The 58,587-nt window shown below is 51.7% G+C and overlaps 1 protein-coding gene across 5 annotated transcripts; it reads left to right on the forward strand.

The window, feature by feature from the left end:
* The first annotated feature begins 347 nt into the window (after positions 1 to 347).
* RHBDL3 (rhomboid like 3) lies at positions 348 to 53,330 on the forward strand. 5 transcript variants are annotated; one of them, XM_044939540.2, is made up of 10 exons: positions 564 to 1,096; positions 2,683 to 2,706; positions 21,206 to 21,364; positions 25,730 to 25,954; positions 29,726 to 29,874; positions 31,708 to 31,820; positions 33,272 to 33,334; positions 38,498 to 38,598; positions 49,402 to 49,462; positions 49,827 to 51,307. In XM_044939540.2, exons 1-10 carry the CDS (start codon positions 992 to 994, stop codon positions 49,838 to 49,840), a joined length of 1,014 nt encoding a protein of 337 aa, XP_044795475.1. In that variant the 5' UTR covers positions 564 to 991; the 3' UTR covers positions 49,841 to 51,307. The 5 variants fall into 5 exon arrangements, with proteins under 5 accessions (XP_025136838.1, XP_025136839.1, XP_044795475.1 ...); XM_044939538.2 differs by lacking the exon at positions 49,827 to 51,307 and adding an exon at positions 52,872 to 53,330 and having other exon boundaries at positions 571 to 1,096; XM_025281053.3 differs by lacking the exons at positions 33,272 to 33,334; positions 49,827 to 51,307 and adding an exon at positions 52,872 to 53,330 and having other exon boundaries at positions 348 to 1,096.
* Positions 53,331 to 58,587: the final 5,257 nt, after the last annotated feature.

A 58,587-nucleotide genomic window follows, 5' to 3' on the forward strand; every position in this document is an offset into this window, starting at 1 on the left:
TTCTTTACCTCCCATCTTGCCTGGTCCTACCTTTGTCAGCCTGGTTCCGTGAAGCCAGGACACTGTCCCATGCTCTGGGTGTGCGGAGGGCAAGATTTCAGGGTTTGGGGTCCGGGACTCCCCTGATTTCTCCCTACCTGAGCCTACCTGGACCTCCCAGGATCTGGGACCGAAGTGAGGGAAGGGTGGCGGTGGGGGCGGGGATCCTGTCTTCCTAGCATCCTGCCCCCATTTCACTCCCAGTTAACCCCGACATTGCCAACTTAGTGAGAACCTCGCCCCTGCCACCTTCACGCGTCTGCTGCCTCCAAGTCATGTTAGCCCGGTGGGTCTCGGCAAGTAGACACTGCCCCCCGCCATCCCTCACCCCACCCGGTCCCGCACGGAGAGACAAACCCGGGCTGGGCTGGAGGCAGGTGGTGATGGGGCCCGGGCCCGCGCAGCCCCACCCCCGCCAGGGCCATGCAGCCACTTCCCCGCCAAGCCCGCCGCAGCCCTCCTCCTGCCCGGGCCGCGGCGCTCTGACCGACTTGGCCCGGGCGGTGGCGCCCGGGGGTGGCCGGTGGGGGGCGGCGGTCCCGGGAGCAGCCCCGCCCCCGCCTGCGCACCGCCCCCGAGGAGTCCGCGGGGAGGAGGAGACTCGGGCGCAGAGCGGGGGCCGCGGGAAGCGAGGAGGGAGCGCGCGGGGAGCCGCGGGGCCGGGGCCGGGGCCGGGGCCGGCCCAAGGGCGCCCTCGCCTCGGAGCCGGGCGTTGGGGCCGGGGTGGAGGCGGAGGCCGGCGGGGCCGCGGGCGCAGAGAAGTTTGCGGCGGAGGGCCTGGCGTCCCGGGGTCGCGAGGCGGCGGCGCGGGGGCCGGGACCATGGGGGCGGAGGCGGAGGCGGCGCGGCGCGCACAGGCAGCCCAGAGCGGCGCGGCCGCCGCGGCTCAAAGTTAGCCAGGCGCCCCGGGACGAGCCCCGCATCCGCTCCGGGCCCCGGACGCCGCCCCGGCATGGGCGAGCACCCCAGCCCGGGCCCCGCGGTGGCCGCCTGCGCCGAGGCGGAGCGCATCGAGGAGCTGGAACCCGAGGCCGAGGAGCGGCCGCCGGCGGAGGACGTGAGTGCCCCCTCCCCAGCCCCGGCAAACTTTCTGGGGGGCGGGGGCCGCGGTGGGGACCGCTGCCCCCGACTCGCCCCCCGCGGGATAACTGGGAGGTTTCAAGGTGACGCGGGAGCGCCCCGGATTGGCCGGGTCCCCGCGGACTGGAGGGGGCGGAGGGAACCGGTCTCCCCGAAACGCGCGCGCGCCATCCCCTGCTCGGGCTCCCGGGGCTTCCCGGCGGAGCGCAGCGCCCGCCGCTGCGCCGGGGACCCGCTGGCCGCCGAGCCCCCTCCCCGCGGCTGGTGCAGTGCCCGGGACACGGCATTTTCCCGCAGAGGCGTCCGCGTCACAGCAGTGGCTCCCCTCCCCTCCCACTCGCGACCTGCGGGCTCTCGGAGCCGGGGAAGGAGCGGGCGCCGCAGAGTCCCCGGAAGCCGGCGGCGCAGACCGCCCTGGCGACCCCTTCTCCGCTCGCTGATGAGCCCTGGCCCGGCACCTGCCCTGTCCAAGACCCTGATCGAAATTCTAGCTGGCCCCTGGCCCCGAGCCCGGCTGGAGGACGCACAGGAGGAGTGCCAGGAGAGCTTTCGCTCCCAGAGGGGGGCTTAGGAGTCCCAGACCGAGTCGGTGCTAGCGAAGATCCCCTGGGCGAGGATAGGGAGGGGCTGCCCCACAGGGCTTCCCTGCCATCTGCTGCCGGAGTCTTCCCCCCTCCCTCCGGTCCTGGGAGCCATGGGCAAAGCCGGCACCGGGGAGTCCTGGGAAGTGGAGTTTCTTAAGCTTCTCCCTCCCCAGGTTAACGTGCTCCGCAGAGGTGAAAAACTGGGCAGACGCTCCGCCCTGCCCCTGACCTCTCAGTGTGGGGACCGGGAAGTGAAGCCCGGCCCCCCCCCCCCCCCCCCCCCCGCCCCGCCGGTCTACCCAGCCTCCGCGGGGAAGTCTGCATAGGGTTGTATCCCCTCTGGCTCTTGTGCTTAAACCCCCTCTGTTGCTTCTGGTCCCATCGCTTTGGCTGACTCTTAGGGGCTCCTCACTTAGGCTCAGCCTGCAAAGAGACGGGGGTGGGTTTCAGAGCATGCGGGAATCCCCTCCTCCCAAAGTAGAGGCCAAACCTTAGTGTTTATGCCCGGATGTGTTTTCCGGATAGGGGGTCTTTGACCCCCAGCAGGTGGAGACTGCTGCAGCGGGTCTGATGGAATTGCTGGAGATGCATCCGGGCATGCATTCCCAGGCCTGGGAGTAGACACCGAGATAGGCGCTAAGCAACAGAAGTTATTAGAGGCCCTTGGACAGAATGGCACGCTTTTTTTTTTTTTTTTAAAGGAATGTTGAGAATCACCCTTGCTCTGCTCATGTCCCCTCCTGCGTGTCCCAGAATGAGGGATGCTCTCCCTCCCCAATCTGAGTTCTCCCACCTTTGCTAGGTGTAGACTCATTTGGGAAACTCTTCCCAGGGATCCCTGGCCTCGGGTCCCTGAGCCTGGGCCCGCAGCTGGGAGGCTAGGTCAGAAACAGCAGGGGGCTGCAGAGGCCTTGGTGATAAGTGTGTTTCTTTCTTTCTCTCCTCTTCCTCCTCTCCTGCATGGCTCCTTCTCTACCAGCACTGGAAAGTCCTGTTTGATCAGGTAGGTGAGCAGTTAAATGCCCCCTCCCTTCCTGCCAGCCCACCCCGCAGTCTCCCTGCCTGCGTGGGCTTCCCCAGCTCGCACTCCTGAGACGGTGACGTGGGGGTGGGGGTGTGGCCTAAGGCAGCTCTGGGTCTGAATGGTACTGCTCTCCAGGTTTCAGGAGGAGGTTGGGGGGGCTCCCTTAAGAGATCCTTCCCTGACTCCTCCTCCCAACACCACTTCACAGGAACCAGCTTGATACCAGGGAGAAATCTGACAATACGTATTGAAAGCCCTGGATGTATGTTCTCTGTGTGCCAGGGGATTGCCCGTTTGGGCTGAGGAGGTGGGGGAAGGGCTTAGGTGAACATCCCCCTCCAGCCCCCGCCCTTTTTTTTTTTTTTCTCCCTCCACCATCACAGATCCACGGCCATCTCTGAGGTCAGATCTCTGCCATCCTTGGTGGGTGACTCAAATATGAGCCCTATTTGAAAGCTGACCACTCTTGCTTTTGCCTCAGGGATGGGGGAGCTTTAGGGGGAAAACAGGATGTGATTGCAACACCTCAAGTGGAAGTGTGGGCGGTGGAGTTGGAAGTGCCCGCATTGGCTTTGGAACAGGGAGACCAGCACTTGGCCTTCAGCAGGGAAATGGTTCTCTTCTTTGCGGGGAACTGCTTTTGCGTGCTGAGGTCTGTTTCCTTCTCCCTCCCTGTTTCACAAGCTGCCCGGGTGTTGGGGAACAGTGAGCATGGTGCCCTGGGCTGAAGACGATTATGCCAGGAAGTGTGTGCGACTTTAAGACACCAGTCTGGTTGGGTCAGAGGGAAGGTGTTGGGTTCCAGAGGCAGAGAAAGCTGAAAAAGTAGCCTGCACCAGACCTCATCCTGTTGAATGCAGGGGAAACCTTTCAAAGTATTTTTGGCAAGTTTGTTACAAGATCCAGGGGTTACTTTGGGAAGATGCTGTGTGAGAGTTGGGTAGAGATGAGAAGCTGGCTAGGAGCCTGCAGCAGTGCATGGAGACAAGCACCTTGACTTGGAAAAGTGGGAATGGAAAGGAAGAAGAACATGGTGATGGGAGAATTAATTAGACTGGAATAGATGAGGTGAACCACATCTGTTACTTTGAGATTCTAAATGTAGATTTGGGACTTCCCTGGCGGTCCAGTGGCTAGGACTCTGCACTCCCGGTGGAGGGAGACCGGGGTTTGATCCCTGGTTGGGAAACGAGGTCCCACATGCCACAGCTAAGAGGTCCGTGCTGCAACTCAAGATGCTGCAGCTGCAAAGAAGATCGGAGACAGATCCGAATAGATGAGGCAGACTGCATGTACAACATCGAGCTTCCGAACCTGAGAGGAGAAGGAAACGTAAGGGTTCATAAAACTGACAACTTTGATTTCAGACCAGTTCAGTTTGAATCAGCGAAATGCAGATGCCCAGTGGGACTGAAAACAGAATTCAGGGGACTTCCTTGGCGGGCCAGTGGTTAAGACTTCACCTTCCAGTGTTTGGGGGGCGGGGGGGTTCTATTCCTGATGAGGGAGCGAAGATCCCACATGCCTCCGGGCCCCCCAAAAATCAAAACATGAAACAGAAGCAACATTGTAACCAATTCAATAAAGACTTTAAAAATGGTCTGCATCAAAAAAATCTTAAAAGAAAAAACATGGAATTCAGCTTGAAAGACAGGGTGGGCCTGGAGTGGAGATTTGCGGGTGTCATCATCTTAACACAAGGCCTGACTGCGATGTGGGGAGCTTCCCACCGCTCCGGTCCCGCTGGGGTAGACCGACTCCCCCTCGGGCTCCTAAGAGCACAGCAGCTGCTGGCCTGACGCCCTGAGGCAGGAGGGAGCCGCCTGCTGCCACCGATGCCACACGACCAGCAAGCTGCCAACCCTTCACACCTCCTGCCAGATTTAGAATCGAAACCTAGAACAAAGTGTATCGTTCGTTTTTCCCCTCTGTCTGTGTCTTTCTCATTTGATTAATTTCCTTCCCCAGTCCCTGTCTGTGTGTTTACACTGTGAAACGAAGGATTTGGACGAATGGAGGGAAATTTTTAGGAGGAAGGATTTGGAACTTGAGGGAGCAGAGAAAATGCATGGCACCGGAGAGCAGTGGCTGGTCCACGAAATCCAGTTTTTCCCACTGGAGGGAGATCCCGAGTATCACAGAGCGCATCCCCCTGCTTCTGGGAAGGCCTACCCAGAAACCATTCTGGACAGACACACTTCTAGGAAAGAAACTCTCCAAGCTTACGCTGGACAGTTATTTTTTTTTTTTTCTCTTGCTATAAGTTCTGCCTTATGTTCGCTCCTCAGCCCTCATATGGCTTTAGAAGCCCATTTCTGTTGTCTTCCTTCCTACCGGTGCTTTGTGTTTGAGGAGAGCTGCTCGTGAGCAGGGGGCCCAACCTCTGGCAGATACCCATCCCTCTGCATCTGTTCCCCCTCCTTTGTGCAGCTCCCCTTGGACCATCCCCAATAGGGCTGAATGCAGAGCAGGTGTGAGGCTTCATAAATGGTCGTACAACTTCAGAATGGCCCCAGGAGAGCTGGGGGGTCTTATCCTCTCTGACTCTTCCTCTGGGCCTACTTGAAGGCAGGATTTGGTGATGGTGAACTTGTTGCACTCAGGAAGGAATATTTGGCTGGGGGTTACAGGCAGCTTCCCCACAATTTCTTACAGGAATAGCCCTGATGGGTCAACCTGTGCTGAATGGGGTGGGATTCTCCTGACACTTGCCAGAATCCCTGCCGGCTAATGTGGCCCTGAAATTCACCTTTCTGAGGTCATGGGATGGGGAGGATGACCCCAGTCAGTCCGCCTTCCTTTCCTGGGTCAAGGGGATACCAGCGATCACCTGGTTTCAAACTTGGATCTGCTGGGACCTTTTTCCAGTGTTGGAGCAGTCTCTCTGTGTTGTCTGGTTCTTCAGCGTGTAGAGTGGCTTTGACCCAACATGATGCTGATTGGAGCCAAGGGCTAGAAACCATGACCTTGGCCTTTTGATCCTATGTGGACACCCCCCCACCAGAGTGCCTTCTGGGGAGTTGGAGGTGAAGAAAACAGGTGACTCCAGCCCCATGGAAATTTACCCAGCTGGTCCCCACTGGCATCCTGGGTGTTTGGTCTGTTCAAGCAGGAGTGCAACATGCCACCCAACCTCATCCCTTCCCCTGTATTTCCCTGTGGATCCCAGAAGTTATAACGGGTAGGAAGCCTGAAGATCATCACTTCAACCCCCAGGTATTCCAGGTGTTTGTTTCCTGTTTGAACTTCTCACTGAGGAAATGATCTTTTCATAGCCTTGGAATCGGAGTGGTTTTCCTAAATACTGGATCTTAAAGTTTAAATATTAACCTGTTGTTATGGTGTAAAATAATGGTAAAAAAGTCTTCTTTTTCTGCAGTTCAGTCTATTGGGCTTTTCCTTCATGATTCCTTATGTTGCTTCAGAGCTGAGACACTTTCCATCCCTCTTCAGATCTCATAAATTGCTTTTGTTGTTCAGTTGCTCAGTTGTGTCTGACTCTTTGCAACTCCATGGACTGCAGCACACCAGGCTTCCCTGTCCTTCACTATCTCCTGGAGCTTGCTCAAACTCACATCCATTGAGTTGGTGATGCCATCCAACCATCTCATCCTCTGTTACCTCCTTCTCTTCCTGCCCTCAATCTTTCCTAGCATCAGGGTCTTTTCCAGTGAGTTGGCTCTTTACATCAGGTGGCCAAAGTATTGGAGCTTTACCTTCAGCATCAGTCCTTCCAATGAATATTTAGAGTTGATTTCCTTTAGGATGACTGGTTTGATCTCCTTGCTCTCCAAGGGACTCTCAGAGTTTTCTCCAGCACCACAGTTTTTTTTTTTTTTTTTTTTAATTGGAGGCTAATTACAGTATTGTAGTGGTTTTTGCCATACATTGACATGAATCAGCCACGGGTGTACATGTGTTCCTCATCCTGAACCTCCTCCCACCTCCCTCCCCATCCCATCCCTCAGGGTCATCCCAGTGCACCAGCCCTGAGCACCCTGTCTCATGCATCAAACCTGGACTGGCGATCTGTTTCACATATGATAATATACATGTTTTAATGCTATTCTCTCAAATCATCCCACCCTCGCCTTCTCCCACAGAGTCCAAAAGTCTGTTCCTTACATCTCTGTCTCTTTTGCTGTCTCGCATATAGGGTCATCATTACTGTCTTTCTAAATTTCATATATATGCATCAATATACTGTATTGGTATTTTTCTTTCTGACTTACTTCACTCTGTATAATAGGCTCCAGTTTCATCCACCTCATTAGAACTGATTCAAATAACACCACAGTTTGAAAGCATCAGTTCTTTGGCACTCAGCCTTCATTATGGTTTAGCTTTCACATCCATACATGACTACTGGAAAAACCATAGCTTTGACTATATGGACCTTTGTCGGCAAAGTGACGTCTCTGCTTTTTAATATGCTGTCTAGGTTTGTCATAGCTTTTCTTCCATGGAGGAAGTGTCTTTTAATTTCATGGCTGCACTCACCATCTGCAGTGATTTTGGAGCCCCCAAAAATAAAGTCTGTCACTGTTTCCATTTTTCCCCATCTATTTGCCATAAAGTGATGGGCTTGGATACCATGATCTTAGTTTTTTGAATGTTGAGTTTTAAGACAGCTTTTTCACTCCCCTCTTTCACCTTCATTAAGAGGCTCTTTAGTTCCTCTTTACTTTCTGCCATTCAGTTCAGTTCAATTCAGTCGCTCATTCGTGTCCGATTCTTTGCGACCCCATGAATTGCAACACACCAGGCCTCCCTGTCCATCACCAACTCCTGGAGTTCACTCAAACTCATGTCCATCGAGTTGGTGATATCATCCAGCCATCTCATCCTCTGCTGTCCCCCTCTCCTCCTGCTCCATTAGGATCTCATAAATAGGTGCTTCTATTTCCTACTTCTTTTTCTCTGATTAAAAAAAAAATCCTCTAACCCTTTACTCCCTCCAGACCTAATTCCTATCCAATTATACCAGCATCACTTATTAAGAAAGCCTTCCTTTATATAGTGAGAAATTTTATCATTTGGTAAGTTTTTATTAATATACACGGTGGGGTTTATTTTTTATTTCTGATCTGTTCCCCTGATATTTACAATTTTGTCCAGTTACCCTTTAGTTATTGCTTTACATTTCTTCCATAGGTTTCCTCCAAGCTTCTCTTTTTCAGGTTATGCTTTGATAGTCTCCCAGTCCTTCCTGGACTCCAGGGAGGTACCCTCAAGGACCCAAGGTCAAGCAGCAGGTCGTGGCAGATGTAGGGCTGGAGTCTGCTAACTCATAAAAGGCTCTGGGGCTGGAAAGCCATCGCCACATTCACACATACAAGTGCCTCCAAGATCTCCAAATGTTTAATGAGCAAAACGGTTTGGAGCAGAGTTCTGTTAAGTCAACAGAGCACAATTGCTTTCCAAGCTCAAGCACGTGAGAAGGAAAAGGGAGAATTAGAAGGAAATTGATCATGTTTCCCGTTTTTCCCCTTCCCACTGGGAGCATGCATTTTTCAGTCTCCAAAAAGAGACCCCTAACTTTGCCAATCTCCCAGAAGGGAAGCAGACAAAACCTGACTCTCCCTCCAAAATTATAAACATGTTACAACCACAGCAGGAGGCTGCTTGGGTGGGCTGCTGGAGGAAACCCTGTATGTGGGGCAAATAGTCCTGGGTTCAAGCCCTACTGACTCTGTGATTGGGTCAAGTGACCCCAATCTGACCCTCTGAGCCTCAATTTCTTTATCTCTAAAATGGACAGGATAATCTTTAAGTCTAGGGATGATTGTGGGAGTTAAATGGAAGTGGAAACTCTCTTAATAATGTCTGATACCCAGTGGACATTGGTTGGTGTTTTTGTTTGTTTGGGTTTTCCTGTTTTGTTTTTGGCTATGCTGAGTAGCATGCGTGATCTTAGTTCCCTGACCAGCGTTTGAATCCACGCCCCCTGCAGTGGAAGCATGAAGTCTTAAGCTGTAGTATACCTTTGACAGCTGTTTTTTGATGGGGAATCAGAATTTGCTAGAATAAGCCCAGAGTCATTTCTGAGATCCATGCCTCCATAGGGAAGATCTCTGCCTCTAGACAACCTCCTTCCCAGCCCCAACTCCTGGAGACAGAGCCACTTGTATGCTCAGAGGAGTTTTCTGCTTGCTTTCCCCAAGTATCTCCTCTACCCAGTCCCCTTGCCCCCAGCCTGGGGTCTTTCCTGAGCCTGACCCTAAAGCCTACCTCATTTACTCTCCTGCTGGCTGGCTTAAGACGATTCTGGGAGCCGAAAAGAGGTGCAGATGAGACTGCTGTATGGATTAGTGAGGAGCCGCAGAGAAAACACGTGCCCCAGACTCGGGGGCCTTGGCGGCGCCCCTGGGGACACAGGATTAACCAGCAGAGAGGGGTTGCCTTGCCTGGGCTCTGTGCCTCCAGCCCCTTATCAGGTGGTGTCCAGGTCCCTAGAGTCTGTGGACTTTCCTCCACCACAAAGGCCGCTCCCCTCCCCTGCCCCCAGGGACCCCAGCAGTCATGCTGCATTAACACTGTTATGCCTGACTCCCAGAAAGGCACTGGGTAGCAGCTGAGCAGTGAAGTTGAGGGAGCTGAGGTGGGGTGCTGCCCGGCTGCCTGCCTGACACAGAACAGGCACACACATGTGGGAGCGAACAGGTCCAGCTACATCACTGCCCACGCCGTCTCTGGCTCTGATGTCCTCTCCAGGTGCTGGCCCTGGCTGTGGGCCACCTCGCCCCGGTCAGCCCCTCTGGGGCTGCGGCCACCTCGAGGACCTCGGCTTATCAGGAGGTCGATGGAAGCAGCTTGTCCAGTCTGCTCATTTTGCAAATGAGGAAACAGAAGTCTGTGACCTTAGGAGGTCACTTGGTTCTGGAGTATCAGACTGAGACAAGAGCCCAGCTCTGCTTTCTCTCTGACCTGTGTTTCTGCCGCCGGGCCATGCAGACTTCTGGCCGCTTCCTCGGCGCCCCGAGTGACCAAGGGACAGGCGAGGACACGGAGTCTGGCTTGAGTCCCAGTTCTGCTTCTCCTTGCTTGCTACGTGACAAGGGGCCAGCTGGGTGACGTCTCCAAGCCTCAGTTTTCTCATCTGTCAGCTGCCTGCCCTCAGGGCTCTTTTGGGGCCTGAAGAGATGCTGGGTGCACAGCACGTGGTGGTGTGTAGTGAACCCCTGGTAAACACACATGGTTGTTACCATGTTACTGGAATTTGAAGAAATTGACACCATTTTCAAAATTACCTCTGGGTAATAGTTCTAGGTCTTGAATCAAAGTGTCCAGATCCCCACGCTGGGGTTCCTTCTAGCTTATCAAGCTGATTTCTTCAGGGCAGGAGCTGGAAAACCATGTTCCCTCTGAACTTTCCACAGAGAGGAGAGAAGTTTTTGGATAGAGACTGCCGGGGGTAAGGGCTGGGGGGTGGACGTCCAAGCGTTTTTCCCTCCTCTCACTGGCTGTGGCAAAGTCTGTGGCGAGAACGAGGCTTCAGGCACCAGGTGATCAGAGCCCAGGGCAGGCCTCCTCTACCCAGGGTTCCCATTTGACAGTTCCTGGTGAGCCTGGGCACAGGGCCCTGGTTTGTGTTACGGAAATGAGCTGATGAGCGTCTCGAGCTGTGGACAACTTGGCCAGCCTTGTTCCACCGGCTTTTTTAATTTATTTTGAAAATGTATTTATTTATGGCTGCACTGGGTCTTCGTTGCTGTGCGCGGGCTTCTCACTGCAGTAGATTCTCTCGTTGCAGAACACAGACTCCAGAGCGGTCTCAATTGTTGTGGCACATGGGCTTAGTCGCATCTCGGCATGTAGAATCTTCTCAGACCAGGGATCCAATCCATGTCCCCTGCGTTGGCAGGTGGATTCTCAACCCCTGGACCACCAGGGAAGTCCTCTGCCAGCTTTTTAAATTTATTTATATCTTCTATTTTTTTTTGGCCATGCCACATGGCAGGCAAAATCTTAGTTCCCCAACCAGGGATCAAACTGCGTGGTCTTAACCCCTGGAGCACCAGGGAAGTCTTCCATCACCTTTTTTAAAAGGACGGTACAGGTTTGAGTTGGAAAGTATTCCTCTGAGATAGCAAACACTGAGCATCTGCTGTGTGCACACAGGTCATCTCATTTCGCTCTCTTAATAACCCTGGGAGGTGAGTGGTGCAATCCCCTCTTTACAGAGGAGGAAACTGAGGCCTGGGGGCAGGGCCCAAGACAAAAAGCAAATGAGGACCCTCTGCAGAGGGGTTTGTGTGTGTGCATAAGGCTCCTGGGTGGCTTCAGCATCGGGGCCGAGGGCCACAGGAGGCGAAGGAGCCTGGTGACCCTGCATCCTGCCCACCCTGCTCCTGGTCAGAGGTCTGCATCCCACTTCCCTCCTTCCTGCATCCAGCGGGACCCATTGGTGGTTTCCAAGAGAAACAGCAGGAGGAAATGGGTTTAGGCTGAAGCAGGTGGGGTGGGGAAGATGTAAGACCCCCTCCCCACTCGAACCCACTCCCACCTCTCCCTGCCAGCAGCCGCCCTGCCTTTACAGCTGTGACTTGGCCTCAGTCCCCCAGGAGCCGTGACGGCTGGGCCTGGATGAGTCAGCACAGGCGTTCCATCTGCCTCTGGGACCCAAGGGGCCAGCCTGAGTCCCAGCCCCCAGCTGCCCCCCCAGGGCCTGTGCACCTCCAAGGCCTTCTGCGGGGAGGGGACTCCTGAAGGGGAGAAGCGGGGTCCTCCACGAGGCTCTCTTTCAGAGTGGAGATGGGCAGGGCCTGGAGGGAAGAGGTGGCCCCCACACCTGGGCACCCACCTGACCCCTGTTTCTGCACCCCGGAGGGGGAGTCTGGGAGCTCGTCTTCCCCTCATGGCCCAGGTATTGAGAGAGAGGGCCGGATGGTTTTCTGGAAATAGACCAGCTGCCCAGCAGCTCAGCCTGGATCCAGGCCAGGACATCCCCGGCTTCACTGCTTAAGGGAATGTGTTCCAGCCTCCTAATCAGCCTGCCAGCCTCAGATCCGGGGGATCAGCTCTTCGACTAACGGGGAGTGATGTTCAGGAGTCTGGTCTAGAGCTTCTGGGAGAAGCCCCTTGGGAGGGATGGAGCCCTGGGCTGGCAGCTGGAAGGACAGAAATAATAAAACTGGGAATTCTAGAATTGTAGAAGGTTCACTCTCCGTCAGATGCCTGGCCAGACCTCAGGGGAGCCGAGCACCCCTCATGCTTCCAGGTGGGGAGACTGGAGGGCAGGAGAGGTCGGAACCAGGCTTTTAAAAACTGGTCTCTCCTTCCCAGAGAGACTTGAGGTCTTCATAAATCCACTTCTAGCTTCAGCTGCTTTAAAGCAGGCCAGAGGGGTACCCTGTTCTACTCACTGAAGTGCCTCTGGGCAGATCATTCATCTTGGTGTGCCTCAGTTTCCATATCTGTTAAATGGGACTAATCATACTTATACTCTAGGATTGATGTGAGAATAAAAGTGGTCAGAGGAATTCCCTGATTAGGAATGGTTAGCGTGGTTAGGACTCCTCTTTCACTGCCTAGGGCCCAGGTTCAGTCCCTAGTCGAGGAACTAAAATCCCACAAGCTGTGTGGGGCAGCCAGGAAAAAAACAAAACTGTGAAATTATTGCGAAAATATGTATTTCAGGTCTGGGGGAAAAGACAGTGGATGGTGTGAGGTGGTTTTCTCTATGGGGCGAATTAGCATCCTCATTTGCAAGGCAGAAGTGCTAGGGAAAGCTGCTACTCACATAACCTCACCTCCTGACCTCGGCAGCTGCAGGCCTGGACCTAATTTATGGGGCTGTAAATATCCATGAATAGACCAGAGTTCCCTGGTGGGCTGTAGCTGCTGAGTGGGGACAACTCTGCTGAGCCCGAAACCCCAGGGCAGCCTCATTAATTCTGCTCAGCCCAGAAGCCGGGTAATGGTGCAAGGAGCCAGCAGAGGAGCTGTGATAACCCCCTGAGTGGGGAGGGGTGGCTGTCTGCACCCTCCCCTGCCCCAGCATTCACACTATGTGGTCCTTTCCCAGGGATCTTTTTGTCTTGGTAAACGCGACAGTGGGGCCCGAGATGGAAGCCTTCCTTAGATTCTAGGTCCTAACCTTCTGGGTCTGAGAGGTCTGTACCAGGATGGCTCTCTAGGTGGGGCTTCCTGGGCAATGCTAGTGGTAAAGAACCCTCCTGCCAGTGCAAGAGACATGAGAGACAGGTGTTCCATCCCTGGGTCAGGAAGATTCCCTGGAGGAGGGCATGGCAACCGTCTCTGGCATTCTTGCCTGGAGAATCCCATGGACAGAGGAGCCTGGATCACACATATAAATGAGCCATCCAGTAGACGTGTCCCTTCCTCTTTCTCCTATGCCTTGCTGCTGCAGAAGCTTGGTCCGGCTCTCGGGCCTGCGGCAGGGAGGGAAGTGGCGCCGCTGTCCTGGGTGCTGAGCAGGCAGATCTCAGCTCAGCGGCTCATTAGGCCCATCACTTCCTCCTCTTTCTCTCCCAGGGTCTGGTACCCTCCTCAGCCCTCTGCCTGGGGCCAGGATCTGGGAGATTTCTAACTTTGCTGGAGGACACCGGACAACTGCCTCGAGGGCCTGCCATTCATGAGGTGGGGGTGAAAGGCTGGTTTGAAACCACCCACAAAGGGACCTGGTTTCAAAGAAGGGAAAAGCACCTCTATTATGGATTCATGCATTTTCCCCAAAATTTGCTGCATGGAGTGTTGCTGTGAAAAAAATATTATGATCAAAGATCCAATAAGTTTAGAAAATGCTGGGCTGAACAATTCAGACAGGTTTCTCCACTTATAAGATCTTGAAGAACTGTTTATATGGTTTTATGCATCATGCCCTTCCCAAAGGGTTTCCCATAATTTTTTAATTTTATTTTTTGGCCACCTTGCATGGCATGTGGCCTCTTGGTTCCCTGTGTGTGCGTGCGTGCTAAGTGGCTTTAGTCGTGTCCGACTCTTTACGACCCTATGGACCGTAGCCTGCTAGGCTCCTCTGTCCATGGGATTCTCCAGGCAAGAATACTGGAGTGGGCTGCTGTGCCCTCCTTCAGGGATCTTCCCAACCCAGGGATCAGCCTGCGTCTCTTCCATCTCCTGCCTTGGCTGGCGAGTTCTTTACCACTAGCGCCACCTGGGAAGCCTCTTAGTTCCCTGACTAGGAAGAAAACCTGTGCCCCCCACCTTGAAAGCATGGACCGTTGGACCATTAACCGTTGGACCGCCAGGGAAGTCCCAAGCGTTTCCCAAACTTATAGGACCACAACACCCTTTTAAAATGCACCACCTTGGGCCTGGTGCTTCATGAAACACTCACTGGGAAACACTGAGCCAGTTATATTTCAAATACCAGAACAGGGCAGAGAAAAACAAGGAAGAGCAAAGCTGCACCAGCCAGCCCCCATGGAGGAACCCTGAACTATTTCCATCTTGACCACTGACTTGCTCTGTGACCTTGAACTAGTTCCTTTTGCCCTCTGCACCTGTTTCCCTGTCCATAATACAAGCATGATACCCGACACATAGTTGATCCTTGGCAAGTATTTGTTGAATGAATGGATGAAAAGACTGAGTTGGGGTCTCTCAAACCCTTCAGGATGCCACAGCATCTGAAACTGGGAGAGTGTAGGCTCTGGCCCCTCCACCTGGATGTGAGTCCACCTGCCCAGTTACCAGCTCTTCAAACCTGGGCAGCTCTGTGCTGGATGCCTCATCTTTCTCCCGTATAAAATAGCACCTCCCTTGTAGGACTGTTGTAAGGTTTAAATGGGGGGACCACATCATTTATTATCCAACCTGGGACTGTTTTGAGAGTGAAAGGGGGCACTGTTAATAAACATGCTGAGGGACTTCCCTGGTGGTCCAGTGGTTAAGAATCCACCTGCCAATGCAGGGGATGCAGGTTTGATCCCTGGTCGTGGAACTAAGATCCCACAGGCCTTGGGGCAGCTAAGCCGGTGTGCAGCCCTACAACTGGAGAGCCAGCAGACAGCAGTGAGGTTCCCACGTGCCACAATGAAGATGGGATGCAGCCAGATGAATAAGCTGGAATAAACAAATAAATCATCCTGTCATCTCCAGTTCCTGCTCACCCAGTTCCTTCTGAAACATGCTGAGATGATAGGTGTAAACCGGGACTGTCACAGACAAACCAGGATGTAGGGTGACCTGAGGTTTCCACGAGGTAGCGCCTGATGCTTGGCTGCTAAGTTGCTTCAGTCGTTTCCGACTCTGTGTGACCCCATAGACGACAGCCCACCAGGCTCCCCCATCCCTGGGATTCTCCAGGCAAGAACACTGGAGCGGGTTTCCATTTCCTTCTCCAATGCATGAAAGTGAAAAGTGAAAGTGAAGTCGCTCAGTCCTGTCCGACTCGTAGCAACCCCATGGACTGCAGCCCACCAGGCTCCTCTGTCCATGGGATTTTCCAGGCAAGAGTACTGGAGTGGGGTGCCATCGCCTTCTCCTGATACTTGGCAGGCACTGCATATGCAGCTACTATTGTGTCTCTGTTCAACCAGGGAGTCTGCCGGAGACCAACAGAGAAAACAACTCAGGAACGTCCCTGGTGGTCCAGTAGTGAAGACTCCAAGTTCCCGAGGCAGAGGGCATGGGTTTGATCCCTGGCTGGGGAACTAAGATCCCTCAAGCTGCACAGTGCAACTAATAAAAAGAAACAAAAAACTGGAAACAAACTAACTCAGATGGGGCCTCTCTGGCTGAGGAGGCAGAGGGGGCTGTTCAGCAAACCCTTCCCCACCTCTCTGGGCCTCAGAGGTCCCCCCAACTCCTAGAACTCTGCAGAGCAGCTTGAAAACCACTGAGGTTCCTTTTCAGCTCCCCTGGACCGTGAGCTAACAATCTCCTGATCTGCTGCCTGTCTCCCCAGTGTCACCAGGTCCCTCGTGCAACACAGACCTCAAGCCCCACCCCTCCACCCCTGCCCCTACCATGTAGCTGCCTCATCCTGAGACCAAATTTCCCATCAGCCCTTTGACCGAGCAAGGATGCAGAACTGAAGATCAGCCGCTCCACGCACTGTATGGGTTGTGAATTTCTCTTTCCCCGGCTGTCATCTGCATACGGTGTGTTTATGTGTGCAGGGCTGGGGACAGACTCCCTTACTTCCATCCAAGAGGGGAGAGTTCCTCCCACATGATGGATAGAGAAATCCAGGCAGTGTGGCTAATGCTCTGCCCAAGATGGCACAGCAGCTGAGGGTGGGGTTCTTTCCAGAACTCTTCCCCAGCTCCTCACCCCAGAGGAGGGGAAGAGCCCTCAGAGAGAATGTGGTGGGTCCTTTCCACAGTCGGCTTCCACAGTGGCTGAGACGGTAAAGAATCGGCCCACAATGTGGGAGACGCAGGTTCAATCCCTGGGTCAGGAAGATCCCCTATGGCAACCCACTCCAGTATTCTTGCCTGGAAAATTCCATGGACAGAGGAGCCTGGCGGGCTACAGCCCGTGGGGTCGCAGAGAGTAGGACAGGACTGAACCGCTGACACTTTGCACAGCCGAGGTTGTAAGTAAGCCAGGAGGGGGCCCAGGGTGGGAGACAGGAATATATATGTACAAATGGCTGAGCATGCGTGGGGCGGGGCCCCAGGCAGGGGAGAAACCGGCAACCCAGAGGATTAAGAGGCCAGGGGGCTGGGCATTCTGGGATTAAGCGCCCACCACCCCAAGCTCGCAGCTCTTTTCAAGGCCCAGGCAGGTGGGCGGGAGCTGCTGGCGGATCACTCCTCATTCTGTGTTTTCCTCTCTTTTTGCCCCAGCAGCCCCCACACAGGCTGAATGTGGGTTTGGCTTCCCCTTCACCCACCTCCACAGCTGGGCCTATCCAGGAGGCAGCTGCGAGGGTGCTCCCGGCTTCTGACTCCCAGGGGGCCCCCTGCCTGTGGCCTGTTCACAGCCCCGCCACCCTCAGACCAGCCCCAGTCAGGCTGTCTCCAACCCACCCAGCCTGGACCTCACCCTGAGAGCACCCCACCCAAAGTGGGCGAATCTGGGCTTGGAGCACCCAGGACCCGCAGTTTTGGGGCCTTCGGTACATTGCGTGTGTGCTCAGTCACTCTGTTGTGTCTGACTCTTTCGTGACCCCATGGACCATAGTCCCTCACGCTCCTCTGTCCATGGGATTTCCCAGAATTTGAATGAGGCAAGAATACTGGAGTGGGTTGCCATTTCCTCCTCCAGGGGATCTTCCCAACCCCCGGTTTGAACCTGCCTCCTGCATTGGCAGGCAGATTCTTTACCACTGAGCCACCAGGGAGCCCCATTCGGTACATTATTGATGAGGAAATGAAATTGCATTCGTTTGTTGGGGTGTTTGTTCTTGGCCATGCATTCTGTGGGATCTTAGTTTCCCGTTCAGGGATCCCCACCCTTTACATTGGCTGCGAGGAGTCATATCCACTGGACCACCGAGGAAGTCCCGGAAACTACATGTATAGGGTTTGTCTCTCCCAAAGCTCCAAACCACTTGTATGATCCTGTCCCTGTCGCTGCCTTTGAGGAGGCCCAGGGTGGGAGTCGTGTCCAGGAGGGTCAGCCAAGCCTCCGTAACACGGCTGCTCTCCCTTCCTTTGAATGAGGCATGTGGAGCTGAACACTGAGTCCGGACGACCCTGGACCCTGGATAGCCCAGCCCTGCGTTTGCTTCAGCCCACTGCACCCTGCGGGGAGGCTCGCTCTGCTTGATAAGTGAGGCCGAGGCAATTATGGGTCGAGATGATTACCCGAAATTACGCAAACTGCTCCATGGCCAAGGCAAGAATGGGATTTTGCCTTGTTCATTGCAGCCTCCTTTAGAAGCTCTCAGCATCCTCCCGGGCAGTGGTGCCCACCTCTCTCCACCTTCTGCATGAGTCCTCTCTCTGTGTGTGTTTCTGTCTCCCCCTCACTTGCTCCCTTTGTTCCCCGGCTCCCCCTGCCCCATCCATGCCCTCTGTCAGCCTGTGCTCTTGCCCTCCTCTTCCGAAGTGTCAGGGGTGGTGGTTGGAAGGTGTCCTGTGTTCATTCCCGTGGGGCTCAGGCAGCTGGCCCCCTCCCTTCCTCTGCCTCCCCCCAGTCACCCTCCTTTATCCCTGAGGCCTCATTATTAGGGTAGCCATGACCTCGCATTGTCTGGCCTGTCTGGCCCTGGCATGAAAGGTAGAGTTTTGGCAGAGAAGGGGAAGCTCGGCCAGCTTCCAGCTCCTTCTCTGTAACATGCTGGGGGCAGACACAGCGGGGCAGGGTTGGGGGCTGGGGGCAGGAGCCCCAGGGCAGCCCCTGTCACTAGGGCGACAGCAGGGAGCCCTGGGTTGGGGGGGAAGCAGACCAGGGGAGCAGGTGGTTCTTTGTCTGGAGCCGGAATGAAGGAGAGGGGCCCTTGCCTGATCCCAGCCCCTTCACCCCATCCCTCGGGAGAGCCTTGGATGGGCCCCCGGGGAGGGATTATCTTCCCCCCACCCCAGGCTGATGCAGGAGACGCTCCCTGTGGTGCTCACCAGGGGAGGGGCGGGGAAGGGTGAATGTTTCCAGGATTCAGGGCTGCTTCTGAACACCCCCTACTTGGAACCGCCCCCCCACCAACCCCCATCAGCCCACCCAGGACGAGGGTCACAGGGAACCAGGCAGGGCCAAGCTGGTGAGTCCCTGTTGCCGGAGGGGTTGGGGCCCAGGCAGAGCGGGAGACCCCCACCCCAGCTGCTGCCGTTTCCACTTTGCCACCACAGACATCATTTCCTGTCTGAGCTGTAAGGAGATCAGAGCTGTTGCTGTGTGAGCGCTTTCCTGCTTTAAAAATCTGTTTAGAGTGGACCCTGGAGGCTCCTGGAGCCCCTCCTTTCCGGGCTTTGCGCTCACCTCTTTGATCCTTACATTTGGCTTCTGAGCAGCAGAGCAGGCTCTGAAGGCTGACGGGCAGCGGCAGCCGGTGGTGATGGTAGGGCCGGGCTGTCCGGGCCTGGGATTCTGGGGTCTTCGGCTCCGTGGCTCGCAGGCATGTCACTTAACCTCTCTGCGCTCATCTTCCTGAGTCTTCACTTCCTCATCTGTGAGACTGAAACCATGTAACTCGGACTGGGACTCGAACCCAAGTCCCAGGACTTGAACCCACGTGCCTGGACTCGAACCCACGTCCCTGGACTCAAACCGACCCAGGCTTTTAACTGAGATCGCACACCTGGTTTCAGGACTTAATGAAGCTCAGGCTCTTGATGTCTCATCACAGAAAGAATTCAGTGAGAGACCAGCTGATAGGTAAGAAGTGGATTTATTTAGAGAAAAACACAGTCCACAGAGTGTGGGCCATCTCAGAAGGCGAGAGTGGCATCGAAATGGGGTGGGGTTACTTTTTATGGGCTAGCTAATTTCACAGGCTAATGCGTGGGAGGATTAGTCCAGCTATTTGGGGGAAGGGGTGGAGATTTCCAGGAACTGGGCCACCATCCACTTTTTGGTCTTTGATAGTCAGCCTTGGAGCTGTCATGGTGCCTGTGGGTGTGTCACGTAGCTTGCTGATGTGTTACAGTGAGTATATACTGAGGCCCCAGGTCTAGTGGACGTCGACTCATCGGCCACCTCGTGGTCATTTAGTTCTAATAAGTTTATGTCATGTCGTTTGGCTTTGTCGTTCTCTTTTAAAGGCTGTGCCCTGCCCCCTTCCCTCTGGTTTCAATATGAAGATAATTATAGGACATACTCGTAAGGTTGTGGTAGGAGGTTAAATAAGTCATATATATGAAGTGCTTGGAATGGTATTTAGCCCCATAAAAACACTCAGCAAATAGTAGGTGTTTTTGCTCCTAGAGATCTTTCTGGAGCAGGGTGGAGGTGAATTTCCTGCAATACTCCTTGGTGGGACCCAAAGAAGTGTCATCCCTGAAATCTGTTATTTTGGGTGGAGGGTGGGGAACAAGTGCAGACTTTTCAATAGGCCTCCTTCGAGATGTCCCCTCTCACTGAGTTCTGGGGAGGATTGAAGGAGTCATATCTCCTGGGCTGTCTTAGAGAGGCTGCACACAGAATCAACCTTTCCAAAAATAGTCTTCACTGACCTTATCCAGTAAAGGCGGAAAAGTGGGCTTGATTTTCCGGGCTCTCTGTTGTGTACATGCAGATGTCCGAAATGTCTGTTCGCTCATTTTTTAAATGCCTTTTTAAAAAATATATATTTTATTTATTTATTTGGCTCTGCTGAGTCTGAGTTGCATTCTGTGGGTTCTTTAGTTGCAGCCTATAGCATCTAGTTCCCTGGTCAGGGATTGAACCTGGGGCCCCCTGTATTGGGAGCACAGTCTTAGCCACTGGACCACCAGTGAAGTTCCTATTTGCCTGTTAAAATAGAAGCAGCCCACAGAAGCATCTCCAAATGCAGTGAGTTCATGTGGGGAGGCAGTTTGTGATCAGGAACTGCTCTGGGTGTCTGTAAAGCCAGTTAGTGTGCGCTGACTGGGGACACTGGGTGCGTTCTATGGGGAAAGAGAAGGGGCAGTGAAAGGGGGACCTGAAGGTCACGGGCCTCTCTGGGAGAAATGAATAAGCCCCTTTTCTTTTCCTTTTCTTCTCTTTTGGCCACTCTGAGTGGCACGCGGGATATTAGTTCCCCTACCAGGTATTGAAGCAAACCACTGGTCTGCCAGGGAAGTCCCAGTCCCTTTTCTAATGGAACCCCTGAGCCGTTCCTTGGAAAATGACTGCCCATCTTTTCACCCAAACATCCACTTATTCACCCAACAGATCTTCAGTGGGTGTCAAACTATGCCAGCCTCTGTGCTGAGCCCCAGAGATAAGTTGTGATGCCAACCTTCAAGGAACCAGTGTCTAGAGAGAAGTTGAAAATAAATAGTAGGGTGGAGGCTGGAGGGCTGTTGGAGATTCTAGGAGAGCAGATCATGTGTTGGGGGAAGGCTGGCTGGACATGGGACATCTGAGGAGTTGGAAGGGTGAATCGGAGTCTCCCAGGGAGATGAGGGGCAAAAGGGCAGCAACCAGACGTTCAGAGCACGGGGTCTTTGGGGAGCCCTGTGTGTAGGGTGTGGGGTGCATGTGGCCTGAGCATGGGAGAGGGGCTGGCAGGCTGTCTTCCCCACTGCCTGGGGCCTCTTGCCTTCACCCACTCAGCCCCTCCAGCCCAGGGTCCAGATTTCTTCCTCCACTCATTGCCTGTTCATTCCCACTTCCCACTTGTCCTGGGTCAGAAGTAGGGCAGAGAGTCACCTCTCTGAGCCTCCATTCCCCTTTTCTGTGCACCAGCTGGTTGGATTGGGCGATCTCAGAGGTCTCCAGGGCCTTGTAGGGTTGTTCATGGTTGTCTGCCCTATTTGTTTCCCCTGGGGGCCTTGGGAACAGTCCAGATGCCCTCTGGTCCTCTGTCAGCAGAGGGTTGAGGATGAAAGCCATGAGTGGTGGCAGTGATGGAGCACCTGGGGCCTGCAGGTGGAGGGATGGAGCCCCACTGACCCTGCTGCTGTGTGTGCTTCTCCCTCAGTTTGACCCTGGGAACACAGGCTTCATCAGTACAGGCAAGTTCCGGAGCCTCCTGGACAGCCACAGTTCCAAGCTGGACCCGCACAAGAGGGAAGTACTCCTGGCTCTCGCCGACAGCCATGCCAACGGGCAGATATGCTACCAGGATTTTGTCAACCTGGTGAGCACTCTGGGTCCCTCGCCACTGGGAGTGGCCTGTTTGGGGGCGTGGCTTAGAGGGCCCTTTTGGATAATTAATTACTGGGATTGGTGGGTCTTCAGCATTGAAAAACTCCAGGACTATGGCAGCAGCAAAGTGGCTGCAGCTGTTCCAGCCCTCACACCCTCAGACCTCACCCCAAAGGAGAGGAGAGGAGAGGAGCTCTTTTTATGGGAGCTCCCACATGAGGCCTGGGATTTCCTTCCTTCCATTGGCCTAGATTGGGTCAGTGGGATGTGCTGATTGACTCAAACTGATCAGTGCCCACCCTGGGGGCTCAGAGGAGAGTCACTTCCATGGACATGAAGGGCTGGAAGTGGGAAGTCATCGTTGGCAGGAGAAGAGCTGGGGAGTGGATGTTGGGAGGATCGGGCCAGGCCTTTCAGGAGCAATGGGGCATGTGGGTGAAGGCTGAAGCTCTTCAGACCTGCTGGCAGTGGTCCTGGGTGATCGGAGGGGCTGGAGACAGGAGGCCCACGCATCCTGCTCAGTGGTCTGGTGTCTTGGAGTCAGGACTTCCTCCTCACTGGGTACTGCTGTGATGTTTCTGGGCTACAGTGGCAGGATTGGAATGGGGTTCAGTGGGGTTGAGCAGGAAGCAACTCACCGTGGGTGGATGGGATGTGAGCAGAAGCTGCATGAACTAGCGGGATGAACACAAGGCTGGGAGATTCCACGCGGTTTCCCTCTTGGTGGAATGGAAGAGTCGCCTCTCTTCTTGTCACCCATTTACTAAATGACTGGTGTGAACAGTCAGTTCTTGAACATCCAGGCTCCTGGAATTCACAGGCGTCAGTGATGGGGAGCCAGGATCTGCCATCGTGCCATGTCCGCTCTCTGATGCGCGGGTTTTGGTGTTTTAATTGCCTCTTAACTGAGGACCTGCCTTCATCCAGAGATTAACAGATGGCAGCGAGCAGCTGTGAAGCTTTTAGGGATGAAGTAATCTGCTGTTCAGATTGGACCCAGGGAGCAGACCTTTTAGAGGATGGGAGGCAGAGCTCAATTAAGCAGGGAAGTTGGGGACATTTGGGATTCACGGGATGGGTCATGGAGGTGAGTTGTGTGGCTGGGAACCCAGCAGCGCCAGCAAAGATCAGGCCACAGGTTCGAGCTCGTGGCTCCTCCACAGCCCCAGCACGAGCATGTTCGACGCATGCTCTGCTCAGCCCGGGGCAGAGCGAGGGCATGGCAGAGCCAGTGAGTGGCTTCTCTCCAGCTGGGGGTTCAGGAAATCTTCTGCGTGAATTCGCAACAGCAGGTTGCTTGTTGCCATCAAGATTTCTCTGTTCAAGTTCTGAGCTGGAGTGGCCAACCAGAGCCTGGATTCCTGTGAGCAAGGCTGCCCTGGAGGGCGGGACTAAGAAGGGACTCACCAGGAGGGAGGATCTGGGAAGGGCAGAGAGCTCGGGGGCTGGAGGCAGGCGGACCTGGGTCCTGCTTAATGCGCTGCCTTTGCCACTCAGTGGGAAAGATTCTCTGAGCCCATGTGTAAAATGAAGCCAAAGTACACCTTCTTCAGAGTGGTGGTGGTGTTTAGTCACTAAGTCACGTCCGACTCTTTGCGACCCCATGGACTGTAGCCTGCCAGGCTTCTCTGTCCATGGGATTCCCGAGGCAAGAATACTGGAGTGGGTTGCCATTTCCTTCTCTGGTTGATCTTCTTGACTCAGGGGTCAAACCTGTATCTCCTGCATTGGCAGGCATGCTCTTTACCACCGAGCCACCTGGGAAGCCTCTTCAGGATGGTGGCAAGGATTAAATAAGAGGAAATGTTTGAAAGTTTTTGTTGCCTCTTAATGTTCTTCCAGGTTAACTCCTCGGCATCTTTTGTGAGCCTTTTCCCACGCCCACCCAGGCAGAATGAACTAACCTTATCCTGAGCCCTCCAGTGCTTTGCGCAAGCCTCTCTTCTAACACAGACCACATTGCATTACAGCTGAGTGGTCAGGGTTGTCATGTATGGGTCTACAGGTTGTGGACTGTATAAGGATGCCAGGCAGAGAGATGAATGAGGACTGAAATCTGCCCTGGGCTTTGTTCAGCAAGGCCTGGAAAGGGTGCATCCACCTGGAAGAAGAGGCTTCTTTATCTAACTGTCATGAAAGCACCATATGGGCCAGCATAGGCCCCAGAGTCAGGCGGATCTGAATCTGAATCCTGACTCCATGATTTACTAACTATGGGTCCTTGAGAAAATTACTTTCCAAGGAAAATTACTCTCCAAGCTCCCATCTCCACCTTTATATCACGGGGATAACACAATGCACAGGATAACAAAGGAGACATCATCTTTTGCTGCTGATTACACCTCTGTCTCTCCTATAAGCTCCGTGAGGCCAGAGACCACGGCCGCTGCTGTGCCCAGCACAGTTCTAGGCACATCAGGGCAAGGTCAATGGTGAGTGTGTGTGTGCGCACACGCACTGCTTCTCCCATACTCATGCTGAGCGCCTCCCCGCCATGAGTCTTGCAGCTGTGTGTTTGTAAGGCATGTACACACCTGGAGATTGAGGGAGAGGATGGCTACAAACTAATCAGATCACATGGTCTTGTCTTGGGCTTGCAGCCAACGCAGAGCCCTAAGTCCTGCCTAAATTTATAGAGCTGCCAAGCCACTGAGAACCAGGCCCAAGCTTTGCAGGCATGGAGGGGATGGGAATAAGGAATCGTTGGAAGGGGTTCATCCGGGAAGGCCTGCTAGAGGGGGGAGGCTTCAGCCAGATTTTGCAGGTGTGTGCAGAACCCAGGAGAGGGGGCGGGGACTGCTGATGGAGACTCATTCGTCCTGGCCTGGTCTGAACCCAGATCTTCCCCAGCTCTCTGCCCCCAACAGGGCTTCAAACCCCTGTGCCTTTATCTGGCTGGCTCCCCTCTGCAGCCTTGTCTGGACTCCCTGCCTTCAGGTTTAGCCTGATGTCCACTTCTGGGCCCACAGTCCCAGAAATACACTGATAATCCCTACCCAGTGACCATGGGGCAGCCCCTGGGCAGCACCGTGGACTCTGATTAGGAGAGCTGTGTCTCTAGAATATTTTCCTGTATGGAGGGTCTAGAGTGTGGTCAGGGAGAGTGCGTGGGAGGTAGCGGAGGCCTCTGGAGGATGAAAATCAGCATCTGCCTCTGGGAGTCAGGTTGCCAGGGCTCTGTGGGGAAGGGGCCCAGCCTGGGGCTCCTCAAGTATCACAGTTCCCTTGGGGTCCTTCAGGACTGATGACCTTCCACAAGCACAGCTTTGGGTTCTGGCTCCAGGGGCCGGGGATGCTGACTCCTACTTGTCCTGTAGTTCTCACTCATGCCACCTCCTCCAGGAAGTCCTCCACGACCACCTTCGGACCAGGTTGGGCCTCCCTCCTATGTGTTCCCACAGCAGGCTTCACTGTGAATCATGATTGCTGGTCACTTAGGTGGCTCAGATAGTAAAGAATCTGCCTGCAGTGCAGGAGATCTGGGTTCCATCCCTGGTTGGGAAGATCCCCTGGAGAAGGGAATGGCTACCCACTCCAGTATTCTTGCCTGGAGAATTCCATGGACAGAGGAGCCTGGTGGGCTCCAGTTCACGCAGTCCCAAAAAGCTGGACATGACTGAGTGACTAACACCTTCACACTTTCTTCACTTTCACTTATCAGCCTTCAACACCTCTGTGTTTCCGTGTCTGGCAACACCTGATGCTTAATAGTTGCTCAGGAAACTGTGAGGGATGCAGGCTGGTGGGTGGGAGGAGATATCGTGGATATGAATCCAGGCTCTGGAGCCTTGCTGGGTTTGGACTTGATGGATTTTTAGAACTCTACGCTTTGGGCTCCTCATCTGGTGGGATGGGGATATTCATGGTCTTTAACTAGAGGTAGACTAGATGCATCAAATGAGCTGAGCTGTGATGTGCTTAGAACAGCCCCTGACACAGAAGAGCTTGGTGAATATTGCTTGTTAACTTACATTTAACTCCTTGCAAACTATTACAGCAAAATCCCATGGACGGAGGAGCCTGGTAGGCTGCAGTCCATGGGGTCGCTAGGAGTTGGGCACGACTGGGCGACTTCACTTTCACTTTTCACTTTCATGCATTGGAGAAGGAAATGGCAACCCACTCCAGTGTTCTGGCCTGGAGAATCCCAGGGACGGGGGAGCCTGGTGGGCTGCTGTCTATGGGATTGCAGTCGGACACGATTGAAGCGACTTAGCAGCAGCAGCAAACTATTACAGAAGAAAGAGGAAGGTGGCCTCAGGCCTGGGCGGTCTAAGGAACTGGCTGGCTGGGAAATGGGATGGGGCTCCCCTGAGACCCCGGTTCTGACCCCCTCCCCCACCCTGTTCCCATGTAGATGAGCAACAAGCGGTCCAACAGTTTTCGCCAGGCCATCCTGCAGGGGAACCGCAGGCTCTGCAGCAAGGCCCTGCTGGAGGAGAAGGGGCTGAACCTCTCCCAGCGACTCATCCGTCACGTGGCCTACGAGACCCTGCCCCGGGAAATTGACCGGAAGTGGTACTACGACAGTTATACCTGCTGCCCCCCGCCCTGGTTCATGATCACGGTCACACTGCTAGAGGCAAGGACGGGGGTGACGAAGGGGCTGCTGGAGGGTCAAAAGGATATAATTTTTTTTCCCCCCTGCACCGTGTGACATGTGGGATCTTAGTTCCCCAGCCAGGGATTGAACCCATACCCCATGCAGTGGAAGCATAGAATCCTAGCAATTAGAACCACCAGGGAAGTTCCAGGAGGATATCTGAGATCACAAGGGGAAGTGCAGCACCTTCACCACCGAAAGGTGATGGTTGAGGATCAAATGGCAGTTGTCACGGCAGGTCAGGCCCTGGTGCAGGGCATGCATGTGTTGTTATAGCCCCTCGGCCACAGAGGTATTACAAAGATCATGACTTGAAGTCACATGTACTGCAGCGAAACCCCTGTATGACCCTTCCCCCCGCCCAAATCAACGGCAACACGAACAGTGTCAGAAGGTCTTTGATTGGGGGCATTTCACCAAGCAAACTCATTAAGGCAACTTCTGTTAGTTCCTCCCAGAGTGAGTGGAGTGAGCCTCGTGGATGGGTCATTTGTTCCCCCCAGACTCCATCTTCCATCTGGAAAGTGGGAATAACCAGACTTGCCCTCCTTCTCCCACGCGACTCCTCTGTTTAGAGCCAGAGAATTGCTGGTGGTGCTTTCTGAGCACAAAAGCATTACATCAATACGTATGGGAAGGAGTGTTTATGAACAGGTAAATGTGGGCTTCACATATTTTGCAGGAACATTCTCCCCTTAGGGAATCATCCTTACCTATTGTAATTCTAAAAGTCTCATCTTATGCAACACGATCCAAAGTACCACTTTCTGAATCAGCAGTCCTGTATGAGGGACTCTGAATTCTTCCGGCTCTTCAGCCCCAGAACTTGTGGCCCACCCCCATCCCCAGCGCGAGCTCTCAAACGGATGCTTGGCTTCCTTTTGGCATTTTATAATCTCCACCGTTTCTCTTCCAGAGCTAGGGGCTTAATTACCGCCCCTGCGTACGTTCTTATAAAATTCCTGCCGAATCAAACTGTAGGATCATTAAGCCTCATGGCGTCCTGCTTCTTCCTTTCTTTAATCAGAATATCTGGACTGCAGACCAGAGCTCCTCGGTTTGTTGTTCTGGCTTCCTCCAAGTACATGTTGAAGTTGCGATTTTTCCGAGATATTCTTGGACTTGTTCTCCAAGCGCTTACTGTGTTGGTCTATTTATTAACTTCTATTTGAGGACCAATAATAACGAGTTGGCTTGCAAGCTGTGTTTGCTGCCAGGCCACCCGCACGCATGGTGTTAGGTGAACAGATTCAGCTCCCAGGGAGTCCAGCTGCTGGGAGCCCTGAGCCATTCCCAGGCTTAGCCCAGGAGGGCTTACCCCCAAGCTAATTACAGCTGCCTTCCCTCAGCTGATGCTGCTCACAGGGCTGGCTCTTCGTGTACTTTATCTTTAAAAAAAAGAAAAAATTATTTATTTTGACCACGTCGGGTCTTAGGGCTTCCCAGGCGGCACTAGTGGTAAAGAACCTGCCTGCCTATGCAGGAGACATGAGACGTGGGTTCGATCCCTGAACAGAAAGCTCCCCTGGAGTAGGAAATGGCAACCCACAGTAGTATTCTAGCTTGGAGAATCTCATTCTAGCTTGGGGAATCCATGCCGAATCCCACGGACAGAGGAGCCTGGCAGGCTACAGTCCATGGGGTCGCAAAGACTTGGGCACGACTGAGCACGCAGAGAGAGATCGGGTCTCAGTTGCAGTACACAGGCTTAGATGCCCACAGCATGTGGGATCTTAATTCCCCAACCAGGGGTTGAACCAGGTCCCCTCCATTGCATGGTGGATTCTTAACCACTGGACCACCAGGGAAGCCCCTGGTGGGAAGCCCACCTTTAAAAAAAACATTTTATAGTTTATCATTTTTAAGCCTCACAATCACCATGGAAATGTAGACATGAATATTCCCATTTCCAAATGGGAAAGCCACGTGTGTGCTCAGTCTGACTCTTTGCAACCCCATGGACTGTAGTCTGCCAGCCTCCTCTATCCATGGAATTTTCCAGGCAAGAATACTGGAGTGGGTTGCCATTTCCTACTTCAGGGGATCTTCCCAACCCAGGGATCAAACCCACATCTCCTGCATTACAGGGGGATCCTTTACCGCTGTGCCACCTGTGAAGCCCCAGAGAAATGGATGACCAGTGAATTAAAATAATTTGCCCAAGGTTATCCAGAGGAGCTGGATCTTTTGTCCAGATTGGTTTCTGATTTTCCAAAACCTCAGCTGTGTAAACTCAAATCACCAATCTAGAAGAAACTGGAAAATGATGAAATAACTGTTTCAGAGTCCTTATACCAAAGCCCAAGCCTTTTGTTTTATATCCTGTTCCAGTAACCTAACTTTCTGATTCCATAACAGTGAACATAATGGGAAGCTACTAGAAGAGGGCCTCCTCCCTGCCAACAAGAGGAAGTAAGAACCTGGTTGTGGTAACTGGTTAACAACTTGCTGACACCCCAGGCATGGCAAGAGAGGACAAGAGAAAATGTACAAGCAAACCTGAGTCACAAAGAAACACAGGAATTTGGGATCATTTAGTACAGGAGCGAAACCCCCATCAGTTGCTGGAGAAGACATTGCTCCTATAGCCCAGATCAATACCTGAGGCATCCTTAAAATTAAGAACCTAGGGACATGAATTATGCATTGTAGAGAGAGTTCCAGGGAGAAATAGTTAAAATAAACACTCTTTTCGGGCTTAAACAAGTATGCTTCAGTCATCTTCACAAATTCTTATGTGAGGTGTTGATGAGAATTCAGAGAAATTGAAATCCTTGTGTACTGTCGGTGGGAATGTAAAGTGGTATAGCCATTGTGGGAAACGGTATGTCGGTTCCTCAGAAAATTAAATCAGAATTATCATACGATCGTGCGACGCCACTCCTGAGTGTATACCCAAGAGAACTGAAAGCAGGGACTCAGATATCTATACACCCATGTTCATAGCAGCATTGCTCACAGTAGCTAAAAGGTGAACGCAACCCGAGATCCATCGACAGATGAATGGATAAACAAAATTTGGTAGCTACATCCAGTGGAATATTGGGAAGGAGATTTTGACATACGTTACAACATGGATGTATCTTGATGACATTATGCCAAGCGAAATAAACCAGTCACAAAAGACAAATGCTGTGTGATTCCACTTCCACACAGTCCCTGGGGTAGTCGCGTTCGTAGAGACAGAAAGCGGAATGGTGGTTGCCAGGGGCTGGGGGGCAGGGAATGGAAATTAATGTTTCATGGATATAGAGTTGCTTTCATCACTTTTACAAGATGAAAAGAATCCTGTGAATGGATAGTGGTGATGGTTGCCCATTATGAATGTATTTAACACCCCTGAACTCTACACTTAAAATGGTTAAGATGGTAAATTTTATGTTACATGGCTTTTGCCACAGTTTTGTGTTTTTTTTTTTTTTTTGAAATCAACTTAGATGGCATTGCCTCAACCCCAAGTGGGTATGTGAGTTATTACTGGAATTAAAGTTTAAAATCCTCCAAACCCTTTCTGCTTAGCACCGAGGAAATGTGGGCAGAGACCTTGAGACCATTTTGTGAACCCTGAACACACAATGAACAGAAGTGGAGTGAGAGGTGGTGGAGAGCTAGCTTGGGTGCTGGTCACAGGGGTGTGAGAAGGACAGATGGCAACTTCCCTAGGGATTCCGCATGATAATAAGCTCAGGAGGGCTTCCTGGCAGTTTCCTGCCTAGTAACGGCCTCTCTGTACTCTCTGCTCTCCTCCAGGTTGCCTTTTTCCTTTATAATGGGGTGTCGCTGGGCCAGTTTGTACTGCAGGTAACCCACCCACGATACCTGAAGAACGCACTGGTTTACCATCCACAGCTCCGAGCACAGGCTTGGCGTTACCTGACATACATATTCATGCATGCGGGGTGAGTACTGGTGTCCTTCATTCTATCAACAATCCCTGCAGAGAAATAACTGGTCCAGAGAGCCTGGATTGAAATTTTATTTTAGTTTATTTTTGTCTACCTGGACACAGGATTTGAGATGGATTCTTAAAACTTATCTAATACCAAACTGGTATGTGTAAATTATTCAGAGTATATGGGAGATGAAAATGTTTTACAGTTAGTGGTGGTGATGTTTGTGCATACCATGCCATTAAAACTATACAGTTGAGGGGACTTCCCTAGGGGCGCAGTGGGTATGAATCCACCTGCCAGTGCAGGGAGTTTGATCTCTGGTGGGGAAGATTCCACATGCCACGGAGCAGCTAAGCCCATGCACCACAGCTACTGAGCCCTGTGTGCTGCAGGTACTGAAGCCCATGTGCCCAGAGCCTGTGCTTTGCCACAAGAGAAGCTACTGCAATGAGAAGCCTGCGCACCTCAACAGAGAGTAGCTCCCACTTGCTGAAATAGAGAAAGGCTGTGCAAAGCAATGAGGACCAGTGCAGCCAAAAATAAATAAAATTATATATTTATTGTATATATATATATATATATATATAAATTGTACAGTTAAAAAAAAAAAGAGTGTATGGGAAAGAGAAAGCAAAGTGAGATCAGCACACACAGCATGTGATTCTGTATATTTGCTGTAAGTAGGTTATAGATTTATTCTGAGCTTCCTGGTGGCCAAAGCAAAGAGGGAAATGTGGTCAACCACCAGGTTCATTGTCCATAAACTATGTGTGAGTGGCACTATAAGTGAAATAAAGCACTGATTTGTTGAAAGGAGGTCTACCTATATGGTGACATGAGTCTTCTTGAGGAACTCTGGAAATATTACAGTTTCTGTTTACAGAGCCATGTGACCTCTTTTGGGACCTGGAGTGCCACCAGTCCTCAGGGGTGCATCTTACCCATGATAAGGACCTCCTAGCTGGCCAGGTGACCACCCAGGTCCAAGTCTCTTGAATGCACAATCTTGGCTGGAGACAGTTTTTACGTAGTGGGAGTGTGGAGTTGGAAAGTCAGAATCCCCGGACCCCAGACCTCTGCAGTGTTTTCTACAGACTCTAGAGAAGTGGAGAGAAAGCGTGGAAAAGCCCTGAGGGTGCCTATCCCTCAGGCAGTGGGGATGCCAGTGGGAAGAAGGATCACCCGGGCCCTCATGGTTCTTTCCTTGGGAGAATGACCCACAGTGGCCACGAGGAAGCTCCACTGTGAACCTCTGCTCCTGCTGAGCTTCTAAGGGGGCCACAGAGCCTCCCCCAGCTGGCTGCACCTGCTGGGGAGGCTGCTTTGGGGTGAAGAGACTTCTCTGATGGTCACTGATGAATGTCTCTACTCTGAGCCTAAGGGGATGGCAGCCTGGCCTGCTATGTCTCAGCTTCGACTTCAGGGCTGAGGAGGAGAGTGGGGGAGGCCCTTCATGCTTGGGTATCCTCATGAGCCAAGATGTGGACACAACAGGAACTGGGGGAATAACTTTGACTTACTAAGTTTTTTTTTTTAAGTGTTTATTTATTGTTGCACTGGGTCCTCATTGCTTCATGTGGACTTCTCATTACAGTGGCTTCTCTTGTGATGGAGTGTGGACTTTAGGAGCACAGGCTTCAGTAGTTATGACACGAGCTTAGCTGCCTGGCAGCATGTGGGGATCTTCCCAGACCAGGGATCAAACCCGTGTCCCCTGCATCGACAGGCTGATTCTTCACTACTAGGCCACCAGGGAGCTCCCAGCCATAGGGTCTGGTCCACTGCTGGATCCCCAGCCTCTTGACATGCTGAGTGAATGACTGTGGTCTCTCTGTACAGGATAGAACACCTGGGACTCAACGTGGTGCTCCAGCTCCTGGTGGGGGTGCCTCTGGAGATGGTGCATGGAGCAACCCGCATTGGTCTTGTCTATGTGGCCGGTGTTGTGGCAGGTAGGCAGGTGGGCCCAGAGTCCATAGGGGTGAACCTCCCCAGGACGGCTGATGAGACCCTGTGCCGTCAGGCAGGCCCCAGGCTTCCAGCGGACGCTCATCACCCAGGCTCCCGACTGCTAGGGTTCTCCTCCGGGTACCTCTCCCCACCTCCCCAGGGAGACCGGACGGGGATGCCACCCAGAGAGCGAGGCGTGTGATGGCAAAGTGGGTGGAGGGATGTGATTTGGAGCCGGCAGACTGACCGAGGTTTCAGTCTTTCACTGCCGTGTCGTAGCTGTGTGAACTTGGGGAAATTCCTTACCTTCTCTTGGCACCCGTTAAGCTTTAAGAGGGAACTAATGAGATCTGCTGCAGAGAGTCGCACACAACTTAGTGACTGAACAACGAAAAATGAGATATGCGTGCCGGATGTGAGGAGGGCGGGGCGAAGTGAAGAATGAAATAAAGCAAGGGTAGTGAGATCCCAGGGATGGGGGGGGCCACCTGTACCCAAAGGGCAGTCTTGCCTCTGCCTGGGCTGGCCCTTGATTGACCCACTGCAAGCCGGAGAGAGTCTGGCCCAAGAGGTTGTGAGCGCTTGTGCCAGCTGGAGGAGTCTGGGCCCTGGCTGACTCAGCCCACGTGGCAGGTGATGCGTGTAATCACTGTGGCCTTGAGGACAGTGTCCCAGCTCCTGGTCCCCCACCCCGGTGGGAGGGGAGGTGGACTGGGGTAAGGTGGACAGAGGACAGTGTCCCAGCTTCTGGTTCCCCACCCTGGTGGGAGGGGCGATGGACCCGGGTGAGGTGGGGAGAAGACAGTGTCCCAGCTTCTAGTTCCCCACCCCAGTAGGAGGGGTGGTGGACCGTGGTGAGGTGGGGAGAGGACAGTGTTCCAGCTCCTGGTCCCCCACCCCAGTGGGAGAGGAGGAGGAGCGGGGTGAGGTGGACAGAGGACAGTGTCCCAGCTCCTGGTCCCCTGCCCTGGTGGGAGGGGAGGTGATCTGGGGTGAGGTGGACAGAGGACAGTGTCCCAGCTCCTGGTCCCCTGCCCTGGTGGGAGGGGAGGTGATCTGGGGTGAGGTGGACAGAGGACAGTGTCCCAGCTCCTGGTCCCCCTCCCTGGTGGGAGGGGAGGTGGACTGGGGTGAGGTGGACAGAAAACAGTGTCCCAGCTCCTGGTCCCCTGCCTCAGTGGGAGGGGCGGTGGACTGGGGTGAGGTGAGGAGAGGACAGTGTCCCAGCTCCTGGTCCCCCGCCCTGGTGGGAGGGGAGGTGGACCAGGGTGAGGTGGACAGAGGACAGTGTCCCAGCTCCTGGTCCTCTGCCCTGGTGAGAGGGGAGGTGGACCGGGGCGAGGTGGGGAGAGTGGAAGAGATTTCTGCAGGAGTCTGCACCAACCGGTCTTCTGAACAGGGGAATCTCCCTGGTGATGTCTCCAACTTTATTGCTGGCTTTTTTCTTTACAAGGTTTGCTGCTTCAGCTCTTCACCTTGACAGCGGTGCCCAAGGGAGCTTTGCGTGTGTGTTTAAGTAAGATCTTAATCCTTTCTGAGTGGCATTAAATCTGTCATCTGGAGAGCAGGGCAGCGTCGGCCTTGTAAACAGAGGGCAGGCAGGGACCCCGGGAGTGAGTGGGAGGGCTTCCGGAATCAAAGAGGGAAGGCTCCCACCCCGCCCGCCCACCCGTCCATCCCAGGAGAGGCTGGTCTGCTAGTTTGTAAACCCTCAGGCTGGGAGGTTGGCCCAGCGCTGTTCTCCTTCACTCCTGGGCTGAGGTTGAAAATTTGGCCACCTTGGACAGCGCCCACACCAGCCTCTCTTCTCCCAGAATCCAGCACCTTCTGCATCCTTGAACAAAGGTCTGATGAGCGTCTCTGTGTGCCAGACTTCCTCAGCCACCCACACACCCCTGGGTGTCAACATGTGGGGATTCAGAGCCACGTTTTCAATACCTACCTACTCAGAGACCCAGATGGTTAATGGCGAGGAACAGGGAAGTGCTCGTAACACTTGCAGTTAGTAGTCAATTAAGTGGGCGTGCCGGAGTAACCTAGAAGACAACACAGATTCAAGATGACTCAGGTCTCGTCCAAACCAGATGACGCCCAGCGGGGAAGCGGTGTAGGTATTACTTCCCAGGGACACCAGTGCAGAAGGGGTTGGTGTACAGGCAGAAGGGGGCTTGCCAGCTGAACCTGAGGGTGTGGGTCTGTACTGCAAAGCAAACGACGTGCGCTGTCCTATTTGAGTCATTGATTCAGAGCAGAGGGCATTCTGGTCATCACATGTCACGCCATTGATCTCCAGGATTGAGCTGATTGATCTGCCTGCACCCTTTCCTCTTCCTCTGCTCTGTGTGTGCATCGCTCTTCAGAGAGGGGGTGCCGGTTCAGACAGTCAGGCTCTGACCAGATAGCCAAGTGCCCGTCCTGTGCAGGCTGTATTTAATCCCCGCAACAACCCCCTGAGGCAGGTACTGTTACCCTTCACCTGTTACAGATACAGAAGTCAAGGCTTGGAGAAGGAAAGTGACTTGCCTAAGAACATACAGTCATAAGTGGTGGAGCTGGGCTCCGATCAGGCTGTCTGACTCCAAAGGCTATGCTCTAACATGACCTTAGTGTTATGAGAACCAGAGGCAAGACTTATCCTTCATGCATGGAATTTATTGGAAACCAAGGAAGGTCATTGTTTTCATGTTAAAGATTTTTTGATGTGGGCCATTTTTAAAGTCTTCATTGAATTTGTTACAGTATTGCTTCTGTTTTGGGTTTTGGTTTTTTGGTCGTGAGGCATATGGGAACTTAGCTCCCAGACCAGGGATCAAAACCACACTCCCTGCATTGGAAGGCAAAGTCTCAACCACTGGACCACCAGGGAAGTCCTCCAAGGCGGGGCAGTCTTCATAGACATTAAGCCCTGTTCTTTAATTCCTGCCCAATGAAAATATTCCAAATCCAAGGCCATTGCATTTTGTAACAATTATAACTAATCTCTGCTCAGCATGTCTGATGGTCCAGGCATGTGATAAAGGGTTCACGTGTGTTATCTCATCACATTCCTCTGAAGTGGCTACTGACACCCCCATTTTATAGGCAGTTCAAAGAAGTGGAATCACCCTGTTTGCTCAGCCAAGAAATCCTAGAACTGGAGTAGAAACTTCCCCAAACCTGTGCTTCTAGCCAATGCTTGAAGCCAAGATGTATCTCACTTCTGCTAATGATTATAGGGCTGAATTTAAATACTTTAACATCCAGTCTTGGGACTTCCTTGGCAATCCAGTGGTTAGGACCCTCAGCTTCCACTGCAGGGGAAATGGGTTGAATCCCTGCTCAGAGAACTTAGATCCTGCAAGTCATGTGGTTCGGCCAAAATAATCAAAATAGCCCGATCTTTTCACTGTTTTGCCCAACTTTGATTATAAATTCTGTAGATCAGAAGCCATGGGCGCACCCCCCAGAACCTAGCCCAGGCTTTGGCACATGGCAAGCACTAAATGAGAAAGTACATACATAAATAAAGTTATACTGCTTAAAGGTAGGTGTTCTGGCAATTTTTATTTGGATTTGCTTTTCTTTAGCAACCAAGGGCGGAGAAGACAATTGGCAACCCACTCCAGTACTCTTGCCTGGAAAATCCCATGGGCGGAGGAGCCTGGTAGGCTGCAGTCCATGGGGTCGCTAAGAGTTGGACACGACTGAGTGACTTTACTTTCACTTTTCACTTTCATGCATCGGAGAAGGAAATGGCAACCCACTACAGTGTTCTTGCCTGGAGAATCCCAGGGACGGGGGAGCCTGGTGGGCTGCAGTCTATGGGGTTTCACAGAGTCGGACACGACTGAAGCTACTTAGCCTCAGCAGCAGCAGCAGCAACTAAGGGAGGTGCTGGAGGACACCTGCTTTAAATTTTCCAGGCTAAAATTATCACAGCTGTGAGTTATGGCAAAGTCGCCAGTTCATCACTGTGCTGGCATGGACCCAGGGTTTCGGGGGGTGGAAATTCACAGCCCTGACTAGCACTGGTCCTTTGGTTTGCTGCTGTGCAGAGGTGTGGCTTGCTTCTCTGTCTTCTACCTTCCTGACCTCCGTGGGTTCACACTGCATCCCATAGGTTTGTCAGGAATCCTCCCTGGCCCTGGCTTCCTACCCCGGAATGGCTTTACTCTGTTGATATGCATACCAGCCCACATTTCTACTTGACTTCTCCCAGTCCCTCTGAAAATGAAAGTGTTAGTCACGCAGTCCAGTGTGACTCTTTGTGACCCCATGGACTGTAGCCTGCCAGACTCCTCTGTCCATTGAATTCTCTCCCACCAGACTTCTCTAACCATGGAATTCTCTCCAGGCAGGAATACTGGAATGGGTAGCTATTCCCTTCTCCAAGGGATCTTCCTGACCCAGGAATCGAACCCAGGCCTCCTGCAATGTAGACAGATTCTTTACCATCTGAGCCACCAGGGAAGCCCATAGTCCAGGACTAATTTGCAGTCATTTAAGGAAAGTCTTTCTGCCACAAATGGAGGGCAAGTGGGTCCAGATCATTACCTTCTAGATTCTTATATCAGTATTCAAACCCCAGACCCTGGATCTTAGGCCAAGGCTTGGATTATTGTATTTCTGATCTGGAAGGAACCCTGGAGGTCCCCTCCAGTGAATGGCAAACTTTACTCCCCATGTCTCGCCCCCATTCAGCCTGAGCAGCTGTCTGCCCTCTGCTCTGTGGGATAGGGGTATAGGTCAGGTTTCTTTGAAAAGAGAGTCTTACTTCTCAAACATTGGACAGCCTTAGAACCAACCTCCTCATTTCACAGATACGAAAACTGAAGCCCAGAGAATTCAGGGGCTGTGTCCAAGGTCACACAAGTAGCCAGTCCCGCCCCCAGTCGACCATCCTGCCACCATCCAGACTGACCTGTGGCCCTGCCTGGGGTCAGGACTCCCATCCCTGGATAGGGTGAGGGAAAGGTCAGTGCATGGAGGCTGGACCCTGCTGCCTCCCTGCCCTGGTGGATCCCACTGATGAGGCCGAAGGAGCAGAAGCTGGGCCCGTCTGCAGGGACTCACAGAGGAAAGAGGCCAGCCTGGGAGCTTCCTCTGTCCAGACGGTAATTAAGAGAAGCCCAGCCCTGCAATGCAGCCTCCTCCACCAGCCCCAGCCGGAGCGTGGGAATCCTTTGTCATGCAGATCTCTGCCGGCCTGCAGGCCACCCTGAGATTTTTTTTTTTCCCCCTCCTGTTATATAGGGTTGACCCCATGGCTCAGCAGTTAAAAAAAAAAAAAGTTATCTGACAATAGATCAATACCTAATTAAAGCTGAAGGGGAAGCATGAAAGGGGAGAGGAAAGATTTATAGTTGCCCTGGGAGGGGAGAAGGACTCGGGTGTTCTTAGTTCATGATAATTTATGTTTTCCTTGAGAGATGACATCCCCCTGGAGACGAAGAACCTGTTGTGGGGAATCTCTTCCTGGTAGGATCACAGTGAGCTCAGAGCCTTGAGAGCAATCTGGGGTGGCGGCAGCAAACGATGGGGGGAGAAGGCAGATGACATTGCTGCTACCTCTCCAGGCCCAGGGTGTCAGGTACCCTGGTTCCCAGGTGGGCCCCAGCCTCTTCCTTAGGAGCTGACCCTCCACCCCCTTAGGGCCTGCAGAACTTGGCCTTCTGCCTCGCCCTCCTCTCTCCACCCAGGCATCGACTAATTGGCTCAGGAGCCTGCGGGCATTTTCCAGTGGTGATTTCTGCACACTCACCCTGCCAGCCACCTCTCATCCTCTGAGCCCTGGGTTCTAACTCCCAGTTATTTTTAGTCTCCTGTGTCCTTCCCTGGAAGCCAAAGCATTGATCACACTTAAATGAGACCAGAACAATGCATTGCCCATCTCCTCTTTGCCCAGCTTCCCTCCCAGGACCAAAGTTTCTCATCCTCCAGACCTAGAGTCTGTACCATTCCTTTCCCCCAGGGGGTATGACATCATCTTTCTCTCTTCCCCAGAACTTCTCAAGGACATTTTTCCTCCAAAGATGCCCAGCTCTAGAGATCCTGTTGGTCTGTTGCAGTTTCACTCAGTTGGAGGTGATGCACGGCCGGTTTCTGGGTGCTATTGAGAAAGAGTGAGGGTAGAGGGTGGAGGTTGACAGTTCAGGGAGTGGCTGCTGGAGAGGCCAAGAGTACACAGGTTTTGTGTTAGGCAGACCTGGACTCATGTCCTGGCTCCAGCCATTCCTATCAGGTGACTGAGGCCTTAGCCTCCTCGTCTCTGCAATGAGGCTGTTAGCGCCTGCCTCAGCGAGTGGGCTTGAGGGTCACACAAAATGTTTGGCAGGTGTCTGACACATAGCGCCCCATAAGGGTGGCAGTTTTGGCAAAACTACTGCTACCATTTTCTTGGCATTGCTCAGAACCCTGAGATAGCACCCAGTGAGGCCAGATCGCCAGGCAGATGATCTGGGTTGGAGCTCTACTGTGGACAAGTCACTTCCCTCCTTGAGACTTTGCTTCCCAGTTGTAAAAGGAGAAGTTTGAACCAAATGGTCCTTTCGGTCGTAGATGAATCTTTCAGGAAGCTCCAGGGTGATGGAGCTTTCACTCTGGAGTCTCAGCCCTGAGGCTGCAGCATCCCAGCGCCTGGGACTCGGGGTGGGGAGCGACTCCAGCATCCTTGAATTCTCCGTCTCTCTCTCTGCACCAGGGTCCTTGGCAGTGTCTGTGGCTGACATGACCGCACCGGTGGTGGGCTCCTCTGGAGGGGTGTATGCGCTCGTCTCTGCCCATCTGGCCAACATCGTCATGGTGAGCACCCCTGTCCCTGAAGTCCTTTCTTGGCCCACCCCACCCCTTCCCCGCCGTCACTGGGCCTGGATGTTAATCTACCGGAGTTGGGTTTTAGATTCTTTTCTGTGCTCTAGCCTGGGCTCGGAAAGCCCCAGGTGGCCTTGGCCAGTAGCCAAATTCAAGAACACTTCCTCACCCTCTGCTGGGCCACTTCCAATGGGTCCCTTCTGTATATGATTCCAATTTTCTCCAGCCTGGCTTTGCCTGTCTCCCTATCCCAACTCTTTGCTACCCGGTGGCTTTAAAAAGTGAAAATTCTTGACCACTAGCACCCATCAAAATTGTAATTCGTTGTTTCTCATAGTTTGGTAAAAGTAAAGGGCCTTAGGGGCTTCCCTGGTGGCTCAGTGGGTAAAGAATCTGCCTGCCAGTGCAAGAGACACAGGTTTGATCCCTAATCTGGGAAGATCCCAAATGTCACGGAGCAACTGAGCCCGAGTGCCACAACTACGGAGCCTGTGCTCCAGGGCCCGGGAGCCCCAACTACAGAGCCCTCATGCCCTAGAGCCCCCGCAATGAGAAGCTGTCACACCGCAACTACACAGTAGCCTCTGCTCACCACAACCAGAGAAAAGCCCCTGAAGCAGTGAAGACCCAGCACAGCCAAAAATAAATAAAATTACAAATAAAGAAGTAAAGGGACCTTAGAGATGATCTCACCAAAATTCTCAAATAGGAAAGAAGGCCCCGACAGGTTAAATGATTTGTGCAAAGTCATAATCAAATTGGTGACAAAAATGGGGTCTTGAGCCCACATCTCCTGGCGACCATTTAATGGCCACTGTCCTCCACCAGCCCGTCACAGTGTCTGGACACTGTCATCCCGTTTCTCATGTTCTTCCTCTCCTTTTCCTGAACGGCAGTCTGGTGAACTAGCTAACAGCAGGGGCTGTTATTCAGCTTCGATCTGAATGGCAGCCGCCTACTTCCTGAAGAGTGACCTTGAGCAAATGACTTCAGTGCTTTGTGCCTCAGTTTCTACATCTGTGAAATGGGATGGGGTGGGACGAATGAGATACACTGAAAATAACCACTTGCTGTAAGTGTTAGCTTCATGCCTGAGCCCTCACAGAAGAGGCTGGGGTGGACTCAGAGTAGAGACAGGACCTTCAAGGCAAGAAGTTGAAAGCCATCTGATAGTCTTAGAGGAGGCCAAGGAAGACAGCTTCCTTGTTTTGGAAGCAGTCTGAAGTTTGGAGGCTGAAAGAGGAGTCATTGGCAGTGCTTGGTTCACTCTGCTGATGCCCCCCACACAGGCACAGCCCAGGTCTTACCTATCTTTTCCCCAGCGCCTGGAATAGGGCTGAACGCATGGCAGAGGGTACCCACTGAATCTGGGGGCAGGCAGGCAGGAAGAACCCGGGGTTAGGGGAGCAGGGACCGTGTCCAGGAAAGGAATTTCTCTTTGGGAGCCTCTTGTTCTCACTTCCCTCCCCCATCACTGTCTTCACCCACGTGGCAGATATTCAGATGCTCAGTTACAACAGTTCATAGAGTTCCTCAATTCCCCCACATCTTATTTATTTTGCCCGCACTGCCAGGCATGTGGGCTCTTAGTTCCCGGACCAGGAATCAAATCCGCGCCCGCTGCAATGGAGTCTTAACCACTGGACCACCGGGGACTCTCCTCCATTTCCTCTTTATCACTGCTACTCTCAACTGTCCTGCTCCTCAACACGATTCCCTCTCTTTGCACCAAAGTCCCATTTGTACCCTGAGAGAGAAAGAGAGCTGCCGCAGAGGCTGGAAAGCCCATGTGAGGGTGTGGCGGGGCGGGGGGCGGTTGGGGGCGGTAAGTGTGTTTACACACAGGGTGTGTGCCTCGGTCTGCTGAGCCCCTGGGAGCCCAGGGCCGCCTCACGTGGCCCTTTAAATGGGTCGTTCTGTATCAGCGCCACCCTTTCCCCAGACACAGCTTTTCCTCTGAATCCTGCTTCCGCCACTCCCCCCTCCCCCTGCCCCAATTCCTTTCTGCAGGGGGAGGAAATGCCACCCTCCCCCAGCTGTTCCCCCCAGGATATGTCTGTGTGGAAGGACATGAACCAGCACAGCTGAGAAGGGAGAGGCAAGCAGGACTTCATAACGATGCCCTGTTTCCACCCCTCGCCGCCACCTGGGAAGTAGCTCTGGTGTTTCCAGAAGTTCCCATGGTGAGAGCAGACCCAGGGCCCAGGGTGGGGCGTGGGGTTGAGGAGTGGGTATTTGAGAGCAGTTTTCTTCCAGTTTGTACTTCTTTCTGCAAGTAGCCAGTGGTGGTGCGGCTGAGCCCAGTGCTCTTCCAGAAGGACATGGCTTTCTCTGGCCAACGGGGAGCTTTGGGGTCCCCTGGAGTGTGACATTTGGTAGCCCTCCTTTGAAAAGCTGTGTGCTGTTTATTGGACAGAGAAGAATACTCATTTCACTCACTTCCTTCTTAGAAAGGTCAGTTTCTTTTCATCAAGAGGCTACCTTTACCCAAACTAGCTCTGCGCCCAGCGATTCGGAGATGCATTAGGACAAGCCAAATGAAATTGGTATTTCTGTGGGTCAGAAGCATTTCAACCTTGGCAGTTTGATGTGGCTCAGTCTAATAGATGATGGATTTTTTTTCTCCCCAGAATGTTAGCAAACGTAAGAGAAGAGTTCTTTTTTTTTCCTTTATTTTTATTTTATATTGGTGCTTTCAAACTGTGGTGCTGGAGAAGACTCTTGAGAATCCCTTGGACTGCAAGGAGATCAAACCAGTCAATCGTAAAGGAAGTCAACCTTGAATATTCATTGGAAGGACTGATGCTGAAGCTGAAGCTCTGATACTTTGGCCACCTGATGCAAAGAGCCGACTCCTTGGAAAAGACCCTGATGCTGGGAAAGATAGAAGGCAGGAGGAGAAGGAGACAACAGAGGATGAGATGGTGGATGGCATCACTGACTCAATGGACATGAGTTTCAGCAAGCTCTGGGAGATGGTGAAGGACAGTGAAGCCTGGCGTGCTGCAGTCCATGGGGTCACAAAGAGTCGGACATAACTGAGTGACTGAGTAACAAATAGTTGATTTACAGTGTTGTATTAGTTTCAGGTGTACAGCAAAGTGATTTACTTATACATATACTTATTCTTATTCAGTTCTTTTCCCGTATAAGTTATTACAGAATATTGAGTAGAGTTCCCTGTGCTGCACACTAGGTCCTTGTTGATTATTTTGTGTATAGTAGTGTATATACGTTTAGCGGGCTTCCCAGGTGGCACTAATGCTAAAGAATCTGCCTGCCAATGCAGGAGACTCAAGAGACACGGGTTTGATCCCTGGGTCAGGAAGGTCCCCTGGAGTAGGAAATGGCAACCTGCTCCAGTAATCTTGCCTGGAGAGTCCCATGGACAGAGGAGTCTGGCAGGGTACTGTCAATGAGGCTGCAGAGTCAGACATGACTGAGCGGCTGAGCACATACATTTAGGTTGATCTTTAATTCCAAAATGAAGATTTGGTCTGTGTGTATATACCCAATAAAGCAACTCACTGGAGCAGAAGGAGAAAGAGCATGCACCTGTCAGAAAATGTGGATTTGAGGTCTGGTATTACCATCTATTATGCTGTGAGTTCCTTAACTCCTTAGGGATTCTGTTCTCTCATCTGTAATCCTTTCTTCACAAAGTAGTTGTGAGAAAGACATGAAAAAAAATGCATGTGAAAATGTCATTTATGTGGCAGATCGTCATACTGGGAGATCCTGTAGGTATATGTGTGTTTATATTAGTTAGTTCAGTTGCTCAGTCATGTCCGACTCTTTGCGACCCCATGGACTGCAGCACGCCAGTCCTCCCTGTCCATCAACAACTCCCGGAGTTTACCCAGACTCATGTCTATTGAGTTGGTGATGCCATCCAACCATCTCATCCTCTGTCGTCCCCTTCTCCTCCTGCCCTCAATCTTTCCCAGTATCAGGGTCTTTTCCAATGAGTCAGCTCTTCGCATGAGGTGGCCAAAGTGTTTGAGTATCAGCTTTAACATCAGGCCTTCCAATGAACACACAGGACTGATCTTTAGGATGGACTGGTTGGATCTCCTTGCTGTCCAAGGGACTCACAAGAGTCTTCTCCAACACCACAGTTTAAAAGTGTTTATATATATATATTTTTTCTTTTTAACAATTTGTTCCTTTATTTAGCCTGAAACTTTTTATAAAGGTAAAAAATAATTTTAAGGATGAATATCATCATCATTTTATTTGAGCTCTTTTGATTTAAATTTTATTATTTTTCTTTATTTTCTAATTGAAGGATAATTACTTTACAATATTACGTTGATATCTGCCATCCATCACCATGAATCAGCCATAGGTATACATATGTCCACTCCCTCTTGAACCTCCCTCCCGCCTCCCACCGTCCACTCCTCTAGGTTGCCACAGAGCCCTGGTTTGAGTTCCCTGAGTCATACAGCAAATTCCCAATGTCTGTTTTACGTATGGTAGTGTATATGTTTCCGTGCTTCTCTCTCGATTGGTCCCACCCCTGCCCTGGTGTCCATAAATCTATTCTCTGTGTCTGCGTCTCCATTACTGCCCTGCACATAGGTTCACCAGTACCATCTTTCTAGATTCTGTGTGTGTGTTATGTGCTTAGTCGCTCAGTCATGTCCAACTCTTGCCACCCCATAGACTGCAGCCTGCTAGGCTCCTCTGTGCATGGGATTCTCCAGGCAAGAATACTGGAACGGGTTGCCATTTCCTTCTCCAGGGAATCTTCCAGACCCAGGAATGGAACCTGGGTCTCCTGCATTGCAGGCAGATTCTCTACCAACTGAGCTAGATTCTATGTGTATGCGTTAATATGCGATAATTGTTTTTCTCTTTCTGACTTATTTTACTCTGTGTAATAGGCTCTAGGTTCATCCACCTCATTAGTACTGACTCAAATGTGTTCCTTTTTATAGGTGAGTAATATTCCATTGTATATATGTACCACAGCTTCCTTATCCATTCATCTGTCAGTGGACATCTAGGTTACTTCCATGTCCTAGCTATTGTAAATAGCACTTCAATGAACATCCGGGTAACATGTGTCTTTTTCAATTATGGTTTTCTCAGAGTGTATGCCCAGTAGTGGGATTGTTGGGTCATATGGTAGTTTTATTCCTATGTATATATTTTATACGTGTTCTTTAATTACAAATTCCACCGGATGTCTGCACAGGGAATAATCTGAAAATGTGTACTTTATGCTTCAGATACATAATAGAAAAATGTCGAACCCTCCTGTTCTCAGGACTGTACTTAAGTGAAAGAGTCTGCCTGAAATGAAAGCGTGTCCTATTTTTCATAAAAAAAAAAAAAGCACTTTGAGTTTCAAAAAGCTTGTTTACATCAAGGGATTAAATCTAGAAAATATTTCAACAAACGATCTGGATGGCATTAAAGACCTGCAATCAGGACTTCTTATTTGAAATTCTAGAAGTATAAAGACACACATAATTGAATAATTTATTAATTGCTTTTTGCTGCGGCCCATAGAGCAGACTTTCATTTTTAAATATACAAGATATTTTCTTATACTTTGCCCCACTCAATAGATGTTTTTCTAAAACATTTTGAGATCGAAATTTTCACAAATTGAACCGTACTGTCAAAGCACAGGAGAGATTGTTGTCTGAAAGTCGCAGAAGATTGCTGCATTACAAGGTTCAGTTTATTAAGTAAAAAGCCTGCTGTAGGATTTTTACTTAATGACATCTAATTTTATCTGTGTCATGCTTTCTTGTTTCCTGTGTTGGGTTTTCGTGAAGTGATTTGACAAGAAGTTGTTTCCACTGGGGGTATGTAAAGAAGTCTGGGAACAGAACCTCCCGCCTGGGTTTCAGCCTGTGAGCTCTTAGCTGGTTGGATGAGCAAGATGCTGAGAGGCCTGGTTCCCGTCTTGTTTGCCGTTGGTGAGTTACCATCTCACCCTGCAAGGCTCTGGGAGAGAATGAAATTAAAGGGCCTGAAAAAAGTGTATATTCCCCAGGGGCCTGCAGGCTTTTCAACATTTATAGCAGCAGCAGCGCTGCCGCTGTGTGAGGTTCTTCCCTTCTCCTGTTGTTTCACTGTGCTTATTTTATTGGAGGGAATAATGGGGAGGGGGCTGGGAGATGAGGCAGCTGCTGCAAAGGAGTGACTTTCTAGTTTAACCCCTCAGCTGCTGGGAGGCTGGTCACTTACTGACTGTTCACTCAGCTTTGGGGGGCAGCTGGGGGCAGCCGGCAGGGACAGACAGCACAGACAGACAGAACATAACCTTGCCTCGGAAGTGTGGGCAAACAGGGCCCTGGACTGGGAACCTTGTCAAGCTCGACCTTAACTCACTGTGACCTTGCCCTAGCCCTCCTTGACCCTCAAGTGCAGATGAGAGGGTGTAACTGGATCAGCTTGGCAGACTCCAGTATCTTCCGGAGCCAGGCAGGTGTGGTGGGTGAGGCTGGGCTGGTGGGGGGGGGGGGGGGCTGGCGGGGCAGGGCACCCATGTGGGAAAACTGGAGTTCCCTGGCTTCATTGAAGGTCATTGAGATTCTGCAGAATTTTTTTTTTTAAGATTTTTTTATTTTTTATTTTTTATACAGTTCTTACAATTAATTCATTTGTTTTGTTTGGGGCTGTGCTGGGTCTTTGTTGCTGCACACAGGCTTTCTCTAGTTGTGGTGCCAGGGCTTCTCATTGTGGTGGCTTCTCTCACTGTGGATCTTGGGCTTTAGGGGCATGGGCTTCAGTAGTTACGGCACACGGGCTTAGTTTCCCCGTACCACGTGGGATCTTCCCAACCCAGGGATCGAACTCTTGTCCACTGCATTGGCGGGAGAATTCTTAACCCCTGGCTTCCCAGGTTGTGCAGTGGTAAAGAATCTGCCTGCCAGTGCAGGAGATGCAGGTTCAATCCCCAGGTCGGGAAGATCCCCTGGAGGAGGCTCCTGGAGTCAGATGGACTTCCTGCCTGTGGGAGTGGCAACCCACTCTAGTATTCTTGCCTGGAGAATCCCATGGACAGAGGAGCCTGGTGGGTGAACGTCCATGGAGTTGCAGAGTCAGACTTGACTCAGCATACAGACATGACTTGCACACTCCTTAACCACTGGGAAGTCCATTTTTGTACAATTTTAAAAGGTTACTTTGCACTTACAGTTATTACAAAATATTGCCTATATTGCCTGTGTGAAACAAATCATCCCTGAGCCTGTCTTACCCCCAGTCGTTTGCACCTTCCGGTCTCCTACCCCAGTCTTGCCCCTTCCACTGGTTACACTAGTTTGTTTTCTGTATCTGTGAGTCTACTTCTCTTATGTTCTATTCACTGCTGCTGCTGCTGCTAAGTCACTTCAGTCGTGTCCGACTCTGTGCGACCCCAGAGACGGCAGCCCAGCAGGCTCCCCCGTCCCTGGGATCCTCCAGGCAAGAACACTGGAGTGGGTTGCCATTTCCTTCTCCAATGCATGAAAGAGAAAAGTGAAAGTAAAGTCGCTCAGTTGTGCCCGACTCTTAGCGACCCCATGGACTGCAGCCTACCAGGCTCCTCCACCCATGGGATTTTCCAGGTAAGAGTGCTGGAGTGGGGTGTCATTGCCTTCTCCGGTTCTATTCACTAGTTTGTTTTATTTTTTAGATGCCACGTGTAAATGATATCATACAGTATTGGTCTTTCTCTGACTTATTTCACTTCCCAGAGATTCTGAAGTTTTAAAACCGTTCTGCAAGACAAGCTCACTATCTTTGCCCCAGGTCTAGATACTATCAGACATTTAGATGGATGACTCTTACCGTGTTCCAGTCTGTGTTCTTTACACATATTAATTCATTTCACCTTCGTAACAATAAGGTGGGCTATGAGATACGTACTATTACCTCAAATTTATAAACAAGGACCCTAGGAAAAAGGAATTCTGAGTCATCCCAGCAGTGATCTTGCCAGACCAAAAATACAGACAGTACTTTTTAAGGCAAATCCCAGGTTGGACCCAGAGGGGTGTGGACCTCAGCTGAAGGAGAGCGTGACCAATACATTCTAAACTTACTTTGCCCCATAGTATCAGTCAGAACTCAGGGAAAGAGACATGAGGTAAAATATCCAGAGGGCTTTTATGAGGAAAAGGGATATTAGAAGTGTTCCATGTCACTTTTTTTTAAGAGTGTTCAGTACATTCATATGATAGTATGATACGAATCACCATCTATCTACAGAACTCTTTCCATTTTGCAGAACTAAAACTCTATACCCTTTTAACAACAACTTCCATTCCTCTCTCCCCCACCTCTTGGACTCCTCTGTACCTCCTATAAGTGGAATCAAATGCTATTTGTCTTTTTGGGAGTGTATTATTTCACTTAGCAGCATAATATCTTTCAGGTTCATTCCAGTTTGGGATGAGTCTTAACGTCTTTCCTTTTGAAGGCTGAGTAATATTCCACTGTGTGGCTAGCCCACCTTCTATTTCTCTGTTCATCTCTCCATGGACCCTTGATTTGCTTCCACTTTTTTGGCTGTTGTGAATTACACTGCTGTGAATGTGGATGTCACTTTTAAGAGAGAATGAAGACCTGTGGGTGGACATCACAGGGAGGCAAAGCCTGGCTGGACAATGGCAGGAAGAAATTTTCCATGATTGTAACCCCTTCCTGGGGCTGCCCCAGGAGCTGGGGAGCTCCCCGTCACAGGGGCTTCTTGGCAGGGGTGTCCCTTTGAGAGGAGATGGCCCACCAGGTGACTCCCAAGGTCCCTCCCATCCTAAGGCTTCCTCTTGGAGAAGAGCTGAGGGGCTACCCAACTTCAGCCAACTGAGCCAGCTTGGACTGGGTTGCCAGATCCAATGGAAGGCACCAACTCCTGTTCTGTTCCCTGCCCCCAGCAAGAGTCCCCGTGGGCAAACCCCAGCAGGGGACAACGTTGTCCTGCCATCTGCTTCTTAGTACAGAACATGTCAGCAAGCAGAGATCAGACTTTCCCACCTGAAGAGGGACCGTGTATCACTCACCTCACCGTTTTTTTTTTTTTGGTTGCAGCATGTGGGATCTTTAGTTATGGCACGTGGGATCTAGTTCCCTGACTAGGGATCAAACGTGGGCCACCTACATTGGGAGCTCAGAGTCTTAGCCACTGGACTACCAGGGAAGACCTTCACCTTGCTTTTTGTGAGGAAGGACATGCTGATCATTGAGGAATAATGGGGAAGAGGGAGGCGAAGGGCAGAGAGCTGAATGTGGCAGGATTTCTGTCTTTGGGACAGCGTCCCTCCATTCCATTCGGTCCACTGAAGCTTCCATAGACATTGCTGTCCGTGCCAGTTTTCAGGAGCCCCGTCAGATTTCATGCATGGGTCCCTTTATTTCAGAGGAGTTCAAGATGTGCCCTTGAGCTGGGCCTGGCAGCAAAAGCAGGGGGAGGTGGGTGGGAGGAAACAGAAGCCGGGGTATCCCCACTTGCCTCCTCCCCCAAGACTGATGTTTTCCAGGGAGATTCCAGGCTCCTTTCTGCTTCTGGGTAAATGGAATGGAGCTTTGAAAGCACTGCAGGAGTGCCCCTCAAAGGAGCCCTGTGGCGAAGTCTTTTGTAAAGTGAACAGTCCTTTTGTAAGGTGAATAATTGTGCTCTGATTATCTGCTTTGGAGGTTCAGAGTGTTCAGAGATTCTCAGGGGAAAGAGGGATTTGTCTGAAGGCCATCTGGCCCACCCCGCTTCCAATGCTTGATTCTCTCAAGCACCCGCTCTGAGTGATGCGAAGCCCCCATGTGGACCCCTCTGTGATGGGAAACTCACCGTCCCATGGATCATTCCATCTTTGGACAGCTCAGCTGATTAGAAATGGAAGCTTATCCTGAGGTTAAAAAGAAAAGTCTCTGAAGTTTTACCCGTTGTCTCTGCTTACAGGTTATACTAAATATGCCTTTTGCTTGTGTTGACTCACTTGATAGCTGACCACAGTGAACTTGACCTCCCCCAGATCTTCTCTTCATCTGTTTCTCGAATGCAGGATTTTGAGTTCTCCTATTGTCCTGATGGTTCTGTTTTGACTTGGCTTGCTTTGCTGGCCTGCATCGCTTTGTAACCATGAGACCTAGCAGCTGGGGCAACATTCAGATATCTATCTGTGTTGTGGAGACAGGGACTCGTGTCTCCCAGGATCTAGATTCTCTTCCAATGTTGGTGCAGCTCCAGAGCTTTTACGACAGTACCAACCCCTAAAATCTCCAAGCCGTGCTGGTGTGATCTGGGACTACGCCACAACCACTTCATTCAGGATTTAATAGAGATGATTTCTTTTTAAACTCCATCTTTATTTTTATTGTACTCCAACTCTTTTAGCCTTTCCTTTGTTTACAAATTTTCTTTTTTTAATTTTTAAAACTATTTATTTTTACATTTCTTTGACTGTGCCAGGTCTTAGTTGAAGCATACAGGATCTTTAATTGTGGCATGCAGACTCTTAGTTGTACCATGCGGGATCTAGTTCCCTGACCAGGGGTGAACGCTGGCCCCCTGCATTGAGAGCATGGAGTCTTAACCACTGGGCCACCAGGAAAACCCCACTAATTTTCTTTTTAAATTTATTTTTGGCCTCGCTCTACAGCTTGTGGGATCTTAGTTTCCCGATCAGGGAACAAACCCGAGCCCTTGGCTGTGAAAGTGCAGAATCCTAACCCCTGAACCACCAGGGAATTCCCAGAGATGACTCTTTTAAATGTCAGCTTTTCCTAGGCTGGCTACCTCTGCAGAGAAGTGGTCTGATCTGAAACTAATGAAACTCTCTCTTTTTTTTTTCCTAGAACTGGTCAGGCATGAAGTGTCAATTCAAGCTGCTGCGGATGGCTGTGGCCTTGATCTGTAGTAAGTTCTGATCGGGCTGGCTGGGGAAGGGGGGCCCTGTACCAGTCCTGGGGGATGTAGAGATGGCACAGTCCCGCTCTTTAGGGACTTGTGGTCAAAAAGAGAAGGGAGACATGTCCACAATGTGCAAAGAAGTGGGGGTTACAGGAGAGTCTGACCTCCAGTGCTGCTCCCTGACCTTCTCCTTTTCACAGACATAGACTGTGCAGAGAGGAAAGTCCACATAGAGAGAAAAGTCCACATGGGATAAGTCTGTAGCTCAATGGTCAGATCAAGAAGAATAACCCTTTGGGGCTTTTATTCCTTTTGGTTTAAAAAAAATTCTGGTTTCAATATTTTTATTTAAAAATGTTTTTCCTTCCAGTTTTATTGAGATAAAATTGACACATGGCCCTGCATGAGTTACAGGTGTACAGCCTGATGATTTGACTTATATACATCACGAAATGGTTAGTACCATCAGCTTAGCAAACATCCGTCATCTTGTATAGAGGCAGAATTAAAGAAATTGAAAAAAAATTTTTTTTCCTTGTGAGAAAAGTAATTTCTTAACCTTTTGGGTCACGGAGTCGATCCTTTGAGATCTCCTACTGGAAACTGAAGATTACTTTCCAGAAAAAGGCACATATGGGCAAGCTCACATGGGCATGCACACACACACACACACTCTAAAACTTGCAGTTTAGCAGGTTCACAAGCTATAGCTAATCCACGAACCCTTGTGAACAGGTGTGATGAGGGCCTTCGTTGAGAGAAGCCAGTCTACCAGCAAAGGACATTTTGAGTGTGAAAGACAAGACAGGTGTTCACCAGGTAGACAGGATGCAAGAGGCCACTTCAGGTGCAGCAGAAACAAAGATGCAGAAGAGTGAAGGGTAATGGCTGGCAAGTTGGTTAACAAAACTGACCCATGAGGTTTAGGACTGTGTGTGATTGTGTAAGAGATCACTGGAGTCAGACCATGGAGGGATTTAAATGCAAAGAGAAAAACTGGGCTTCATCCCTGGATGCACTAGGAGGCCAGTGAGGGGCTTTAAATGAGGGAGATGTTTACAATTTTGAGTTTTCAGTGACTCATCAGATTGCAGTGTGGAGGGGGAGGTATGTGCAGGGGATGAGACCAGAGGCCAAGAGGCTCATTCTGAGATGGAAAGAGATGAGTCTGAACAGAAAGAGAAGAGGGACACACAAACTCTCATTCAGTCCCCAGAACATGGCTATGAAGGGCGGATTGTTTTTAGGCTCAATTTACAGGCTCAGAACATGAAGGTCACCCCCCTACAGGTGGTAGAGGCAGAATTCAGAGTGAGCCTGTGCCGTCTCTAATGCCCTGCACTTTTGCCAGGCTGGGCAGGAGCTCCGGGACTATCTCTGTCTGGGTCAGCCACTTGGTTTGCGGGGAAGAGGAAAAACTGAGCCAGAACAGATATGGAACGGATAAGGGGCCCGGGTGGGCTCCATTTAAATCCACTTCCACATCTTTTGTACCCCATGGCTTTCAGGATCCTCTGATCTCTGTTTCCTTGATGGCGTTGGAGGATTTCTAATCCCAGAAAGGAACTTCCAGCTCTAAAACTCACAGAATCTTTGAATCAGGGTCTGGGGGCGGCAGGGGGTTGGGAGAGGCTATGGGAGGCAGTGGGCTAGGAGCTAGGGGGAGCATAGCTTCCTCATCTGCTCAGCCTGAGTTTGTCTGTTTGTAAAAAAGGGAGCAGAGTCATGAGTCTTACTGTTTAAAAGAATACAACCTGGGGACTTCCTTGGTGGACCAGTGGTTAAGACTTCTTCTTCCAGTGCAGGGGCTGCAGGTTAGATCCCTGGTTGGGGAGCTAAGATCCTACATGTCTCCTGGCCAAAAAAAAAAAAAAAAGAAAGAAAAAACAGAACATAAAACAGAATTGTAACAAATTTAAGACTTTAAAAAATGGTCCACATAAAAATTTTTTTTAAATAAAATAATCTAACTACAAGCATTATAAAAACTAAAATGCAATTTTGGAACTGAGACCAATGTCACTCCAACCTCCCTTGTGGACTGCAGGGCCTGCAAGGGAAAGGGCAGGAAGATGCCTTGGCACCCGGGGAGGCAGGAGGAGGTAAGGATGTATGTCCCTTGCCACTCCTTTTCCGCCATCTATTGGCCATCCCTGGGGTTGCAGGGCTCAGGCCTGGAAGCTTAGGCAATTCCCCGGGGAATGAACATCCTTGGAGGCGCTGGCATCTCTGGGGTGGTTGGGGTGGAAAGAGGCACCCTGGTTAATTAAATGGTAACCTAACAAGGTTCTTTGGGTGATAGGTAATAAAATGGCACTTAACCCTTCAAGAGAGCGCGTCCCCGTTGAATTGGCCAAGCCAAGTTTGCACAAGAAGGATGGATTGGAGAGCAAGATGGGGGCATTTTAGGTTCTGACATTCTAACACTTTGTTGAGATTATTTATTTCCGCTCCTTCTTTGCCCTTCTCTCCCTTCATCGCTTCCTTTCAACCACAAAAGCACCAGTTCTGAGGTTCTCCAGGGTTTAGAGCTAGTACATGAAGACACTTAGTAGACTGTAAAGGTCTCCCACATAATGAGATTCTTATTGATGTCCCAGCATTGTAGCCTGGTATGTAGAGTCTGAGACTATACAGATGGGGAGACTGAGCCTCCAGGACTCGTGACTGCAGGGGTGCGGGCCTTTTGGGCTTCTGCACAGAGCTGTCCCCTCGGCCTGAAGCGCTCTTCTTAAGGTCTTCTCTCTCTTTTTAAGATTTTTTTCTTGATACGGACTATTTCTAAAGTCTTTATTGAATTTGTTACAGTATTTTGTATTTTTGAATTTTTGGCCACGAGACCTGTGGGCGCTTAACTCCCTGCCTTGAAAGGTGAAGTTTTGACCGCTGGACCACCAGGGACGTTCTGGGTCTTCTCTTGATATTCAAATGTACCTCCTTTAGGAAGATTTGGCCTGATTCTCCAAACTAAAGAATCCCCTTCCTGAAACACAGCCTTGATTTTAAATCACCTATTTTTTTTCTTCCCATAGGGTTTCTTTTGGGTTCCCTGATAGCTCAGTTGGTAAAGCATCCGCCTGCAATGTAGGAGACCCCAGTTGGATTCCTGGGTTGGGAAGATCCGCTGGAGAAGGGAAAGGCTACCCACTCCAGTATTCTGGCCTTTTACTGGATTATCTTACTATGTAATCATATGCTGGTTGGTCGCCAGATTCTGTAAGCCCTGGGAGAACAGTAGTGTGTCTGCCGTCTTCACGACTATATGTCCAATGCACACAGCAAACTGCGCTTGGCCTGTTGGGTAGTGAAAGAATTAGTGGCTGGATGACTGGGTGGCTGGCCAGAGTGCAAGACCTCTCGTTCAGCTCCCGCCCCGTGCCCTCCGGTGACCTGTCTGTGCTTCCTCCCCTTGCAGTGAGCATGGAGTTTGGACGGGCCGTGTGGCTGCGGTTCCACCCGTCAGCTTACCCTCCCTGCCCTCACCCGAGCTTCGTGGCGCACTTGGGTGGCGTGGCTGTGGGCATCACCCTGGGTGTGGTGGTCCTGAGGAACTATGAGCAGAGGCTGCAAGACCAGTCGCTGTGGTGGATTTTTGTGGCCATGTACACCGTCTTTGTGCTGTTCGCTGTCTTCTGGAACATCTTTGCCTACACCCTGCTGGACTTGAAGCTGCCGCCGCCCCCCTAAGGGCCTGAAGGACCGTGGTCCAGGAGAGGAGGGAGAAGCAGCATCAGCCAGGAGCAGCCGTATTCTTTTTCTCATCACCAGCTCAGTGAGGCCAGAGAGGATAGGACAAGAGATGCTGGGCTGCTGTAACATTTGTGTTCAGATCTGAACAGACAGTGGAGGCCTTTTTCTGAAGGCACCCATTGGAGGAATTGGATGTGGCTTCTGTAGTTTTTCTAGACTGTTCTGAGGACAGGCGGGCCAGGGTGAAGGCCTGGGGTGAGGTGAGAGTGGCTGTCCCCTCGGGCTGGGCATGTCCCATGTGTTCAGGGACACAGACTGGGTAGCAGCCTTCTCCTTCATCCACCACCCAGAGGTGCCTAAGAGTGTAAGGAAGGCCCACAGCTTCCAGTCATCCAGTAGCCAGGCAGGCCCTGTCCAGCCCAGAGGTCACTATGGGGCCAGGACGTGTTCCCTCCATAGCTATTGGGTATGGAGCTCTGGAGTGGAAGGGGGCCTGGTGGTGGAGGATGGTCAACTTTGGTCTCGGCTGGGGGGACCCAAGATGCCCTCCCATGCCTGTCGGTGGGCACTGGGGTGCCCACCAGTGGGGCTCTCTCTCAGGCCTGGAGAGCGCAGAGGGAGATCCTATAGCTCCAGGCTCCCCCTTCCCCGCTCCCTTGCCCTCGGGGTACCTGTGAGAGGAGCCTGAGAGGGAGGCAATAACTTTGTTCAGGGCTTCCCTAGTGGCTTGGGTGACAAAGAATCTGCCTCCTATGCGGGAGACCCAGGTTCGGTCCCTGGGTCGGGAAGATCCCCTGGAGAAGGGGATGGCTACCCACTCCAGTATTCTTGCCTGGAGAATCCCATGGACAGGGGAGCCTGGTGGGCTACAGTCCGTGGGATCACAAAGAGTCAAACAGGACTGAGCGACTTTCACTTTCACTCCCCTCCTCCCCGCCCTTGCCCTCCCCGCCCCCCTACCCCCAGTGCCAGTGGGGAAGGGAAGGGTATCAGCTTCAGACTTCTCCCGGGTGCTGACGTCTCACACCAGTGTCTGGACATCCAACCCCTTTTGTTCAGGGTCTTTTCCTCCCCTTCCACTGCCCACAGCCCCCAGTGTGCTTGTCCTCTGCTTACAGAGCCAATGTTCTGGTACATGTGTACGTGTGTGTGTGTGTGTGTGTGCATGTGTGTGTGTGCACATATATGGTTTGGTGGGCAGATGCACGTGTGATGGGAAAGATGATGTGAGGCCAGCTGGAGGCTGCAGAGGAAACCTGCAGAGGGCAGGGGCTGTGGGGGAGTCCGCCTGAGAGGAAGGGGACACTGAGAGATAGGAAACTCCCACCCCCTGCTTCCCCATCCCCGTTCCTCCCGGGTGCCTCCCTGAGAATCCCTGACCAGCGGGAGACGTGCTGCGGTGGAGGGAGACCTCCGCCCTTCCAGGGACCTTGAGGATGCTGAGGTTTCCCTCCCCTTTGCCACGTTATGCTCTGACTCCTGTCTAGAGGAGCCTTCCTGTCTGAAAAGATTCTGTTGTGTCTCTCTTAGGAGGGAGGGAGCTTTGGGGGTGCAGGAAAGGCTGGAGCAGGAATGTTGGGGCCTTTTGAAGTTGAGGGGCACAGGGATTCCAATTCAGACAGGAAACTGCTCCTGGAGAAGAACCAGTGGGTGCTTGAGGGAACATCGCAGGCGAGGAGGACAGCCCACAGATGCTCAGAGCCGGGAGGGCACGTGGAGATGGTCAAATCTGCGTCCCCCCAAAACGAGTGGCAGAACAGGGCTGAGGCAGCAATTCCCTGCAGGAGCTGGTGCCCACCCCGAGGGGAGGGTGTGGGGAGGATGGCCTTTGATGAACTGTGTCTCTTTATGTTGCCCTGGGAACTCCCTACACTGACAGCCCAGAGGGCTGTGTTCCTGCAGGAATGGGGCTGCCACAAGCCTGTCAGAGCCCTTACATATGCTAAGGTCCAGAGTCAGCCAGGCCAGGTATTCAGGGGTCTTGGGCCACTGTGATCACCCATAAATGGGCAGGGTCTTCCTACCCCACGACACCCCTACTCACCCCCGGGCTATGCCAAGCCCTTCCCTGTCTTGGCCAACGATAGATTGTTCTGGTCCCCACGTATGGCTCCCGAGGCCATGCTGCACTTGTGTCAACACTGTGCTAAGGACACCCTGGCAGGATAGCCCCGGGTCTTTGGCTGAGCCGTGCCAGTCTGTCCCTGCCAGCCATCCTCCACCCTCCTGAGGGCCAGGTGTGGTTGGACGAGTGAGCTTCTCAGGAGAGGAGACTCTGAGCTGGAAAGGAGGTCAAGAAGACGTGGGCAAAGATGGGGGTGGGAGGGGCTCTGCTGTGGGCTGCCACCCCTGCTAACCCTGAGTGATGCTGTCCCTTCTGGAAGCGACAGAGGCTGCTTGTGCTCTGCTGGGAGGCAGGGCATCGCCTCTGTCCTGGCACCTGAGCGCTCTGGGATGTGGTGGAGGAAGTGGAGACACTTCTGCCTTTATCTGGTGTGGTCTGGAGCAGGGGGCTTCCACTCTCAGACGTGGGAAGACTGTGAACCAGAAGAGTCTAGAAAGCCCGTCAGGGAAGCACCCAGTTCCTTCAGGGCTTCAGACGGAAGGTTGTTACTGAGGACTGCATAAGGCGGAGGTGTGGAGTCTTGCCCTGCAAGGCCTGGGATGCACTAAGGGCTCCTTCTCTACACCCTGCGCCGCCGGCCCCAGCTGCTCCTGGTCCACAAGCAACCTCGAAGTTCTTTGTTGTGCTCAATGCCCACCTCCGCCGCCTCTCCCGACCACCGCGTCCAAGCAGGACCACGCAGTGGTGGCAGGAGTCACTTCAGATGCCCCAGGTCTCCAGCCCAGGGCCGGCAGACAGCTGTCCAGTAAGGTTTACTTCTGGGGGTCTGGCTTCCTCCCGGGCAGGCCCCTCTGTTCCCACGTTCCCTCCTCATCCAGTATGGCCACCTGACCGGGTGCTGAGAAGCAGAGGGTGGAGAGAATCTTCAGGCTATGGAAGCCAGTCAGCCTTTTATCCACAGGCTTCAGAGGCTGAAAACTGAAGGTTCCCCAAACAGCAGCCCCAGACTCACCCTCTCCTTACATGGAAGAGGAATCACAGAAACTCGGGAAAGGAAAACGGACCTTCCAAGGAGAAATTTCATTTTAGTGACACCACTCATCATTAGTTTTTTAATTAGGAAAAGCTCCTGGATGAGGCGCTTTTGCCAGCTCACAGGGTTCTCAATTTCAATGAGAACCATTCTTGCCCAGAGGATTAGGGGAGTCCATGCTCACCAAGCCTGGATCTCCCTGCAGTGTCCAGTTTCATTTGCAAATAATGCTGATTCCCGGGTGCAGTGGAAAACCCTTTCCTGGCATCATTCATGTTCCCAGTGCTGGCTGGAAAGCTCCAATATTCCTCTGCCTTAAAAAACTGCCCAGCCCAACACCTGTCTCCCTGCCCCCAGGACTGGAGTAGGTGGAAAAAAAAACCCCACAAGCTGCAGTGTTTGTTTCTAAATATTTTTGTATCGTGTACATTCTGTATATTTTTGTTGTAACATATTATTTGAGCACAGATTCCATTAAAGATTTTTTTTTTTCTTTAAGTCATTGGTTATACAGTTATTCTCACCAGTTTCACCAGTTACTCGGGAAGGGCTGGCATTGGAGCCTGTTTCATCTCGGTCTGGGTTAGGGTTGGGGAGGCAGAGAGGGTGGCCAACAGCGGGGGTGGGTCTGTGATGTATGCCGTACGGATGGGGCATCCGTGCTCAGCACTGGTCTTTCCGGCTTGGTAGTTCTTAACCTTTCTTGAATATAGTTCTTTTGAGTGGTTGATGGAAGCTATGATTATTCTTCCCATAAAAATGCACAGATAGACAATTCTATGTATAATTTAGAGGGAAAGGGCTGTGAATAAGGAAACTCATCTAGGGTTTCAGGTCACGAACCTCTGTGCCAGCTGTCCTGGTGGGTGCCTGGCCTTCCCCTTCCACGCTTACACTGTACCCCAGAGAGAGCTTAATATTCTATTATTATTGGATGAGTCTTCTTCAAAATATCCTAGATACTTCCTTCATTACCCCAATAGCCTAGTCTTTAGGTATTTTTCTTTCTTGTCATGCAGGATCTTAGTTCCCTGACTAGGGATTGAACCCATACCCTCTGCATTGGGAGCATGGAGTCTTAACTGCTGGACCACCCGGCAGGTCCCTAGGTCTTTCTAGGGGCTGTCAGCACCCTGATCCTAAAAAAGGAGTAGGAATGTCCTTGGGGTCAAAGAGCATGGACAGTTCACTTACAGAAGGGGAAAAATAAGAGGAGAGCAAATGTTAAAGGTAGTCTGCTGCTTGGTATGTTTAATAATCAAGTGGGCTTTGAGTGGGTGAAGCCTGAGAAACCATTCTCACCAGTTTCTCTACGCTAATGGCAGTGTATGTAGTTTGGCCATTCACAGCTTTCAGTGGAGGATTAAACTACCCTGTTAAAATTCAGGGTATGGGAGTTGTTTCTGATCATGTTTTCACATCAGTTTCTTGTGTATCATTTACAAATATTTCTACATGCTTTCTGGGATGGCAGAAGTCATCCCAGAGCAAATTTTAGAGCATGGTTCAGGCTCAAGATCTAGGATCTGTCTGGAGTGTGGGGAACAGAGTCCTGTCAGCAGCCGTGGTCCCGGGACTCGGTTCCCAAAGGTAAGCTCCCTGGCAGCCGGCAGTCGTTAAACCAGCTTTGCCTCTGGCCTCCTACCACTCTGCTCTTCACTCTTGCTTCCTCCCTTCCACCAGCTTCTCATTCTTCCTATAACTTAAAACTGATAATAGGGTGATTATACAGACCACTTAGTGGGTACCTACTTTGTGCCCAGGCACTGGGCGAGGCACTTTCGGTCTTATTTAATTGCACAGCTACTTGAAGTGGGTATAAGTACACCCATATCTACCCACGAAGGGACAGTCTAGAGACGTTCAGTAACTTGCCAGTAGGATCACAGCCAAGACGGCCTGGTTCCAAAGTTCCTGTGCTCAGCCCTCAGGTGTTTGTATAGAACTTTAAGGACACTTAAGTTTGTAGAAGTGTCAGGGCATTTGTTTAAAGATCCAGTCTCGTTGCCCTTGGCCTGGGGCCATCTGGTCACAGTCATGAACCTTGGCGTATTTGCTTGGTGTTCACTTAACAGGATCTCCACTTTGTCAGCCCTCCCAGAGGTAGTTCACAAGAAAACTCACAGCTATCAATTCATTACTGCTCCCTATCACCGCCCCACCAACCCTGACTTCCGAAATCTAGCATTTCCACCAACTTAGAGAGATATGAAGTCTGTGAGGCACATTTCAGAAGTTTAGCGGGTATAGGATTGGAGCTGCCCTCTTAGGCCTCCAAGTGGAAAGACTTCGTTGAAGCCAGTGGGGTTTCCATGACAGAGAAGACACATGGTTAGGAGAAAT

The sequence above is a fragment of the Bubalus bubalis genome, chromosome 3 (assembly GCF_019923935.1).
Source record: "Bubalus bubalis isolate 160015118507 breed Murrah chromosome 3, NDDB_SH_1, whole genome shotgun sequence".
NCBI classification, from domain to species: Eukaryota; Metazoa; Chordata; class Mammalia; order Artiodactyla; family Bovidae; genus Bubalus; species Bubalus bubalis.

What these genes read in the sequence shown, in the direction of transcription:
- RHBDL3 (XM_044939538.2), top strand. Translation starts at nt 992, where the DNA reads ATGGGCGAGCACCCCAGCCCGGGCCCCGCGGTGGCCGCCTGCGCCGAG. An exon ending in AGCGGCCGCCGGCGGAGGAC is followed by an intron (nt 1,097 to 2,682) that starts GTGAGTGCCCCC and finishes CTTCTCTACCAG; the next exon opens with CACTGGAAAGTCCTGTTTGA. An exon ending in TCACGGTCACACTGCTAGAG is followed by an intron (nt 25,955 to 29,725) that starts GCAAGGACGGGG and finishes GCTCTCCTCCAG; the next exon opens with GTTGCCTTTTTCCTTTATAA.